The 68,028-nt window shown below is 45.7% G+C and overlaps 4 protein-coding genes across 4 annotated transcripts in view; 1 reads left to right on the top strand and 3 right to left on the bottom strand.

The window, feature by feature from the left end:
- Window positions 1-9,316, bottom strand: part of LOC120708062 (probable lipid-A-disaccharide synthase, mitochondrial) — a 22,945-nt gene extending 13,629 nt beyond the window's left edge. The window contains exons 1-5 of the mRNA XM_039993154.1: window positions 9,036-9,316; window positions 7,911-8,010; window positions 7,723-7,828; window positions 7,432-7,652; window positions 6,847-6,925 (exon numbers count right to left, since the gene is read on the bottom strand). Of these exons, the coding sequence (XP_039849088.1) occupies window positions 6,847-6,925; window positions 7,432-7,652; window positions 7,723-7,828; window positions 7,911-8,010; window positions 9,036-9,262 (733 nt within the window). The 5' untranslated portion in view covers window positions 9,263-9,316. The remainder of the gene's footprint in view (window positions 1-6,846; window positions 6,926-7,431; window positions 7,653-7,722; window positions 7,829-7,910; window positions 8,011-9,035) is intronic.
- Window positions 9,317-13,401: 4,085 nt separating this feature from the next.
- Window positions 13,402-23,243, top strand: LOC120708063 (50S ribosomal subunit assembly factor BipA-like). Its single transcript, XM_039993155.1, has 19 exons — window positions 13,402-13,821; window positions 15,171-15,245; window positions 15,405-15,555; window positions 16,175-16,243; window positions 16,324-16,496; window positions 18,197-18,334; window positions 18,434-18,559; window positions 18,678-18,776; window positions 19,271-19,394; window positions 19,525-19,588; window positions 19,751-19,805; window positions 19,892-20,016; window positions 20,462-20,535; window positions 21,024-21,073; window positions 21,301-21,387; window positions 21,477-21,527; window positions 21,600-21,683; window positions 21,962-22,012; window positions 22,642-23,243. Exons 1-19 carry the CDS (start codon window positions 13,480-13,482, stop codon window positions 22,723-22,725), a joined length of 2,022 nt encoding a protein of 673 aa, XP_039849089.1. The 5' UTR covers window positions 13,402-13,479; the 3' UTR covers window positions 22,726-23,243.
- A 608-nt stretch (window positions 23,244-23,851) lies between these two features.
- LOC120708064 (28 kDa heat- and acid-stable phosphoprotein-like) lies at window positions 23,852-28,072 on the bottom strand. Its single transcript, XM_039993156.1, has 8 exons — window positions 27,820-28,072; window positions 27,055-27,092; window positions 26,227-26,295; window positions 26,066-26,149; window positions 25,661-25,695; window positions 25,041-25,126; window positions 24,405-24,470; window positions 23,852-24,102 (listed from the first exon to the last, which is right to left on the bottom strand). Exons 1-8 carry the CDS (start codon window positions 27,884-27,886, stop codon window positions 24,068-24,070), a joined length of 480 nt encoding a protein of 159 aa, XP_039849090.1. The 5' UTR covers window positions 27,887-28,072; the 3' UTR covers window positions 23,852-24,067.
- A 1,035-nt stretch (window positions 28,073-29,107) lies between these two features.
- On the bottom strand, window positions 29,108-34,034 carry LOC120708065 (transcription factor VOZ1-like). Its single transcript, XM_039993157.1, has 4 exons — window positions 33,679-34,034; window positions 33,261-33,566; window positions 30,135-30,660; window positions 29,108-30,053 (listed from the first exon to the last, which is right to left on the bottom strand). The coding sequence occupies exons 1-4, from the start codon at window positions 33,898-33,900 to the stop codon at window positions 29,434-29,436; spliced, it is 1,674 nt and encodes a 557-aa protein (XP_039849091.1). The 5' UTR covers window positions 33,901-34,034; the 3' UTR covers window positions 29,108-29,433.
- Window positions 34,035-68,028: the final 33,994 nt, after the last annotated feature.

Consider the following 68,028-nt stretch of genomic DNA (forward strand, 5'->3'; position numbering starts at 1 on the left):
CCGGAGAAACAATCCAGTAAAGACATCACTTGACTGTTTGCCGCATCATCGACGACTCTGTCGATTCTTGGCAGTGGGAAGTCATCCTTCGGGCAGGCTTTATTGAGGTCAGTGAAATCGATGCACATGCGCCACTTGCCATTCTTCTTTTTGACCGGCACGGTGTTTGCCAGCCATGTTGGGTATTTGACTTCTCGAATAACATTTGCATCTAGCAGTCTCTGGACTTCGGCCTTTACTGCTGCGACTCAAGAAGCTCTTTTTCTTCCTCGGGCTCGAGGGTTGCATTGATGGTTACCTTTTTGTCGGGTAGATGTACGTCAAGGGGGACCTTCTTGACTTCGCAGTCTTCCTCGAAGGTTGTTTTCTCATTGTCTCTCTGCTGCTCTTTGAAGGTAACAAACTTGGATTTAGTCCGAAAGTTGTGGACATTTTTCTGGCCTGGGGTGTATCCCCGCTCTATGTCCCGTGCAAGCTGTTGGTCTCCGCGTACGTTGATGACCCCCGCTGGAGCTGGAATCTTCATGCACAAGTACAGTTGATGAACGATAGCTTCGAACTTGTTGATTGTCCCCCTTCCTAGGATTGCGCGGTATGGGTAGGGTTTCTCTATCACATCGAAGGTGATGTGCTCTGTTCTTGCGTTGGTCGTGTCTCCGAAGGACACAAGGAGTGACAGTTTGCCGATTGCGTTCACTCTCTTTCCTCCGAATCCCATTAAAGGGATATCCGAAGGTTGAAGCATGCTTCGGTCGATGCCCATCTTGTCGAAGGTGTCGGCAAAGATGATGTCTGCAGAACTGCCAGTGTCAACTAGTATCTTGCCAATCCTCCAGCCCTGAATGTTTGCCTCGATGACAAGAGCGTCTGTGTGCGGGTAACTGATGAGGTTTACATCTTCGTCGGAGAAGGTGATCGGAGAGTGTGATCACTGGGTTCTCTTGGTTGGACCTTCGGAGACGATGCAATAGACTTGCCTGAAGTAGTCTCTGCGCTGTCTATTGTTTTCGAAGTCCAGGGTTGAACCTCCGGAGATGGGCATGGTCATCCCGAAGATTGGTAGTGCCGCGGGTTGGCTATTTGTGGTTTGGTTTTCTTGTTTTGGTGGGTGTACTGGGGGTGGTGGTAACTGCTCTTGTGTTGGTTGAGTTTGGGTGGTGGGTTGATTGGGCTGTGTTTGAGGGTTCGGCTGTGGCTGCCAGTTGTGGTTGTAGTTGTAGTTGAACATGGATGGGCGGTATGCTTGGGTAAATGGGGGTGGAATGAACGAAGGTTGTGTGTATTGTATTTGTTGAGGAGTTTGTGGAGTCTGAGGCCATGTAGTATGCCCAACTAACTTGGCTTTTTTCTCGGACTCTATTATCTCAAGGGTCATCTTCTTCTCCGGGCACTGGTTTGTTCTAGGGTTAATTGGATTTATGCCATTACAATTTTGCAAGTTCTCTAATCTGCCATTACAATTCACCTATTCCGAACGATGTCATTACAATTCTCATCTTCTCTGAGCCATACCATTTTATACGTATTTGATGCCCTCGGACCCACTCGCAAGTCTCTATATTTTCGTGTGGTCTAAAATGCCCCTGCTACATCTGCTCTCTCCACTGGCTGACGTGTCATCCCCTTCCTTTGTCCCTTTTTTCTTCCCTCCTCGCCATTCCTCTGCTCGTCATCATGCGTCGACAAGGTCGTGCAGAGGAGCTCGCTGCCGCCGCCCCTGCTCCGAGGCCGCACCGTCGTGCCACGCCTCTGTGTCGCCCATGCTCCACGACTGCACAGCCGTGGACCGAACACGCCGCCGCCCCCTGCTTCGCACCCGCGACGCCGTGACACGCGCGCGCCGTGGCAGCTCCGTCTGTCGCGCCTCCACCCCTGCTCCGCTCGCGCGCGCGCCGTGCCGGCGCCGCCGTGCCGCGCCTCGCCACTGCTCTGCGTGCGCGCCGCGCCTGCGAGACCCGCGCCGGCGTCGCCGTGCCGCGCCTCCGCCCCTGCTCCACGCACGCGCCGCGCTCCGCCCCGCGCCTGCACGCCGGTGTGGCGTGCGCTGCCGAGCGCCTGGCCGCGCCACTCCTTCCTCCCTTCACCTCACACACCCAGTGCACTCCAAGCTCGCCCGCCGGCCACCATTGCCGCCGACGACCACCCTCCGGCTTCCCTCCGCCCCCATCAACCCCATAGCTACCTCGCCCTTGACCTCCTAAAGCTTGCCCACCCAACCACCACTGCTTCCCCTCGCCGGAGTGCTACCGCCGCCGCACAGCACCGCCACCAAGCCTCGGCCGCCGCGACCCCCTTCCCGACCACCCCAGCCTCCACCGAAGCCACCCAAAGGTAGCCCTCGCCACCCTGGTGCACCCCAACCTGGCCTCGCCGCCGGCCGACCCTTCCCCTCGCCGGATTTCATCTCGTCTCACCCTCCCCAGTCCCCACCCCGCCCCACCAGGCCACCACCCCCACCCCCGATCTCCCAATCCCGCCCAGATCGCCAAGCAGCGGCGGCGCAGAATGGAGGTGCCGCCGGAGATGCTCGACGTCCTTGCGGGCTGGTTCGCGCAGTCGCTCTCCCCCGCCGCCGCCGCGCTCCGCGCCGCCGAGCAGAGCACCTCTTCCGCACCCGCCTCCCCGGGCTTCGCGCTCGCGCTCCCCGGCCTCTCCGCCTCCCCGCGACACGACCTCCAGGCCCGCCTCGCGGCCTCGGTCCATTCAAGAACCTGCTCCGCCGCCGGTGGCCCAAGTCCGACGAGGAGGCCAACGACGCCGCCGACCGCCTCCCCACCTCCGACTGCGCCATCATCAAGGTGAATCTCCTCCAGCACCTCACCGCCCCGTCGCTCATCCAGGCGCAGCTCTCCGAGGTCCTTGCTGCCGCCGCGGAGTCCGCCGGCCGATTGGAGAAGAAAGGGAGGAAGCAGCTGAAGTGGGGCCCACACGTCAGCCAGTGGAGAGAGTAGATGTAGCAGGGGCATTTTAGACCATACGAAAATATAGAGACCTGCGAGTGGGTCCGGGGGCATCAAATACGTATAAAATGGCATGGCTCAAAGAAGATAAGAATTGTAATGGCATCGTTCGGAATAGGTGAATTATAGTGGCAGATCAGAGAACTTGCAAAATTGTAATGGCATGGATCCAATTAACCCTTTGTTCTATGGTCGGAGTCAGACCCATGGAAGTGACAGAAGAATTTTTTGGGGTCACGCGAAGGTCCACGACCTCGGCCCCTTCCTCTGCCACGACCTCTGCCCCGTGCTCCGGACGAAGGTTTCTTGTCATTTGAGTGTTGAGGTTCCGACTCTGGTGGTATCATGAAGGGATAAAAGGTTAACTGTTCATCCTCATCTTGTGAGGGTTCCACAGGTAAAATGAGTAGCTGAGCAGGCTGTTTCTCTTGCTGCCATGTTTGCTGATTGTATTTTTCTGCCTGACGCATGATTCTTCTTTGCTCTACCCTTCTGCGGTGGTCGGCGTCTGACTTTGTGTACTTCTCTGCTTCTGTATAGAGCTCCTCCAGGGTCCTCGGGGGCTCTCTTGTGAGATGAGAAGTAAGCTGGCCAGACAGGAGACCTTCGATGCATTTCTCGATCGCATCTTTCTCTGGGAAGTTTGGGATCTGGGCTTTCTTCTGAACGAACCTCCAGAAATAGTCATAGAGAGGTTCACGGTCGTGCTGTGGGCACTTGAAATCTTTCACAGTGTTGGTATTTAGCCTTCTGAATCCCTGGAAGTCCTGGAAGAGTCTTCTTTTCAGCTGGTACCAGTTATTGATTGATTGTTGGGGAAGGTATGAGTACCAGTTGGCCACAGAACCTTCGCAAGCCATGACGAAGGACTTGGCCATGGTTGAGTCGTCACCTCCGGCCGAAGCGATGGTTGCTTCGTAGGCCATTAGGAACTGGGTTGGATCAGTTGTTGCAATGTACTTGGGGAGCTATGTGGGCTTGTAGCCGAGCGGCCATGAAGTTCGCTGCAGAGCAACTGAGAGTGGCGAGGTCGGGTCAAATGGGAGGTTGACCGGTGGATGGCGCGGTTTTCTTGTTGGACAGAACATTCGGGCATTTCTTGGTATGCCCTCTGCAAATTCTCAACTTCTGCCTCCATTTCTGCTAGTTTGCGCCTGGCCTCGGCTAGCTTGTTTGCCTGGTCCAGTGCCCTCTTTTTGGTGGTGAGCTGAGCTTCGATGTTCCTTTTCTTCATTTCAAAGGCCTTGAGCTTGAGTGTTGTTTCTGTGAGCTCCGCGGATTGGGTTTGATGAGCTTCGGTGTTTTCGGTGTCATCAACCGGATCTCCATGAAGAACAGCTTCGTTGGTGATGTCTTCAATTCGTGTGTTGGCTTCTTTGTGCTGCTCAGTGGTGTTGCTTGTGGTGCCGGCGGGGGCTTTCTTCTTCGCTGGGGCCATCGAAGGTTGTTTTTCAAGCTAGAACGGTGGGCGCCGCTGTTGTGATCTTAGCTTCTTAGATGCTCAACCAGGGAACATGAACAGTATGAAAACGTCAATGAAAGTAGCCACTTAATTCTCCAATAATAATCAGAAAATTCAACCCTTTACATTATGGAGAGAGGGGACTATTTATACCCCTAGCTCTCGGCCAGATTTTCCTAAATGGCACCTTCCAACTCATTTACAGCCAGTTTCGGGGTAAAATTACAAGGTTGGAGGTGTACAAATCCGACCTTCTCACGTATTCAGGTGTATAAATCCGACCTTCTCACGTATTCACGTTTTACACGCACGCTTACACCCGACGAAGGTCTTCGTTTCCTTCGGGGTACTTCGGGGGTCACGGCCCTGAAGGTTCTGTCTTCGAGCGATCAGCCGTCACCTTCGTTCCCGAAGGCGGTCCCCTTGGTCCCGAAGGTCCTATTCTTTAAGCTTGTGCTTCTGAGTGACCATTCGTCACCCGAAGGTGAGATCCTTCATTCGTCGCAGGTCTTGGTCTTTAAGCTTGTGCTTCTGAGTGACCATTCGTCACATTCGGCCACCCAAAGGTGATATCCTTCATTCATCGCGGGTCATGGTCTTTAAGCTTGTGCTTCTGAGTGACCATTTGTCACCTTCGGCCACCCGAAGGTGATATCCTTCATTCATCGCGGGTCTTGGTCTTTAAGCTTGATTTTCTGATTGACCATTCGTCACCTTCGGGACCCGAAGGTGAGCTCCCTCTCCTGGGCAATCTCGGGAGCGACCGTCGCCCTTCGGGTATGCTCGCCTTCCTTCGTTGGAGCCCTGCAAACGAGTTAGGGAGCATTTCCGAGGGTGGGAGCCTATCCGAAGGTCCAATCCCCAACAAGAGGGTTATCGAGCACCGCCTAAGAAGAGTGACAAGTGTGACCCAAAATCAGTTTGGGTTCATGCCTGGTTGGTCGACCATGGAGGCGATTTTCTTAATACGACAATTGATGGAGAGTTATAGGGAGCAGAAGAAGGACTTGCACATGGTCTTTATTGACCTCGAAAAGGCGTATGACAAAGTACCGAGAAATGTCATATGGTGGGCCTTGGAGAAGTACAAAGTCCCAACTAAGTACATTATCCTCATCAAGAATATGTACAAAGATGCGATGACGTTTGTCCGGACATGTGATGGCGACACTACTGACTTTCCTATTAACATAGGCCTACATCAGGGGTCAGCATTGAGCCCTTATTTATTTGCTTTGGTGATGGATGAGGTCACAAGGGACATACAAGGTGATATCCCTTGGTGTATGCTCTTTGCTGATGATGTGGTGCTAGTTGACGAGAGTAGGGCTGGGGTTAATAGGAAGTTAGAGCTGTGGAGACGTACCTTAGAGTCGAAAGGGTTTAGGCTTAGTAGGACCAAGACTGAGTACATGATGTGCGATTTCAGCACGACTGCATGGGGGTGGAGATGTTAGTCTCGATGGGCAAGTGGTGCCCCAGAATGTTACTTTTCGGTATTTAGGATCGATGCTACAAAAGGATGGCGACATTGATGAAAATGTTAGGCATAGAATCTCAGCTGGCTGGTTGAAATGGCGTCAAGCTTCTGGCATCCTCTGTGACAGGAGGGTGCCACAAAAGCTAAAAGTCAAGTTCTACAGGACAGCGATTCGCCCGGCGATGTTATATGGTGCTGAATGTTGGCCCACAAAAAGGCGACATGTCCAGCAACTGAGTGTAGCAGAGATGCGGATGTTGCGGTGGTTTTGCGGGCACACAAGAAGAAATAGAGTCCGGAACGAAGTTATTCGGGAAAGGGTAGGGGTGGCACCAATTGAGGAGAAACTTACCCAACATCGATTGAGATGGTTTGGACATATCCAACGGAGGCCTCCTGAGGCGCCGGTGCATAGTGGGGTTCTAAAGCTTGTTGATAAGGTAAAGAGGGGTAGAGGTAGACCTAAACTGACTTGGGACGAGTCGGTTAAGAGAGACCTTAAGGATTGAAATATCTCTGAAGAGGTAGTTTTGGATAGGAGCACTTGGAGACTAGCTATCAGCGTGCCTGAACCGTGATCTTTGTGTCTTTTGGGTTTCATCTCTAGCCTACCTCAACTCGCTTGGGACAAAAGACTATGTTGTTGTTGTAGTACTGGCATTTCAAACTGCCAGAGTAGTTAGCAGGTTTGAACTTGCATCGTTATCTCGAACATGAACTTGCGTCGTAATCAGACAACAATATTCAGATTAGCTACTGGAAAACAGTGTCTAGTTCCTCCTAAGATTTAATTCAAATGGATGTATCAGAAAGCACACATGTATCGCCCGAATCTGATAAATGTGATAAAAAAAAGCCAAAATAGAAGATAACCATTGGCACTTACATTCCAGGATATTTGTGCGCCTAAAAAGCAGCACTAGAAGAATGGTGTGTATGATTACCTGGGGACAGCCCATGTTCCAGCCGGAAAGCTTCACAACGCTTTTGATGTTTAGACTTGTCATAAGACAATTCCGGTCCCTAAAATATTTGTGCAGTCAAAGAGTTGAATTGTAGGTCAAAATAGTGATCCCATGTGTCAAATGTACCTATAAACTACAATGGATTGACCTTGATTCTGGAGTCTTGACAATTCAATTAGATGATATAAACATTTCCAGTTCTAGATCCAAATGACGTGTTCACAATGAAATAATTTAATCACTTGCAAATGACAGCAAGACAATGATCAGTAGCTATTCCAAACAAAAAGTACAGCAGATAAACATTAAAACACCGCATCTGTGCTCTCCACCCTCCTCATCTTTTAAGTTTATTTTTATCCTCAATTCACTTTATCAACCATATGACTGCATGTGACTTTCTTGGTTTAATACAAGGTCTTTCATGCAAGAAAACAAAAACTGGCCACATGGGGATACGCAAAGCATGAAAACAGTTTGGGGGAAAAAGATTAATGAGTGGACAGAAAATCTTTCATTAGGGTAATGACATTGATGCTGAGCTAAAGTTACACAAGTCTTTACCATGTTCAAGCCAATAGCATCATCCAATAATGGATGTCCCACATAAGTAGCAGGCAACCCATTTAATTTGCATATTTCTTCCTTAAATGGAATAATACACAACATGTGATCCACAAAATCATGCAGCTTTGAGAGCCTGCTTTCACCACCTTTCCAGGCCCAGAATGATGGTGAAACATAATGGAAATGTAGAGGACTTTGAACCTTCTGATTGCTTCTGCCTAGACAACAGAAAATTTTATTCCATATTTCCTCATGAATGAATAAATCAAGAGACAGTGACACCCTTACATTTCAGTTGCTGCAACAGGCGAAAAGAGAACCCCTTTGAATCAACTGTAACCACAGCATGAGGTTGAAATAACATAGCCGCATTTACAGTATTCTCAATTTTCTTCTGCAGAATTAAGTGATATAATCAATGTCAAGTGCATCATACGAACAGAAAGCAAAGCATGAGGCACACTCCAATGTAGCACCTTGACACTATATATGTGTGGCAGCAGCTCCCACAAACCCATAATGGCAATTTCTTCCATGGGGAAAAGTGACTGCAAACCTTCCTTGCACATTAATTCCCTACATTGACAAAACAGGATGTATAATGGGGAAGGAAATGAAAGGCCAGATTTGAACAAATGATAAGATCCACGTTTCAACGTGAAGCTGGGATAAGATCAAACCGCAGATGGAAAAGTAAAATAATGCAATTATATGCTGAATAGATCATTCCATGGGCTCAGTTAACACATGAGAATTTCACTCTACACCTTCAAATAAAGAGAATATAGAAAAGAGACCAGAGACCAGAGAAATGAAGAATGGTGGAAACACAAAAAAAAAAAACTGATGGAGAAAAGGAGAAGAAAAGCAAGTTCAAATGTATGATGTTGCCTTTCATTTACCTTTGTCTTCTAATTCTAGTACTCTTCTGAAGAGAAGGAAACGATATAAGAATGCAGGATAACTATTAACTTTTCTCAAGTGAGGAGTCAGACAAGAAAAAGAATTGTGCCACGGTTTTCCCCCCCTGATTTCTGCCCACACTTTTCAATGTAGTCATATTATATATATAACAAGCTTCACACCAGAATCAGAAAGCATGGTAGCATCATCCTTGTATCCTTAATGTGCTAAACCTAAAAGAAATACTGTCTCGATGAGCATGGCATGCTAGGATAGTGATTGATAAGGACAAATGAAACTTCAACGCATCTGTCTCTGCCTGAAAATTGATTAAAACGCTGTAGACCTCTTATCCCGCCTTTTCATTCGCCTCTGTAAATTTCAATGTTTCAAGTGTGGTGACGCCTTCTGAAGAATGAAAATCTATCCAAAAACTAATGTCGCTTCTAACTTGTTCGACAGCAACCAGCACATACACAACTGTTAGATGCTACTCAATATCCATAGGCGTGCACTACAACAATGTGCATATGCATGATAAATCAAATGTCAACCTCGATAGTCGATATAAATTCAGGAATCGGGAGTTTTCAAGTATGCTCGAAATACGACGCACTAAAACTTCAATGCCACGAGGACACGAGGTATTTTGAACCAAAAATAGGGATGAACGGAAGGGAGAACAGGCGAACACGCACCCGCCAACGCCAGCGAACCGGACGGGCACAGGCGAGAGCGCCTTGAGCGACGCCATGAGTCGCGAGGCGAGCGAGTCGCCGGAGACCTCGCCCGCGACCACGAACACCCGGAGCTCCCCGTCCCGAGCCGCGGCGTCCACCACCCTACCGTACGAGAGCGCGCGCGCAAGGGGCCTGGCTGGCAGCGCTCGCCGACGCCCCGCGGCTGCGATCCATCGCAGTAGCATCGGGCGCGTCAGAAGTAAGCGGCGCCGGAGGGAGTGGAGAATGAGACTGGACGGAGGACTGGTTGGCGGCGGCTTCGGTTTAGAAGCAGCCCCACACAGAAATTTTTTTCTTTTTTATATTTAAAAAAAATTAAAATTTCAAAAATATATGTCGGTTTTGGAAAATTTCAAAAATATACCCCGGTCGCCCTATGGGGGCGACAAGGCTCAAATGTAATTTTTTTCTTCAAATTTGCAACGAAGTCCCTGGAGAAAAAAAAAGAAGGGGGGCCTGTCGCCCCCCCACGGGCGACAGGCCCCTGTCGCCCACCCCAGGGGCGACAGGCCAGTGGGCCCGCCAGGGGGCCGGTCGCCCCTCCTGCGGGCGACAGGGGGTCCTGTCGCCCCCCCCCACGGGCGACCGGGTCAGCCCGCCTATATAAGACCTCCCCCTCATTCCCTCCTCTCATTTGACCTCAAAAAATCCAGAAAATAGAGAGGGGTGAGAAGAAGGGAAGCAGCGAAGCTCTGCCGAATTCCGCACTTATGATCTACCGGTAACTTTCGTATAAATTCGTTGATATTATATAACAATTTAATTTAATTAGCAGATTAGCTGAATTAGATTTGGTGCTTTAGAACACTGGTTTAGTATTACAATTTGAGTACTATTACAGATTTTTTCAAATAAAATAATTATACATTAGAATAGAATTATGATAGTACCTTATTGATATTGCAGTATAAGACAATAGAATTATAACAGTACTTATATTTTCACGCATCGATTTGGTATACGATATGTGCATTGCTTAAATTATGGTTTGTTATTTGGCGCACCACACTATAGCGCCAATATCTTCGTCAGGACCAACCTACATTCCGTGGAGCAAGTGTAAAGCCATCGTACCCAAAGGAATTGATGTGCCAATGTGCTTCTGCGGTTCGTTATGCAAGTTTATGTAATCTGAGGTTTTAGTAGATGACTACGGCATGAGGTTCTTTATGTGTGAGAACTACGAATATGATCCATCTAAGCGATATGGCAAAGACCGGGCCAAGGTAGCAGGACAACATACGCTATTTTTCTATCTGACCTAACATTGAGTTATAATTCTAACTTGTGTTGGACAAAGTCTCCTCCGCCTCTTTGTGATTTTATGCAGTGGTTCGACACCGTGCAGTCGCAGCAGCCAAAGGACATTGTCGAACAAAAAGCAAGATGGGCTGCAGAACGTTGGCGCCGAATGAAGCACGAGGAACAGCAAGAGGAGAAGCGCAACAAAGAGCAAGAAGAGATCCGCAAGAGGATGGAGGAGGTGGATCGTAAGGCGGCGGCCGAACGTGAAGCTGACAGGGAGAGAAAGCGAGAGAAGGCACACCGTGCGAAGGAAGCCGGGCCCGAAGCAATTAGGAAGGGCAAATATCCTAGGTGCACTCAGTAGAGTAGTACCATGTAATCCTGGCATTTTACATTCCATAAGGCATGGTAGGTTTAGATGCAACAAGAAATTATCTTGTCGCGTGCACATGCCACTGCAATTAGTTGTTTGTGTTTTAAGTTGAGAGCTTAACTCTGTGTGTTGTAGCTTTAGCATTAATTTGCAGTTGTAGCCGGGAGTCTATGAAATCTTTGAACTTTTCTTTAATATTTTCGGAGCTTTTTATGTCACTAGAATACTAAAAAACACACATTAATATAACGATAAGAATTAAGAACTAAGAAATACATCAGGGTCTGCTGCTAAAAAGTTCGAATAGCTCAAAATAGGAACCATAGTGTATCTAGCTGCGAGTACGAGATCACAGGTTGCCACTGCTCAGCACGGCGATCACGGGTTTCCCAAATGTCGCATTCTTTGCCCAGACATACGTGACAAAAGACGACAACCCAATAGCAGTGCTCTTCCAACATCTCAAAAAGATGTGACAACACGGCAACCACATCAGCTCACCTTCAAAGCAGTCTCTCTGCCGAGGACGACGGACCTGTCATTCTACAGCGAAGGTCTGTGGCGTGTAGTGGGGAAGGCGGCATCTAGGCGCGATCGACCGAGCGGCAGTAATGCAGTGCTGTGAGTCTGCATGCACAGAGATGCATCGAGTAGTCATTTCGAGAATCGAATCTAGCCTTTTCAGTGTTAGGTCAGCTAGCCTCTTCACTGTGTTGTCATGTAGGTTTTTATGTGCATTTACACTCCACACTCCGGGTATCAGACTTTTGTGCGCCTATAAATACTCCCAAGTTTGTGAACTCCCAGCACAACTCAAACATCAAACCTCATTGTATACCCAATGTCTGGAGGTGGGTCTAGCGGGAAGAATTACTATGGTTTTGGGAAAGGAAAAGGGAGAAGAAAGGGAGACCCCATAATATGGGAGTGACCTCTTGGACCTGATTCCTTTCCGGAATCAGTGTTTGAGTTTCCGCCACAGCACAAGAGTGAATTTACCAATGAAACTCCTCTTCGACAATACGATAACCGTAGAGAACCGTGGTCAAAATGCAGACATGGTGAGGACTGCTTAGTGCAGATGTGCACCGACGGGATGGATGGCAGTCGGCGTTTCTTTAAATGTCCACATGCATGGGTAATACTCGGTTGTTTCATTTCTTTATTTTCAATGAGACACCTTACATAGAATTTGTTTTGCAGTCTTCCGATGCACCAGAAAACTGTGGTTTTACTAGGTGGGTAGATCCTGCACCAATTGATTCTGTTCAGGAGTTCATCGAGTACCTCCAGATAAAAATCTTTGATCTGGAATGTAAGGTGAACCATTATGAGGAAGTGAGCGAGGGTAACAAAGACGACGAAGTTGATGATATCAGCAATGCAGCCGTTTCACAGGATGAACCATGCACTATTCCATACTGCAACTGCCCTTGTCACAAGAAGAAGGGCCATGCGCCTCCGGCACCACCGCCTGCACCACCTGCAATGGGTGGATACTGCGGAGAAGGCTCAACACAGTTTGCTACGTGGGGGTACGGCTACTAGGACTACCCTAGTACTAGTGACATGCTGTATCATTGTGTTTATTCTGTTTTTTTTAAATTACCTAAGGCATGTTAGGTTAGTCCGGAATCTGTTTACCGTAGTTTGCAACGGGTTCTGACATGCCACTGCATGTGTGATGTGTGTTTCATTATCGTTGTATTATGATGTAAAATTTGGTGGTTCACATTACGTAATACATTTCTTAGTTCTTATTTATTATCGTTATATTAATTACATGTGTGCTTTTAAGTTACCTGTAGATCAGGAGTACGCAATTCGGCAGAGCTTCGCCGCTTTTCTTCTCCTCACCCCTCTCTTTTTTCTGAATTTTTAGGCTCAAATGACAAAGGGAATGGCGGCGAATGGTGGCCAGGGTTTAAGCAATAACGGAAGCAGCAGCAATTAGTGGATTCATGTTGAGTTCCTCGTGTAAAAAAAAAGAGAAATGGTTAAGGATACAATCAACCAAGAAATTATTACTTCAAACTTCTAAGCTCTATTGGTAGAAGTAACTAATAAGTACAAATAAATGATAATCGAAATCGTCCGAATTACTTCGAGACCTCGTTTTTAGTTTCTAATCATTATAGGTTTGTGTAAATCAACATGAAATCTGCATCTACCAGACATCCGCGCTGACAAAAAAGTTTATAGTTCGAAATCACATGAAAAGTAGTTTCTCTAGTGTCATCCTTTAGAGGCCGCATCACCCACCAAAATTGACATCCGACACCTTCCGTAAATTTCATGATAATTCGAACTCGATTTCCAAATCCTTCTGCAAATATATCACAGTAAATCTTCGGACGTTTGAGGAATTTTATGCAATTCAATAGGCTTTGTTGGCCAAACACAGGATCCTGTCGCCCCCCCAACGGGCGACAGGGGCCTGTCGCCCTTGGGGTGGGCGACAGGCCCCCTCTTTTTTTCTCTCCAGGAACTTCGTTGCAAATTTGAAGAAAAAAAATTACATTTGAGCTCTATCGCCCCTATAGGGCGACCGGGGTATATTTTTGAAATTTTCCAAAACCGACATATATTTTTGAAATTTTAATTTTTTTAAATATAAAAAAGAAAAAATTTCCCCAACACAGGTCTCGAGTGGGCCTTCTGAAGCCCGAATAAAACCCTCGAGCTGCTGCGGGGCGGCGTGGGCTTTTCCGCTCCCGACCCCGCAAAAATATCACGAGCCACCCTTTCCCCGCTGCCGCTGCCGCCGCCGCCGCCGCGAACGAGATGGCGGCAGCCCTCCTGCTCCGCGGTCTCCGCTCGTCGGCGAGCCGGGCACACACCCACTCGCTCTCCCATGCTTCGTCCCCATCGGCGCTGGGGTCATCCCTCCTGCGCCGGCTCTACTCCTCCGCGGCGGCGTCCACCGCTGCCTCGCCTGGTTTAACACCCAGCGGCGTCATGGACCCGTCCCGCATCCGCAACGTGGCGGTGATAGCCCACGTCGACCACGGGAAGACTACGCTCATGGACCGGCTGCTGAGGCAGTGCGGGGCCGATATCCCCCACGAGCGCGCCATGGACTCCATCAGCCTCGAGCGCGAGCGCGGCATCACCATTGCCTCCAAGGTTGGTAACACATCTCGCAGGATTCGTGCTTGCGTGCGTCGTAAAGGAGTCTGGAGCTGGGGATTCTTATTCTATCACCATTGTGTTTGACAAGTTGCGCGCGTGTCAACCAAGGGCCTTAATATAAATTAGCAGACGGGAAATGAGATCCGTTACAGAGGCCATTCCCAAATTTTGGCTTCTCTGTCCAATGTCGACATGCACTTTCGAATGATGCTTTGACCTTTGATTGAGTTCGTTGTGTTTACTGATTGATGAATTCAAATTAGTCGGATGATGGTTGTCAGTATGTCACGACTGGACGGCTGGTCCTAAGGACTATTCTAACGTGTGTGTTCTGCTTGATTATTAATACCTTGTGCCCGTTTCCATGAGAACTGCGAGTAGCAGTAGGAAGTTACAGCACAACATCGATTTTATGTTAGGCTACTTGTCTTCAAGCAGTAAATTTAGAATAGAGTGACAAGTTGGTATTGTCATACTATTGCATAAAGAATGACAAGTTGCTACTGGAAAACACTGCATTGTGTGTAGATCATTTCTTGTCCACTACTTCTATACAGATTCCATTTCACATTTGATCTCTCGCTAATGTGTCCACAAAATGGTCTTGTTCAAATTTTCTTGACCTAAATTCAGGCTTAATTATCATACTCGTTACAATGACACATAAGTTGCACTGTCGCAGTATTATCAACACTTCGTGCAACAGTTACAAGGGCCTCATAATTAAAATAGTGGTCAAGTATTTGTCTGACATCAAAGCTGTATGTAGAATAGGGTCTACTAACTGCTCCTTGCTTGTGGATGTCACTCAACTTGCTATCTCTGCAAGCTCGGAACATTCTTACATGACCTTAAAGAACTTGATGAACAACCATTATCTGGTACTTTCATATGTGTCTAGTGGATCAGAAACACAGAATCAAGTCAAGCACTTCTTAGGAAAAAAAGGGACTAATTATGTTTCAGTAGTTTGAAGTGAGTAAAATTGAAACCAGTCTACTATATTGTATTCTCTTATAACATGTAGCATTAATCTAACCTGTTGATAATACAACTTTGACATGTCAGCTATCCCATGTAATATCTAGCATACCGAGCTAGTTTTTATGTTTTACCATAATATATGCAAGATTAATTTGAACCAACATATCTGCATAGTCTGGGTGATAAACATGCTTGGACAGTTCATGTGGAAATTGGCCAATTGGGCACTCATAATCTCTAGCATTAATTGCTGTAGTGAAGTATTGTTGTATTTTCAAAGGCTGGCTTGCTTCTTGCCATATAAAACATGCCATGCAACATCTTAAGTAACCCTGCTTGCTGATTCTGATATTTTTTAGGTCACTTCTGTCTCTTGGAAGGAAACTGAACTCAACATGGTTGATACCCCTGGTCACGCTGATTTTGGCGGTGAGGTACGCGCAGCTCATATACTTTTCTATGATTTGGACCTAAATGGTGGATTGTCCAATTCAGACGCCCCCCCCCCCAAAAAAAAAGAGAGAGTCCGGAGTCAACTCAACCAGCGATTTTGGTGCAATGTACAACATTATTATTGTCTATTTGTTTTGCAGGTTGAACGAGTTGTGGGAATGGTGGAAGGAGCTGTCTTGGTTGTTGATGCTGGAGAGGGACCCTTAGCCCAAACTAAATTTGTGCTTTCAAAGGCCTTGAAGTATGGCTTGCGTCCAATTCTCCTCCTCAACAAGGTTGATAGGCCTTCAGGTCTGCTCACTATCAGATGTTAAAGTTATTTTGATAGTATTTTCTGAGCGCAATCAATCAGGTTAAAGGCACAACAAAATGATAATTTCTTTTTACAGAGAAATCTGTTAGTGTTCATCATCTTATTTAAAATGGAACTGCATCTTTGATTTGTACTGGTTTGTTCAAGTAACCTAATTGATAATAGTCTTAAGGTGAGCATTTCCATCTACTTTGTGTAATACGACTAAATGCAGACTGCATGACATCTAAACTGAAAAAGCTTTGATTTAAATAATGCAAGGGGAAGACAAGTACGATGTAGATGCTTCAAGATTGTTTCCCCAACAGGAGTCACTAGAAAATTAGGTTCTTTCGGTAATATCTGTAAAATGTATATTATGTTAAATTCATTTAGTAAATTAAAATGATTGGACCATAATTTTCTTTAAATGGTTTTGCTTGGGCCATAAATTAAATATTCTTGGTTCTGTTAGCCAAAAGTTTATTTGGAAGCTGAAATTGATGCAATACATAGACTTGCTTTCAATTAGATGAAACAATGCTATTCAAAATTATTACCTTCTACAGGTTCCTGGTACTTCAGATTTTAGTAACCCTTTTATGCTGCATCAAACAGTTTCTGAAGAAACCTGCAATGAGGTAGAGAGCTTGGTTTTTGATCTTTTTGCAAACCTTGGTGCTACAGGTGCAGTCCTGCTCTTCAATTTGGTTTATTTGAAGTTCTTTCTTTTCTTTTTGTGACCTTCTTTTGTTTGGATTTTGCAGAAGAACAGTTAGATTTCCCAGTTCTTTATGCATCCGCTAAAGAAGGGTGGGCTTCCTTAACTTTCACCAAGAACCCTCCTGATAATGCAAAGAATATGTCTTCGTTGCTCGATTCCATTGTACAGCATGTTCCTTCACCAAAAGCTGATCTTGAGGCCCCATTCCAAATGTTGGTTAGTATATTTGATATTGTTTGAGATGTGTATTTTCAATTTCTTTTTTCATTCTTCAATTCCATCCCCAATTATGCATATGGTAGGATCACTGCCCGTTAAGGAGATGTCTTTATTCATATGAATTCTGTTTGATTTTTCTAATAGAAGAAAAAGCACGCCTTTCATTCTTAACACATTCGCTTTAATGCCACCATGACGCCAATTTGGCATCCCATTTACTGTCACCAGTAATCTTAATCGCTACTTGGGTTCCTGCCTGTTGAGAGGACAGCATTAACAATGGGAGGGTGACTGGGTTTGGGGCAGGTGGATGGGAGGAGGGTAGTACTGTCAAGATGCTCTCAGGATAGCTCATGGCCCACATTCCAAGCTAGCATCCCAAATACACATCCATCACTCTTTGACTATCATTAACTGTTGCCCATGTCCCACAACCCTGATCTTGACCCAGTTGAACCTGGGTTCATGGTCACTATGGTTAAGGACAGGATCAATAAAGAATAACCGAGCTGTAGAAGGATAAGTCATAGTAACCAGAATCTTGTGGGGAGGCCACGAACAAGGAGTCAACTGAATCTCTCGGAAATGGCGCGTGGCATGCGAAGTCTGAGTGAACCCAAACAAATGAAAAAAAGAGAAACTGAGTGATAGGTGAGTCTTGTGCTTGAGCACCATATCTGCAGATCAGAGCTGCATATTTTGCAAGGATGAATAGCAGCTCAGTAGCTCACTTGGTGCATGAGGACCAGCAAATTGGTAGGCTGCTGATGTTCCTAAGCAAGAAGTTTACTTAGTGTAGCTAGAAGCCAAGTTAGCTTTTCCCTGCTAATGTACAAACTAGCAGCACTAGCAAGTAGCTGTCTGGTTTGCAACAGCAAACCGACTTACATCAACTGACTTTGTGTACTATAAATATGAAGCAGTGCAAATGAAGCAGCAGCCATTGCAGCACTATAACCTATCAGCAAGACTACTTGTTTGTGCGTGTATGTCCATTGTCCAGTGAGCAAGAGAGCTTCCAACACAGGACACCAAGGCTATACCATCCTCACAGCTTTCGTCTTGAACTCCGTCTTACAGCATGGCTTTGTGGTAGCGGGAGAGTGCAACAAAGGCAAGAGCACACAGGCAGTGGCTGGAAAGCAAGGTGTTGGGAGCCTGTGAAACAGCAGGAAAGCGTGAGTGGTGGGAAGGATGTTGGAGCATGTCACAAAATTTGAGTTGCATGACCAACTAACAGGTGACAGCAGTAGCTTTAGTCTTGTGGGAGTTTGAGGGAGACAAGCGAAAGATTGGTGGGGCTGGATGATGTGAAGAAAGAGAGCTTGTAGCCTTGTACAGTCATGCATTGTGCTGCTACGGTTGGAATGATTAAGAGTAACATGGGCTGAATTGACGGGCTGGGCCTTTAACTATTGTTGCCTTCTTTTCTTTGCAATTTCCCCTTTCTTTTCTCTTTGTAATATTATTGCATATTTGGATATTAGTTCCAATCATGAACCCAATCACCGATTAACAAACCCTATTCCCAATAAATTAACCAAAGTGGTACTGCTAGGGAACCTTACCTTTAAAATGTCATTTCCACACCAAGGGCCCGGTCCCATGCAGGAATGCTCCCAACTAAACACATGAATTGGTCATTGTAAAATCTCACTTTGGACTTTGGAGGTTGTAATTCACTTTTTCTTTCACAGGTTTCCATGATGGAACGTGATTTTTATCTAGGACGAATACTCACTGGGAGGGTAAGATCTGGAGTTGTCCGTGTTGGTGACAAAGTGCATGGTCTTCGCAGCACAGATGATGGAGTTCAAAAGATTGAAGACGGAAAGGTTTGTCAGAACTTTATGCACTTTTTCCTTCTAAATTCTGACCACATTCGTTTCTCCTTCAGTATGTGTTAATTGTCTTTCTGATGAAAAATAATTTAGGTTATCAAACTCATGAAAAAGAAAGGCACAAGTATGGTAACAGTAGAGTCTGCAGGGGCTGGCGATATAATTTCAATGGCTGGATTGGCTGCTCCAGCAATTGGACATACTGTGGCAAATTCAGAGGTAGTACTATGTCTTGATTGGCTACTTGACCTTGTCAGTTGCCATAAATTTACTAATACTCCCACCCAGACTTGGCGCCCTTTCGCATTATCATCTATTGAGTGATTGCTATTTTTAGGTATTGACTGCTTTGCCTACAATTGAGTTGGATCCTCCCACAATATCTATGACATTTGGTGTGAATGATTCACCATTGGCTGGTCGTGATGGCACTCATGTAAGTAACTTCTACATCGAATTTAATGGTGCTCCCATTATTTTTACTTTCTTCTGTGCAAATCTGAGACCTGAAACAGAAAAGATCAAAGAGCTTTGCACACTTCTTGTTGCTGCCTGACATTAGCAAACTTCCTCCTGCCTTTCTAAACTACTAACAGTTTTTTGTCATCAATTTGGAGATTAAGTCAGGACTCGATGCTTCTTGTTGTCATTTGCCCAAGCGGAACACTAGTGATCAGCCTCATTTGGTTATAGGCTTAGATCCAATAAGACCTATTTTAGACCAGCTTCACATGCTGCTCAGTACTCACTGAAGATGGACAGATAGCCTGGACTGAACTTAATTTAATTTGTAGGGTACTCGTAACATTCTAGTGTTTAATGTTTTAAAGCTAGGTGTATAAAAATTGCATACATTAATGAATAAAAAATGTACATTAAATGAACACAAAAACAACTGCTGATATGGGTTTACTTTCTATTACTTTACAGCTAACTGGAGCAAAAATTGGTAACCGCCTGATGGCAGAGGCCGAAACAAACTTGGCAATTAATGTTCTCCCTGGACCATTATCGGAATCATATGAAGTTCAAGGAAGAGGAGAGCTTCAGTTAGGTCTGATTTGTTGATGAAATCCCACCTATTCTACTGTATAGCTGAATTTCAGTTAACTCTTTTTGAAATTCCTTATACTTAGATCAATGTGTACTCAAGCATACCAAATGATGATCTGTGTATCTTCCAGGAATATTAATTGAAAACATGCGGCGCGAGGGATTTGAACTATCGGTTTCACCCCCAAAAGTGATGTGAGTTAAATTTTCCAGTAATAGCAAGCTATAGTTAGCTAGATATCCATTTCTATATCTTATTTCTTTTATATGGTAAATTTACTCATTCCTCTTTACAGCATGGAACCCCATGTGCAAGCAATTTGTAGCTGACTTATTCATTTCTCTCCCTTGAAATAGGTATAAAACAGAGCGGGGAGAAAGGTTGGAACCTATTGAAGAAGTAACTGTTGAGGTGTAAATCTGGAACCTATGGGTGAACGAGCTAATTTCTCTTCATTTCTTCTAATCTTAATTCTGAATACCAATGAGATATTGTAGGTGGATGAAGAGCATGTTGGATTTGTCATGGAAACACTTACACACAGGAAAGGTGAAGTAGTTGACATGGGTCCGGTTCCTGGAACAACTGGAAGAACACGGATCTTCATGACCTGTCCATCTAGGTCAGTAGTTTGTATTTTCTGCTAATCACTGGTTACATCATAGAATCTTGACAGGTCATGAAGTTTGTATTTTCTGCTAGTGACTGGTTACATCATAGAATATCAAAAAGCATGCTGTGTCACATGTTGTACACTTGTACTGAATAACTGCTCCTGTAGCTGTAATTCATTGTGGACTTTTGTTTTGCTAGCCCAAGTTGTTCATGCTAGTATTTCTAGAATACCTATCTACCGTTTCCCAGTAGGATTTACCCGCATAAGAAATTAGAATGTCACAATGTCATAAGTAAATAGCATTGACTTCGAGAATAAATAAATAATAATGTTGCCATGTTCTGAATTTTAACATTATGAGTTTGGTATTCTGGTATTTCCTTTATCCTTTATAGAGTATATGTGAACAATTTTGATTGCATAACATCAAATGGTATATTTTGGAATGCAGGGGTTTGGTGGGTGTTAAAGGAATTTTCAGCAGCTTTACACGTGGAACAGGATTTATGCACCGTGCTTTTCAGGGTATGGTGCCATATTTCTATTGATAATTTAATTCAGTGCTAAATCACATTCAAGTATGTAACTGATCTATGCTATGGCTGGAACTCGAATTATTGTCGTCCAAACATGGTGCCAAATTATGGACTGGCCTGCTCATTTACTAACGTGTAGGTTCTAATGATAGGCAAGCACTTGGCAGAGATTTTTTTGTGTGTAATTAATGCTTGAATAGCTCATTGAAATGTCGTAAATCAAAGATTACAAATGAGCTCTGAATTGATGAATCATTGGAACTTTGCGGTCAGGTTTCTTTTAGTTTTTCCTGTTACCAATTTGGTTCAACTAAATCTATGTCATGATGTTGCGAGTTATGACATAGAGAAGGTGAGCAACACTGATTGTGGGCTTCGTTAGACCGTTCATTTGAACCAATTCGAATTCATTCTGTAATGAATAGCACTATAGCTTATTAACTGGGATTTAATTATTATTTGACCTTGTGATTGCAGCGTATGCTAAATACAGAGGTCCGTTGGGCAGTGTTAGAAAAGGAGTTCTGGTAAAGCCATTTCTCTCTGCTTCATAATTTTTTATTGGCTCATGTACTCTTTTTGACCAAACATGTTTACATAACTTCTTGAATCAGTTTTTTAATAAAAAGTTGATGAGTTACTCCTGTTAGCCAAGAATTTAGTGCAACTGAACAAAAAGGAGTTCTGCAGAATATAAATAGGCTAACTGTCATGATGTAGACACTGACACAAATTTCTCTATGTTCATATACAGATATCCGTTGGTAAGGGACTTATCACTTCACATGCGCTTATGAGTTTAGAAGCTCGTGGGATCCTCTTTGTATCTCCTGGAATAGAGGTAACTACAACAATACTTCATTTTGTTGAGAACTTACCATCTAGGTTTAAGAGGTTTACTGATCCCTCTTTCTTCCTCCTGTTTGAAAGGCATACGAAGGCATGATAGTTGGTGAGCACTCACGTGACAGTGATCTTGAGGTAAGATAGTCAAATATTTACCCCGACCTATGTTTTTTCTTTCTGTACTTGAAATCAATGTCTCTTTGGCAGGTGAATCCTGTGAGAACTAAAGAACTTACAAACATCCGAGCCCCTGGGAAGGATGAAAACGTCCGGCTGTCTCCACCTCGATTGGTTTGTTCTCATTCGATCTTTTACTGCAAGACCTGATCAATAAGTTAATTGTGCACTGTGCATAGATCAGCCATGCAATTTCTAGTGCCCGCTATTGCAATATGAATCTGATACTAGGTTCACACTCATTCAGGTCTGAGATCTGATGAGAGGAAAACTTATGTTTGATGCTTTTATTAGTTTGTTTGGGGAAAAGTGTAGCATTGTCCTTTTCTGGCATCCTCTAAAAGAGTTCCTAGCTACCACACAATCTTTACAGAAGCTGTTGAACCATGCAGATGACCTTGGAAGAGGCAATTGGATATGTTGCTGCAGATGAGCTCATTGAGGCAAGTATTGTGTTCTTAATTCTTCAAATAAAGAATCCCATAAACAATTCTGCTTTTGATTCTATTGTGATGAATGGAACAAATGGACATGAGCATTTCTTAATTATTGAGGAAAGTAGATTGTTGATATTTGTGAGATATTAAACGTCTAAACGAAATGGAGATCCTGCAGCCTAGGATAGAATGCAGTATTATTTCTGTCCGGCTGTGCCAAATGGAGATCTTGCAGCTGGATAGGAGGCAATGTTAAGTTTATCAGATAATGGGAATGATTATGCAGAGGCACGCCAATTGAGTTATAGTTTCATACATTTAAACAATATTCATCAGTATTCAAACAAAGAAAATAATCAATAAGCTCTGATGTGCATTTTGGAATTAAAAGGGTAGGGTTTTTTAACAAAACTAACATCTGCAATACATTGCTAGTATCGGAGATTCCTTGAAACTGCTGGTTGGTCCAAAGAGGAAATCTAGTTTGCTGGAGTAGCACTCCTATCCTTTTATACATTAAAGAAATGAGTTATCTTCCTCGATTTTCAAGTTTCCAAATCATCTTACAGTTTTATTCCTGAAGCAAGTGGCATTTAGTATTATGCTGCTTTATATTGACATCTGAGCCTCATCAGGTTACTCCCAAGGTCATACGGCTTCGGAAGAAGTACTTGGATTCCAATAAACGTAAGATGATGAAAAACAAGCCCATGGTTTAAAAGCTCCAGTGACACCAAATTACATCGAGCACTGCCAGTGCTTTGCCATCCAAAAGGCACATCATATTTATGTATAGGTTGGTGTTCAATGTTCAAGTGTAACCAGAGTTCTTCACCAGATCACAGATTTTGCCGGAAGTTTCGTTCAGGTTTTACACAGTACACATATGATTCGGTCATTCGGATGATGTTTCATGTGGTTGAGTACTGACAAATAAGCCCAAAGTTAGGAGCTACTGTGGTTAGGATTCTTGCTTTAAGGTGATTATATCTATTTATAGTTTTTTGACGGCGAAATTTGAAACACCTGAAGACTCTGAAGGTATAGTATTCTTTGGAAGTTCAAGAAATGTAAGGGGAAGAAGCAGGTCCAGGTATTTTGTTTGAACTGGCTGCTTTGTTTACAATTTTGAGCATGTGTTAGTGAGGGATGCAAGGAAACAAATAAATCTGTAACCAATAATTTTGCTACGCCAGCATTGACTAATACAGATGATACTGCGACTTTACTCCTTTTATTTCCCTTTTTTTTTTGGTAGTGCTGCTGTTTTTCATCCTTTAGTTTTCAAGACCACACTTAGCTCCCCTATGCGGAGGGGACCGAAACCAACGTGCATTTCATGTTTTGCACGTTGGTTGCCGTGAAGCATTTGCTGTGGTTTTACATTGAAACATATCGAAAATACATAGAAACTCATCTAACATTACGCTTCGTGCCGTACTCTCCTGTCAATGAATATCTATTCGCCTGCAATCACGAATCTGCTGACAAACCAGTGCCGCTGTGCCAGCTTTCAATGTATGTGTTTTTTTTTTTCAAGCGGTTCGTTGCAGATGTCGAAAGGGACGGGAACCGATTGGCCTTGATTTGTAGTTCTACTAGGTCATGTATTTCGTTGCTTCAAGTGGTGCGCTGCAGTGAGCTAACACATCATAGTACGCAGTATGGCAGCACGCAGGAGCCCCGTGGTGGGCGTGGAAACCTCGCTAGTATCGTGCGAGCTGTCCCTCTATAGCTCTTCTTTTAAGAAGCCCAGACGAGTTCGATTATTTCTAGCTTTGCGGCGAAGTTTTTGGGATACTGGATGACGCCCGCCCATCATTTCACCAGCATCGACTCGACAGGAAAAAAAGGAGCAAATTTTGCACAAGCTCGTCTTACTACATTTCAATTTTGCCAAAGCTAAAAGTTTACAGCAAGCCATGACCACAATACGTTACTGCTGTCAATGCACATTTTATGGTAATATAGAAAAGGGACCGAGTTTAAGTGATAACAGATGCATTAGAAATAAATATCCAACCAACGCAGCTCATGCCTTCATGTCCATAATTATTGCAGTTACTTCCGCGCCTCGGACTTCCTCTGCTCCTTGGCTGCCACGAATTGGATAAAATTTAGTGCATGCCATGATCAACAAATGAATGAGTTTCTATCTGTTATGCAGATGGAGAAAGCCAAGACTTTGTTGAGCTCAAGAAATATGAAATGCGTGTCAATGAAACTAGTGTATGTACCAAAAGGTACCAATTGTTGGGCAAATCAAGCATAAATATCCATATAAAGCATACAAATAAGATTTCAAGTAGAAATATTCTAGATTTGTGACCAACCACTTGCTAAAGAACAAAATTTAAGAGCATGAATGAAGAGGATAAAAAAATAGCAAGGGGTGTACCAGCTTTCTCCTCTTCACGTTTCTTTGCAGCATCAGCCCTTTGTTGTCTTATTAAAGCAAGACGATCTGCATTCACAGAATTATAAGGGTGGGTTACGGCTATTTGACATTCAAGAACAGTGTTTCAGTAACAATAACACTTGATGAGATTGCACACATCTTAGATGACTTTACATATGCCAAGAACTCTGGACAGCTGGACAGAAATAACAGGACAACATTTAACGGCAGGGTGTATCTTAGCTTCAAAAATATTTGGTACATGAAGAGGTAACCATCATATTCCACAAGTGCAGAACATTCAAGGGGAAACAGCTTTAGTTCGTAAGTTAAATTTCAGGTGGAAATTACAGCCACAAAACCACTACTAACCAAATGAAATAATTTTATGCTTAAAACCTAACTAAAAGTGAGATCTAATAGCCTGGCTTAAAGTAAGGTGAACCATTACATGATTGTTTATTTTGTTAGTATTGATATTGATCCCTTCACCTGTATTGCACACAATTACTACATTAGTCACTGTGAAAAGTTTAACACTGGTCATTGCTAGCATCAGATGAATGTTAATACTTATTCAAATTATTATCAATAGTTACCAGTAAGAAGAGTATCAGAAAGCTTAAGAGTTCTCACCCAAATCCTTCCGTGCTTGTTCTGTTTTTCCTTGCTCCTGAAGCTTCATATAACGTTCGTGAGCTTTTTGTTTCTCAAGTTCCTCTCTACAGAATGAACATGATAACATGAAAATAGAGTCGATGAACCCAAAAGGTTTTGTAGACAAACATGTTTAAAGACAGTGAGCTCCTCCCGGCCATCCATCAATACGTTTTCAATTAGCGGGTACAGGCAAGATTCATCCGCTATCAATTGCATACTTTATTTTTGCACTACCCACAGGCTTTGATTAGCAGTTCTCATGCCAAATGACAATGCAAGAAATAGATATAACAGGAAAATGTAGTGAAAATATCAAAACACAAACTTAGGGGATGTTTGGGTTGAGGAACCCAATCATGCTAGATGAGGTGGTCCATGAATCCATCCCATGAATTTTGCTAGGATTAGCCCATTCCTCATGGCTAAGCTAATCATACGCTTGTGGGGTGGTCATGGATTAACCCATTCCATTCCAGAAACCAAACAAAAATGCAAGGAGTGTTAGATGATGGACCGTCCCATAAACCAAACACCCTATTATTGTCTTAAGTTAAAAAATAAGAAAATGGCACATTTAGCTCAATAAGAAAGTGCACCTTTCACGCCTCGAGAGTTCAGTTGTTCTCCCAAGCTGCACAATGAAAGCTTAGTTAGCTGCTTATGGACAAAAATTATTCAAGTAATAGAACATGACTAAGGCAGCAAAAGTGCTAACTACAACAATTAGCTATACATGGAAAAAGTATTGTGGAAGTCAAATCCAGCAGGACAACATATCACGGGATTTCCTTCATGACTATACAAGATTAAAAATAGCATGGTGATATGAAGATTAGAAAAAAAAACAAAATGGTGATAAGACAACATAGGTTAGAAAAAACTGGGGAACTTATGATACCAGCCTTGCCATGGAAAGACATCCATGAATTTTTTCCTCCTAAAAGCATGGTGATATGAAGATTAGAAAAAAAACAAAATGGTACCAGCAGCCAGCAACTTACATCAACTTCCTTGGCTTTAATATTTTTCGCTTTCACCAAGTTTGGATTTTCGATCTGAATAATACCTTCGGTACCTTTATTTTTCTGGGAATATCATATAGCATGTGAGATCATTACAAACAAAGCATGCACATGAGTTAGCTGGATTTGAAAGTCCTTACAGGCTTATCATCAGACTCGTCTTCAGATTCTTCTCTTTCTTCCTCTTCCTCCTCTTCCTCTTCCTCCTTCTATTTAATTTTCAATACAAATCAACTGTTACAAATCAATTTTGCAGCTAGGTAGTTACTGTGTCCAACTAAGGACCTGTTTGGATCCATGGACTAAACTTTAGGCCTAAAGTTTAGTCCATTAGGTGATCCAAACAGGTGGACTAAAGTTTGGTTTCATCCCAACTAAAGTTTAGTCCATTGGTCCATAGAACCCACCTAATTCAAACTAAAGTTTAGTTTCACCCATTTATGTGTTTCAAATGGTTTTCCACCTAAAGTTTAGTCCATGAATCCAAACAGGCATGGACTAAAGTTTAGTTACCTAATGTTTAGTCATTAGTCCTAGGTGATCCAAACTGAGCCTAAATAACTTTTAAATCAGTGATTGACCTAGCTGAGAAAACTTTTGTGATGACATTGATGTCAGTGATACAGCTCAACAAATACTGATCAAGTGATCAGGACAGACCTCAAACCATATATTTGCATACTTTATAGAGTTATTAGATTCCAGTAATTCAACAAATAATTTACAGAAACCAAATTTGATATTGATTTTTTATGCATGCATTAGATTGTGCAAATGCAATAGCTAAGTTGTGCTAGCATCATCAAAAGTTCAAAACTATAAAAACAGCTCAACTACAAAGAATGTCTAACACTTCCATGGTTTAGTGTAGAAATAATTTTTGATTCGTAGGAGCGTTGAAGGGTCAGAATGAATGAAACTATAAAAGTAAACGTGTGGATGGAACTAATTCAATGAATTATACTGACCTTCTTAAAGGTGCGCGGACGACCTGAAGTACCAGCAGCTGCAATTATTTGGAGGGAAAAACGATTATCAGAAATAGGCCGAAAAAATGATGTTAGTAGGATATCCACAGGAAATATAACCATCCATATAATAAGTCAAAAACAACGAGAGAGAAAATCCATATGGGAAGAGGTTTAGTGTAGCATTTCTTTCATGTACCCAGCCGCTGAAGAGTTTTATCTGAGGCCAGATAGAGTGTGCTAATTGATTTCTCACTGCGTTTAAACTTCACACAAACCCTTTTACGTGAAGATCTCTGACAGTGAATATACAGAATAAAAGATGCTGTTGAATCAACAGGAGAATAGTACCAAGTATTCGAGTTGCTCCACTGCATCATTGGATGAAGAAAGCAACTAAACCTTTCGAAAAAGGATTATGTACCCAAACCAAACGGAGTGTATAAACAGGTGCCCTGAGCTTCTAAATCGAACAGCTAGATCAACGAATCCCCTTCCTTCAGCGATCCGATATACACCATAGATCCCATGAAAACCCCGCAGCGCCGACTAAAAGCATCACAACCCAAAGTGGCAACAAGCTACCCGTAAGGTCCGAATTCTGCTCGACCACGCAAGCCCGGTCAGAAAACCACCTCGCGCCGGAGACATCAGATCAAGCAGCCGCCTCGGCACGGAGGCAAACCCCGTGGCGAGCTCCAGAGATGAATTCGAATCCCACACAAACCAGACGAGACAGGGGGGGGGGGGCGGACGCGTCGTTACCGATCTCCTCGGGCGTGGAGAAGTTGCGGCGGCCGGTGGGCTTTCCCTTGAACTTTCCCCTCCCCATGGCGGCGGCGGCGGGCGCAGGTAGAGAGGAGAGCGCGGCGGAAGGAGCGGAGGGGTTCGCCTAAGCTGCACGCGGGGTGTGGGGGCACTGAACCGCGGAAGGAATCGGAAACCCTACCTCTTTTAGCACTGGTGCCTGCCTGCCTGGTGGGCTGGGAATCTAGGCGAGGGGAACGGGGGGAGCTCGGCGGCTCGGCCCTCCAGCCAGCCACAGGCCGGGAACCGGGTGGGGGTGGCCGGGTGCGGGTGCGGGTGCGGTGCGGACGTGCGGTGGCGCGCGAGACGGAGTGGTAGCCAGTTGACTTTGTTGACAAGCCGACTCGCCCGGCCCCGTTTCCGTTTGGCTCGGTCTGCGAAGGCCGCGTGCTCACGGCCTCTGCTTGCAAAATACCTCCTCCGTCTGTAGACTCGTGAAAAGAACGTGACAGAGGAGTAGGGTTAACCGGTTAACACAGTTAATCAGGCATGCAAGTAGATATCTAATGATATTTTTTTACCAAATAATAATTGTGTGGCATGTCGCTTAGCTTATTTTACATGGCATGATATTGTAGTTTATTTTAGCAAATTTTGGCTCGACGAGTGCATCAATAATAGATAAGACCCCTCGCGTGGCAGGTGAGGATAAGTCTTTCGAATTTCTTTTATTTTGCGGTGAGAAAGATAATCAGCTCGTTTCAAAAAAAAAGAGAAAGAAAATCAGCCGTCAATCTAAAAAGAAAAGGTTAATCAGCCTGTTTTTTGCCGGAAACGATATAGCATCCCACCACTTTTTTTACGAGCATCTAAGACCGTGACACATATGTGGTCGTGCTATCTCTCTTTCGAAGCGTAACGATCTCACATTCTCACCCCGAATCTTTTGGGTGTCGTCGAAAGATGGACAGGGAATAACTTCTCTTTCAGAGCTATGACAGCTGGGACCATACATCCATGACGAACTCTTTGACGGCCCGGTACGAGATCAATGGTAAGTTTCACTAGTTTGGCGTCAGCCGCTGGCCACTGCTGCAGCACCAGAAGCAAAACTATTGGCCAGTTTGGCATCAGACCTCCAGCACTCTGAACAAGACTATTCAGCGATTGATACTTCTGTCATATGTGCCTCTGTTGCTACGACAAGTTATGCTAAATGTCAAAACAAGTTTGCGAACCTGCAAAATACCACAGAGAGTTTTCATGATAAACCTTGCACCCAGGCTCAGAATAGCATCATGATTCATGCATAAACAACAGGACTGATGACTGATATGCCCACACAAAGGTTACTCGTCTACCAAACCATGAGATTTATCTTTCATACGACTGCGCACCAAGATGCTATTTTCATGATACTATAAGCTCTATTACACAGTCAAAGTTACTGCAGAAAAGGGAACTGCAGCATTGACATCCCTTGTTTCAGAGAGGTCTCCTGTAGATTGGGCCAGATACAATTACAAGAAGATCGGGGTGGGGGTCATGCTAATAGAGTAGACCCAATAATCATAGCTCGTAGTGTTAGAAATCGAAGGTGCAATATGCCATAAATCAAATGTGACTGTCGGTTCATGTCCCATCATTCGAGTTCCAATAGAAGTCACCTCTTTCAGCCGAGTAACCATACGGCAGATGAGGTCCATAAACGACACTGCCGTTCAAATATGTCATCTGGTGCGCTTCTGACACTGGCTGGTAAGCATTTGGAACATTAGCTTGAACCGTGGTGTTTGGAACTGAATAGATGTTAGTACTGACATCTATCGGGTTAGCCTTTGTCCTACCCCGGGCTGTCCGTTTGGTGTCCACAGGACTATCTGCACTGAGTCTAACCATTTGCTGCTGAATTTCACTCAGTGGATTACAAGCTACTTTTGATTTAGCATTCTTCTTTGCATCTGAAGATTTGAACTCAAGCCGGTATAAGGCAAAAGCATCACAGTCATTGATCTCGTATTCATAGAGATGCCATTCATAGCTGTTGGATGGCTGTGGATCCATGTAATAGGACCTCTTCAGACCCCCAAAGTCCTTCATCACCTGCTTCCTTGATTCATGCCAACCACGGCCATTGTAATCTGGCAAGGAACGTTGCTTTCGATTTCCACTATCAAATGCCCTCCTTGGTTTGTCAAAAAACAACCATTCTCTGATAGATTCACCTTCAAAAATGTAGAGATCGAAAAGTTCTGCAATGATACAGATGAGCTAACAATTAGTAAAAACATTTATTAGTACCATGTGAAGACGCATGTTATGGAGACGCTAACCAGGTGCATTCCACGGGGACTTTGCAGTTGCAGCTCCTTCACAGATAGGAATCCCAACATGTTTTCCTTGGATTTTTGCACTAAGAGCAGCAAACAGGGGACCATCTTTCAGATCAATGCCTCTTGGACGGATCACAGGCATTGTACCTGGAGGGCCCTCTTCCTTCACAGCTAAATCAGCATGATACATGCTGCAATAATCATGCCATCTTTCTGATCCGATAGCAGGCCTGGGGCAGTCCCAGAGAGCACACTTTGGCCTCAGGAATGCCGAAGGTGCTGGAGTCATTGTTGTGAGCAAATCTGACATGTGCAGGAAAACATCCCCGGTACTCTGTCCACAGTTACTCATGTCAAGATAAACATTAGGGGGTAACTCTTGCGGAAAATTGAACTGTGGGAATTCCAGCTGACCAATCCCTTCCAGGTTATTGAGAACATCAGGATTAGACCCAGAAAGGTTTATCTTGTAATCATCATCATAAAGAAAATCCTCAACCGTAAGCTCCTGATTCACATAGTACATCTGCGAGGATAAGGTGAAAACTTATTAAACTTAGCATTACTCCATCAAATTTGAATTTGGAACGTAAATGGCAGAAAGGTAACGTCACAAGCAACATCAACGAGTGTGCCAATTATGTGCGCCCTAGAATTACTTATAAAGCAGTACATAGCAGCTAAATGATACAACATCAAGGACTAAGTGTTAGTATTTACAATGCTAAGGATATACATAAGAAAGCTAAACAACAGGCAGCGGAAAATCAAAATGAGTGTTATACTAGCCTACCAAGACAGTAGCAAAGCTTCCTTGTACGCAATTGGGAAGCAGAATGATGTTGTTTACTTCAAAAAAGACAAGAGAAATATACTGACCCCCACCATTTCCAATATCCATTGCATGCTGCATACAAAAGACAATAGAAATATATAGACCCCCATCATTTCCGATATCCATCGGCCATCGCATGCTGCATACACTAGTCGCTATTGACCTCTTGCCTATAAGCGAAACTTTATACTCATTTAATTTTTTTTCCTGTGGTTCTAGTTCTCTAGAAATTGTAAAGCTTTTTATACTTGTATTAGCATTAGAATCACTAATTACTAAAATTAGTCAACTTATTATAGAAATGATACTCAAGGAGAAAAAAATAGTAGGCATCTACCATCTAAAATTCACTGCTAAATATTATGCTAATAAATTGTTATGGATTAATAAAATCATGCAAAATATGACACTGCTAGTGACTTAGGAACTTTGATAGAGATTAGTTGATTGTTATAAAAAAATGAGATAATTAAAAGAAAAGGACCAATCAACTCTAATTTTCCCTGGTTCTCTCATGATCCTAGCTTCTATGGGCTATGGCCCCTAGGCTTACCCAACCTAGCTTGGTCGCCACCCCCAATGTCAGGTACTCATGTTCTTTGTCAACCTCACAGCCTTCCAAGAGCTTCTTACTGTGTACTATAACCCCCAACACCTGCCGGCACTGCTACAGGCTCACCTTCCAAGAGCTTCTTACTGTGTACTATAACCCCCAACACCAGCCGGCGCTGCTACAGGCGCGCGCGCGCGCACACACCAAAGCAGACAGTTTGTCTAGCATTATTCAGATAAAGCATTTCTGCTGAGGTAAGCACAAGAGGTGACGACCCTCTAATCTAATGATGGTGGTAAAATAGAAGTGCTTTGCTCAAATTTAGTGTTCACAAACAATAGTAAACTTGTGTCATAGTAGGTTTGCACTCTGCCCCTTTAATAATATTAAATTCACAGGTTTAGTCCCTTTTCAGCTCTAAAAACTACAGTTTTTCTAAGAAATAAAAAAATCAATTGAAAACACAATATGTCCCAATAATTATCACGTGCATAGCTCACTAGATCCCTATTCCAAACATTCACTTGATTTTTAGACGTCACAAAGGATCATGGTGAATTCGACAGCACGCCTTCTAGCAACTCCATTCATTTTCCTGACAGTACAGTGTACACTACTGCTTCCATACAGCTCAAGTTTCAACAATCCAGGCTAGTCCCACATTGAGTTAGCAGTCACATATCACAGAGTTCCATTATCTAAAAAAAAAACGTATCACAAAGTTAAGAAACATGGTGTATACAGTACAACGGGTGTTAGCATAATTAGAACGCACGAGAAAATGACTGCCCAGATTAACAGCACCTATCTCACGATGGTAAAATAACCAATGGTGTTATATTTCAGTGACTTTTATAGAGGTCATCCTAAAATATTCGAAATAGATAACAAATGGCATTTCACTGAACAATTCAATATCTCCATAAGCATTTAGAGCATAGAAGATCTCCTAGTATAGATTTGATACTATAGACGGAAATGGTAAACAAGCATAGGTGGGCTCAAGACAAAATAGATGGAATTATGCAGCTCGTGGAGCCACAATGTTGTCAATAATGGGATGGAAAGCGTAGTGTTATATCCATAAACTTCTACTCAACAATGAATCAAGTGATAAGAAGTAACAGAATGAGCCAATCAACTTAAATTCCATCTAGATATGATCCAAATCAGAAGGCACTAGCAATCTAGCATGCACAAGGGACAAAGGAAACCTGAGCCCCCAAGAAGTGAGTTCAACGATACACCAGAGACAGAGACATAAACTTGAACTCTTCTCACGAATTGTAACCTTCCTTTTACATTACAAAATGAAAGACTTAGATCAATATGAAACCCACTGAAAACTTCCATCTAAATCCAGAGTTCCCATCATATTGAAGAACAGGAGAACCTGTCCCATTGTCTCGAAAACAGAACGCAGAGGGTAGGCACATATGTCCAGCAAAATTTATCCCCAAAGACGCAGAAAGGACCAACAGATGTTTTAGTGAGGGGTAGGTGCTTGCAGATCACACCAACCCAACTAAAAGCACACAATGAGACAGACCACATGGGCATCTGTACGAGTACGAAGTAGATAAGTCCAACAAAATCGTCTGACACATGATCACACTCAACCACAAATCCTAGCACCACACCAGCAGTTTTATTCATAAGATCGATAGCTCGGCATTCCACTAAGATCAACAAAAATGTTCGACCTTGCATACAGCAAACAAGGAGTAATAAACTATACCTGATCATGGAACACAGCAGCCGCGGCAGGAGCACCATTAGGCAGAACCCCCTGACCCAGCAGCTGCGGCTGTGGCTGCGCCACTGCGATGTCAACTTCTTCCTCGCGCGGCTCCGGCTTCAGGTCCTGGCATCCCAGCGCGTGCCCCTGGCTCTGGTTGGCTGGGGGCGGGGGCGGGGGAGGGGGCTGCTGCTGCTGCTGCTGCTCGACCAGCTTGCTCGTGGCGTCGTCCTCCTCATCGGCCGTCGCCAGCTGCAGCAATCGCAGAGTCTCCGATGGCGGATCCGACAGCTCCCTGGTGTTGCCCTGCCGTCAATCACAGCCACCGAACCAAAACATCAGCGACGCAACAAAAAGATGCCCAAAAAGGTGGAGGCGAAAATGATCGGAGGAAGCGAATTAGCGAAAGGACGTGTACCTGGAGAGAGGAGGCCGGGGAGGGAGCGCTGAGCTCGGAGCGCCACTCCCGGAGCATCTGCTGCAGCTGCGCCTCGAGGACGGCGGCGTCGGCCGGGCGGGAGTCCTTTCGCGCGGACTGGAGGCCCGAGAACATCTCCTGGAGGTCGTCCACGCGGGTCTTGGCACGCGCGCGGAACTGATGGTGCCGCGACGCCGCCCGCGACGACGGCCCCTTCCCCATCGCGGCCGCTCCTGATGCCGCCGCCGCCGCGATCGGTGCGCGCGGTGGAACGGAATGGATGGGGTCGTGGTAGTTTTTTTCCGAGCGAGATGCTCTGCCGAGTTTTCTTCTGGCCGCCACTTTGTTGGGTCGGGGTCGGCGGCCTTGGGAAAAGCGACGGCCGCGGCAAAAGGAGGCGGGCGACGCCGGGCCCCAGCATGCGGATTAGGGGGGGGGGGGGGCAATTCTATTTGTCGCGCGCGTGGCTGCTAGCCATCGCGTCGCAGAAGCCGAGACGTGCTGCTGGACTGGTGGGCGGTGACCTTTATCTATTTCTGTTTTTATCCGGCCTCATCTATTTCACTTTCCAATGCCTCGAGGTCGCCCAGTATTAATTAAGCTAGTCGAATTTTTATCTTTCTACTAGGTGATACTCCCTCCGTTCGGAAATGATCTACATATTTTGACTAGAGAAAGTCAAATTTTATAAACTTTGACTAATAATTAGTTAAATTATATGTATAATTAGTTTATAAAATTTATGTCAATACATATGTATTCAAAGAGGTTTTGAGATGACATTGAGTTATTCGTAATTGACATTATATTCTAAGAGTGATTAATAAGTCAAACTTTACTTCGAATGACTTTCTCTAGTCAAAATATGTAGATCATTTCCGAACGGAGGGAGTACCCCGCGCGTTGCTGCGGGATTTCTTAAATTTAACGTGAAATTTAAAAGTAGAAAAATTAAGATGATTGCATGACAACATTCATAAAAAAATCGATGGAAAACATAAATAGATGGCTCTAGTGGACGTTGATGTGTCATTTAATATAATTGATTCCTATATGATAGGAATAACTTGCATGTTAAGAGAAATAGAGTTAATGACTTTAGTAGGTGTGAAAGGACCGTGATGTCGCCTAGAGGGGGGTGAATAGGCGCACCTACATGTTTTCACTCAAACACAGCGGATAAAATTCACTGTCTCCCAAACCCGGAACTTCCGGGTTTCAAATCCGGAACTTCCGGATTTGGGCTAGACAGTGGGTGAACTCAGAACTTCCGGGTTTGTCAATCCGGAACTTCCGAGTTCACTCAGAACAGAGTAAACACAAAGAGTAGTGCTAATAAAAGAATGTAAATTCAAACCCCAATTGTAGAGTCTGCTCAGAGAAGTTCCTTGAACAGGTTCACGCAGATCCTGTACAAACGAAAACACAATATCTCCAAGACACAAGTGTCTAATGGAGAGCTCCTCAAAACCACAAAACAAAAGTAAATGCAATGAACACAAGGATTTGTTTTACCGAAGTTCAGATTCACCCCGTGCACCCACGTGTGAATCCTAGTCTCCGTTGAGGAAGCTTATATCGACCCCAAGGTCAAGCTATCTCCTCCTTCCACTATATGACCATGCGCCCTCGTGGCACAAGATTGGTGCTGCAACAAACTTGCCGCTGCTCACCACAATCCTTGGGAGCTAGCCGGCGACGCCTAACCGTCTAGGAGGCTTCACCTCCAAGAGTAACAAATGCGAATCACATAAATCACGGCTAATCTCAAGTGCTCAAGGTTTGCTGTGCTCTCTAGTGCTCTCAAGCATTCAACTCTCTCAACCCAACTCAAGGATATACACTAATCACACAATCTCACAAAGAGAGGTTGGGGAGAGCTCAACTATGGCTACCAAGCTTCTTGGGACGACCAGCAATCAACAGAATGGTGCCTGGAATAGCAGCCCACCAAGGAGGGGGCTAAGGGGTATAAATAGTCAGTCCCAACAAAACTAGCCGTTATGTGACAGTTAGAATCCGGAACTTCCGGATTCTACAACCCGGAACCTCCGGGTTTTCAAACCAACTAGCCGTTAGTATCACGTGTGCCAAATCCGGAACTTCCGGATTCCAAATCCGGAACTTCCGGATTTGCCCTGGCAGCAAAGGTAATATGTGTTCTTGAGGCTTTTGTGTCTCTCTCAACTCACATGGGTTACTTGAGCACTGAGACTAAACCAAAGACTATTGTGATGCATCCCTCTTGATAGTACGGCATACCTAAACTCAAGATCAAAGATAAATTACATTTCAACTTCTTGAGCTTCTCTTTTTCATCCTATGCCGTGTGTTGATCAATCACAATCTGAGGTGTGCATCCAACTTGGCTTCTTTACTTTGAGCACATCTTCCTTGAGCTAGTGACCTTGAACCTTTATCCTTGAATGAAATCCACTTCTAATTCAAGTCACCATTTTCACAACAAAATTCTAGAAAGATTGATACTTGCCAACATGAACACCACACATGACCAAGACTCTTTAAGTTGAACACAAGGAACGTTTCGTCACCCTAGCATTGGTTCCTCGGCACAACCACAATTACCCTTCTCCAAGCTTAGTACCTAGAAACCCATTCCCGAATTCCATCTCTTCATCCTTGCATCACATATAGCTTCATGTAGGCTTGTATCACAATTAACTTACAATGAAATCTATTTTTGATCCATAAGCAGTTTTTCTTCTCTAATGAATGACACTTGTCAATATGAAATTCTCTATGTCTCTTAGAATTCTTGGACTTGATCATTATCGGTTTCTTTGCTCATGCCAAGCATTTGCTTACATAGCCTCTAGAAACACGCCTTTCGATCCCATCCATTTATCCTCAAGAGCCCTCTTGAACTCACATTGATTTTGCCATTACAATGAACATCATTTCTTTCATGCTAGCTTGATCATCAACTATCTCATACATTTCTTATGACAAGTTTCTCTAATTGTGAGACTATGCCTAAGCATACACCTTTGTCTCATTCACAATACCTTGGCTTGTCATTTTGAATTCCACTTATGTCAACAAGTTTCATTTGGATATACGAATTAATTCTTTATCGTTGACACATATCCCAATTTCCATGGTATTGAATCTTGTCATTGAATGGCTTGTTAATATTCTCATACTAGAACATGTTAATATTCTCATACTAGAACATGTTAATATTCTCATACTAGAACATGTCATTCATCTTGTCATATGAGCATGTGTCTTGAATCTTGATTCATTTCATCATATAGATTACAATTGTGTTAATCAATTCCTGCTCATATACTCAACAAGATAGTTAGCCCTTTAATCGTGGTGTCAATCAATCCACCAAAACACACTAGGGGCTGAGATGCACTTTCAATCTCCCCCTTTTTGGTGATTGATGACAACACCGATTAAAGATTACAAAAAAAATATAAAAAATATAGCTTTTGAATTTTCAGATTTTGTAGGAGCCCCCCTTACTATGTGCATTGAATGGAATTCAATCAATTTGGCCTCAAATGCCCTTTTGCACATATTCATAAGAAAAACAAAGAGCTCCCCCTAAATCTTAGCATCCGTGGAGTGCAAAACAAATGTGTGATCAAATAATACGTGATGCATATGACAGATATCTTCACATAAAAGAAAGATAAAAGAAGCAGGTCAGTTCTGTCAGCCTAAACCCGGAACTTCCGGGTTCCAAATCCGGAACTTCCGGATTTGCCAGGCAGAACTGGCCTAAAACAACAAAACATCATTTCATCACTTTTTATCACACTAACAAGCATCACATATTAATTTAAAGCATCTAAACATGGTTCACCACACAATATCACACAATACAATTTGTTCTCAAGTCCACATGAGCTAAAAACGAATTTATTACATGGCATGTGGCATCCCACACCCAAACCCGGAACTTCCGGATTTGGAAACCCGGAACCTCCGGATTTGCCTGACCAGAAACACTGAAAACTGAGTAGAAGCTTTAATCCTTCAATAATCTCTCCCCCTTTGTCATCTATCACCAAGAAGGGCCTGAGGGGAGTCTTTCTGGGGCTTCTACTACTGATCATCATCCTCATCGTCTTGTCTTTCATCTTGCCTACTCGAACCTTGGCCGGGATCACCAACATGTTGATCAAACATCCAAGATCCAAAAGCATCGAACCCATAAGATGGAGGTGGTGGTGGAAACTGAGTAGGGTTGACAAGGGATGTGGTTCCACTACCATAGAGCTGCCCCCAATAATCTTCTTGCTGATATCTAGCATTCATTTGCTCCATAGATTCAGGCTCACTTTGCTGTCCTTCTGAGCCAATGGGTGAGGGAGGATCATTGGGCAACATGGCTTCTTGCAATTTCTTTAGCCTCAAAGTGTCTTTCTTCCTCCTTTCCCTCTCCTTGTGCACCACATCATTTGTGGACTTGCACATCCCAAAAATCATGTTGAACATCTTTCTAATTGGAGAGGGAGGCTTTTCCCAATTTTGAGATCTAGAGCCACCACGCCTAGAATAGGAGCGAGTAGGAACATGTGGTGCACTAGGAGCATGTGTAGGAGCATGTGGGGCTGTATCACCATCACCTGGAGCTGCATCTTGCTCTCTAGATGTAATAATTTCAGCAAGAGTGGGTCCGGGGTGTGAGTCCATCTTGACATCAACAGGAGGATGTTTATAATCACACTCAAATCTTTTGTTGGTCTTTTGATCAATCATGAACATGAGATAAGCTCCAAAACCACAACACTTTTGAGGTGATTCAGATATGGACTTGATTTCCTCCCATATGTAATCAAACACACTGAACTCTGGCTCACTAGGAGTTAAAGCATATAGCAAATTCTTTCCATATGACGATATATTGTGAGCATCACCCTCTCTTGGAGCAAGTGTCTTCCTAAAGAACTTGTTAAGATATGCATAAAATGGAATTAGTCCTTTAGGCCCCCCAAACTCTGACTCTCTGCCAGGTAAGTACATGCATTTCATTTCTTCTTTGGGGAGAGGAGAGCTAAGGTGAAGTCTAACTCTTTCTGCATCAGCTCTCCCAAACCCAAACATGACTGCAAACTCAGCATAATTAATCTTATACCATTTTCCCTCTGTCATCCAATGGACCCATCTCATATCATCATGTGTTTTAAAATGGCAAGTGGCATAAAATTGGGCAATCACTTCTATGTTCCAATCATATTGAAATGCCATGATTTTGTATATGTGCTTAGCCTTGCATGCACTAATGATCTCATTAAAGATTGGATCTCCCATTCTTTCAAGTTTTGGCCAATTCATAAATTGAGAGCGTGCCACTTTGTATTTCTTGCTAAGAATTGCACTCACATAGAAGTCTTGATGAAACTTGGTTTGAAATCTATAATCAACACTTCTTCCTTTCTTAGCATGCAAAGGATTCTTCAATTTTTCTTTTCTTACTTTGTCTGTCATTCCCCTCTTCATGTAATCAGTTATGATATAGTCATGGGGAATACTTGGCTTTCTCATCATGACTCCAGTCACAAAGAGTGGCTGACCGGACTGCTGTTGCTGCCCCTCTTCTTCCTCTTCTTCATCGGGTTGAGCACTACCACTGCCAACTCCATGGCCACCACTGCTGCTGCTGCTCCTCATTTGCCTACCACTTCTTTTTGTCCCATGGGGAGGTGATTCATGATAATTTGGATCACTCTCCTCCCCATCATCACTAGAGGTGTTGTTTTCCTCCTGAATTTCTGGCTCATCTGTAATGTGCAAGGTGCCTCTGGAAAGTTGCCTTATGGATCTTCTAGTCCCAATGGGAACATTAGGATTTTTGCTCCTTCTCCTCAAAACAAACCTTTCATCATCTGAATTATCTGTGAAAAATAGAAGAGGAACCTTGGATTTAGGACTGGAATGATTTTGAGTGAAAGAATCCGATAATTTGGAAGATCAGAATTGGATTCCAGTTTTCTAGGTAAATCCGAAACTTCCGGATTTGAAATCCGGAACTTCCGGGTTTGCCCAGAAAACCCTAACTACGAGCATCAACAGAATCGACCATGGAAACATGATTCTTTTGCTAGGGATATCATCTATGGTCTAAATGTAGGTGTTCTACCAAAGGAATTGAACAGATCAATCCTAGGTAAAGAGATCGAGCAAAAGAAATGATTTTGTACCGTTGCTCATGGTGAGAAGGGTTTGAAATCGATTCCGGAGGGTGGACCCGGAACCTCTGGATTGAAATCACCAAGAGCCCACCTTTGCCCCTTAAAAACCTTGGTCAAATCCTTGAATCACCACAAAATCGCCTCTCACAAACAGGGAAGTGTCGGGCAGTGTGTGAGAGAGTGAATAAGGGGTGAAAGGGTGAGTCACGGGCTAAAAAGTGATATAACTGTTGAAATCCGGAACTTCCGGGTTACAAAACCGGAACTTCCGGCTTTCACAATCCCTTTCTGATTTGACTTGGTTTTGAGTGTATTTGCCCGAGATAAAGGTGTGTTCCAACTTCTTGAACATCCATAATAGTTTTGGAACTCTATATCCATGGAAATTTCCCAGAATTTTTGAGGTGAATATTTTTACCCACTTGAATCCGGAACTTCCGGGTTGTAAACTCGGAACTTCCGGGTTTACTACTGTTCTTGGGTAAACTCCAGAGAATCCGGGAGAAATGCCAGAGTATCCGGGTCACCCCAGAGAATCCGAGCTGGAACCCAGAGAATCTAGACTATTCTCAGAATTGGGCAAAATATCTCAAAAGTGTTGATAGAGTTTGATTTCTAAATGAGAGGGCCATGACAAGAGAAATATTTTGATATTTTGGTTCCTTTGTCTTAGATATCCATTTGAACTAGGAACCTAGGCTTGAATTTGATGAGAGATACCATTTCCAAAGAATATACCCCTTGAGATGAGATTTGAATAGATCCTATGGACTTGAGAGAGTCTTGTTGCTTTGTGGTTAGCCAACAATCAAGCAAGTGTAACTATAACCACAAGGCAACTTGACATGGTCACAAAGACCAAGAACCAAAAGTTTCAAAACAGCATACAGCCTAGCATACTAGTTGGGTTTTCGAAAAATCTATCCTATAACATTCATGTATCTAGTAACTCAAGTTAAGTAACGTTTTTAGCATATTTGGCTCATACCTTACAACAATTTAGTTCTCTTGACACTAAGTCAAACTCAAAAGAAGGTATCAATCAAATATCTAAAGTTACACTAAATGACTTTGAATTACTTGATACAAAACATGCACACACTAGCATGTAGAGGGTCTAGATGCAAAACATAAATACCTGACCCTAATAAAACATACCTTGGCCCTTTTTCAAGTTGGATTGGTGACCTTGAAGTCAAGTGGCATACTCGTAGTGAAGCATATTACCCTTGTGATCATGTATATGTTTTCTACACACATGAAGCCTTGAAAGCGAGGTTAGTAGCTCGACACAAAATGTGAATTAATCTCCCCCTAAATAAGTGCATCAAGGATAGGATTCTTGAGATATGCACTTGTGATCGATAAAGACACTTGAGGAGACTCATTTCATATCTTGGTTGGATTTAATCAAAGATTGTATATAAAACATTGAGTAAGTCAAGAATGAGCTCACAGTCCTAAGAGTCAGGTCAAGACAACTGTCTTTCTGCAGATATTCTTCGACTGTGATTTCTTTGGAAATCCGGAACTTCCGGGTTGCAAAATCCGGAACTTCCGGGTTTACCAGACTTTCTTGACTGAGGGTAATCCATGAATTCTTGATCTTTCTTGAATCTTTAATACTTGTAGATGCTCCTGTAATGTTACTAAAGCACTAGCTCCACCAAAGAGCTTGTTAAGAGCATCACAAATGATAATTGCATATGTTTTACAAATTAACAAAATGAACTAATCAAACCCTTTTATTTTGAAATTACAAAGCAATCTCAAATTTAAGAACTTGATTAGCACAAGAAAGAGGTACGTGTTACCGGAGATGCATTGGAATGACGGATCGGTTTGAGTTCAACTTGGCGATTTTCTAGATTAATTTTGGACAATGATATTGAGGTAAAGCTCTTCTCATGTTCGCCAAGTCCACAATGCATCTCTGAGTACCTGCTAATTCTTTCAAGCACATTTTGGTACCCAAGCCACGTTGGGTCCATGAAGGTTAGTCAACAAAGATTTGGGGACCCAAATGGCTTTTGAGCGAGTAGTTGATGAACTCATCATCCTACCAGCACCAAAACCATTTGAAGGTCTCCTATAGCACAAAGGTACATTGTTGATCAAGTTTGGCTTAGGAGAGTTACCGTTTGGACAATCCTTACAAAGATGTCCTTTTTCTCGACATGTATAGCAAACTTTGTGCTTGATGTTGCTTGATGGATTGTTCTTATAGCCTTTAACTACTTTCCTCTCCAAGTACTTTTCTTGAGCTCTCTTGAAACCTTTGTTTGCCCTGAAGTGCCGTTGTGATTTCAAAACCGGAACTTCCGGGTTGGACAATCCGGAACTTCCGGGTTTGCTTGACTTGTCTGGGCAAGTTGCAATTCTGTGTCCCATTTTGCAGCAGCCAAAACATCTTCTTTTGGCAAGGCTTCTTTGTCTCTGCGAGAGGGTCTGCTGGCCGTCTATCTTGATTGAGCACACTGAGGCATAATGTCCCATGTTGGAGCATTTGTAGCACTTAATATGATCCATATTTTTCTTCCTTGCTTGAGACTTGCTCTCCTTTGGCTTGTGTATAAGTTTGCATGAGTTTTGCACGGTGGACCCCTTCTCAAGCTTCTTCACCATGGTGTCACGGTTATCTTGAGAAGGTTGCACAACACTCTTGCCTTTTAATTTTGACAAGTCTAGTGAGAGCCTCTCAACCTCTTGTTTGAGCACTTCATTTTCTAGGGCGGGGTCATCATTGCAATCTTCCACAATTACTTGCTCATACCAAGATTGTTTCTCTTTGTTCTCATTTTGTGAGCAAGTGTTGTCAATTTGCTTGCATGATTTCACCATTGCAACTATGACCTCATGAGCAACTTCTAGATTGACGAATGAATCCACAAGTTGGTCATTGGAGCACTTGAGTTTCTGATGCTGATTTTGAAGGTCCATATGCTTGCTAGTAAGCTTATCCAATTCAGTCTTGAGAGCATGATTTCTCGCTTCTACTAGAGCAAGACATTTGATTTCATCATCCTTTTTATTGAGAACCTTCTTTTGTTTCTTTATTTCTTGATCTTGCTTCACCACCTTTTTCATCAGCCCAAAGATTGTTTCTCTGCTCTTCTTGCTTATTTTTCTAAGTTCAAGCATTAGCTCCTCGTCATCATCATCACTATCACAATCACTACCACTATCAATATCTGAATCTGAATTGTCTTCAGCTATGGCCATAAAGCACTGATGATGACCATAATGTGATTGAGCAGAACAATTAGAGGCCGATTCATCATCTGATTGACATATTTCAGCATTATTCTTCAATCCGAAACTTCCGAGTTCTGAATCCGGAACTTCCGGGTTTGCTGAAATTTTTGAAGTTGAGTCAATGCCTTTTGAATTTTTGTTTTTCTGACTCTTGACAGATGATTCTTGATGAACTGTGCTTGTTACTGATGATACTGAGCAATCTTTTTCATAAAGATTCTTGAGAAATTTCCAAATGAGATGAGCATTTTCTCGCATTTCTTCATCCTCAAGAATGATATCATTAATTTCTGCGCATACATTACTCAGCAAATAATCAGTAACTAACGCGTTGAGTTGCATGCAATCCATTTCCCTTTGATTTGTTATATCAACATTTTTCCAACTAAAATTTGGAGGAAGGATGCTTGCAACTACAACCCGTTCAGCAAGCGGACCAAGCTTCCGCAAATGTTTACAAACATGAATAGACCAGGAAGCATAATTTGAGCCATCACTTACAAGCGGCTCAAAGGGTACCTCATAGGACGTCGACATCGTTTCTTCACGGCGGTTAAGCTTTGATGTGAAGTTAGGCTCTGATACCAACTGAAAGGACCGTGATGTCGCCTAGAGGGGGGTGAATAGGCGCACCTACATGTTTTCACTCAAACACAGCGGATAAAATTCACTGTCTCCCAAACCCGGAACTTCCGGGTTTCAAATCCGGAACTTCCGGATTTGGGCTAGACAGTGGGTGAACTCAGAACTTCCGGGTTTGTCAATCCGGAACTTCCGAGTTCACTCAGAACAGAGTAAACACAAAGAGTAGTGCTAATAAAAGAATGTAAATTCAAACCCCAATTGTAGAGTCTGCTCAGAGAAGTTCCTTGAGCAGGTTCACGCAGATCCTGCACAAACGAAAACACAATATCTCCAAGACACAAGTGTCTAATGGAGAGCTCCTCAAAACCACAAAACAAAAGTAAATGCAATGAACACAAGGATTTGTTTTACCGAAGTTCAGATTCACCCCGTGCACCCACGTGTGAATCCTAGTCTCCGTTGAGGAAGCTTATATCGACCCCAAGGTCAAGCTATCTCCTCCTTCCACTATATGACCATGCGCCCTCGTGGCGCCAGATTGGTGCTGCAACAAACTTGCCGCTGCTCACCACAATCCTTGGGAGCTAGCCGGCGACGCCTAGCCGTCTAGGAGGCTTCACCTCCAAGAGTAACAAATGCGAATCACACAAATCACGGCTAATCTCAAGTGCTCAAGGTTTGCTGTGCTCTCTAGTGCTCTCAAGCATTCAACTCTCTCAACCCAACTCAAGGATATACACTAATCACACAATCTCACAAAGAGAGGTTGGGGAGAGCTCAACTATGGCTACCAAGCTTCTTGGGACGACCAGCAATCAACAGAATGGTGCTTGGAATAGCAGCCCACCAAGGAGGGGGCTAAGGGGTATAAATAGTCAGTCCCAACAAAACTAGCCGTTATGTGACAGTTAGAATCCGGAACTTCCGGATTCTACAACCCGGAACCTCCGGGTTTTCAAACCAACTAGCCGTTAGTACCACGTGTGCCAAATCCGGAACTTCCGGATTCCAAATCCGGAACTTCCGGATTTGCCCTGGCAGCAAAGGTAATATGTGTTCTTGAGGCTTTTGTGTCTCTCTCAACTCACATGGGTTACTTGAGCACTGAGACTAAACCAAAGACTATTGTGATGCATCCCTCTTGATAGTACGGCATACCTAAACTCAAGATCAAAGATAAATTACATTTCAACTTCTTGAGCTTCTCTTTTTCATCCTATGCCGTGTGTTGATCAATCACAATCTGAGGTGTGCATCCAACTTGGCTTCTTTACTTTGAGCACATCTTCCTTGAGCTAGTGACCTTGAACCTTTATCCTTGAATGAAATCCACTTCTAATTCAAGTCACCATTTTCACAACAAAATTCTAGAAAGATTGATACTTGCCAACATGAACACCACACATGACCAAGACTCTTTAAGTTGAACACAAGGAACGTTTCGTCACCCTAGCATTGGTTCCTCGGCACAACCACAATTGCCCTTCTCCAAGCTTAGTACCTAGAAACCCATTCCCGAATTCCAACTCTTCATCCTTGCATCACATATAGCTTCATGTAGGCTTGTATCACAATTAACTTACAATGAAATCTATTTTTGATCCATAAGCAGTTTTTCTTCTCTAATGAATGACACTTGTCAATATGAAATTCTCTATGTCTCTTAGAATTCTTGGACTTGATCATTATCGGTTTCTTTGCTCATGCCAAGCCTTTGCTTACATAGCCTCTAGAAACACGCCTTTCGATCCCATCCATTTATCCTCAAGAGCCCTCTTGAACTCACATTGATTTTGCCATTACAATGAACATCATTTCTTTCATGCTAGCTTGATCATCAACTATCTCATACATTCATTATGACAAGTTTCTCTAATTGTGAGACTATGCCTAAGCATACACCTTTGTCTCATTCACAGTACCTTGGCTTGTCATTTTGAATTCCACTTATGTCAACAAGTTTCATTTGGATATACGAATTAATTCTTTATCGTTGACACATATCCCAATTTCCATGGTATTGAATCTTGTCATTGAATGGCTTGTTAATATTCTCATACTAGAACATGTTAATATTCTCATACTAGAACATGTTAATATTCTCATACTAGAACATGTCATTCATCTTGTCATATGAGCATGTGTCTTGAATCTTGATTCATTTCATCATATAGATTACAATTGTGTTAATCAATTCCTGCTCATATACTCAACAAGATAGTTAGCCCTTTAATCGTGGTGTCAATCAATCCACCAAAACACACTAGGGGCTGAGATGCACTTTCAATCTCCCCCTTTTTGGTGATTGATGACAACACCGATTAAAGATTACAAAAAAGATATAACAAATATAGCTTTTGAATTTTCAGATTTTGTAGGAGCCCCCCTTACTATGTGCATTGAATGGAATTCAATCAATTTGGCCTCAAATGCCCTTTTGCACATATTCATAAGAAAAACAAAGAGCTCCCCCTAAATCTTAGCATCCGTGGAGTGCAAAACAAATGTGTGATCAAATAATACGTGATGCATATGACAGATATCTTCACATAAAAGAAAGATAAAAGAAGCAGGTCAGTTCTGTCAGCCTAAACCCGGAACTTCCGGGTTCCAAATCCGGAACTTCCGGATTTGCCAGGCAGAACTGGCCTAAAACAACAAAACATCATTTCATCACTTTTTATCACACTAACAAGCATCACATATTAATTTAAAGCATCTAAACATGGTTCACCACACAATATCACACAATACAATTTGTTCTCAAGTCCACATGAGCTAAAAACGAATTTATTACATGGCATGTGGCATCCCACACCCAAACCCGGAACTTCCGGATTTGGAAACCCGGAACCTCCGGATTTGCCTGACCAGAAACACTGAAAACTGAGTAGAAGCTTTAATCCTTCAATAATCTCTCCCCCTTTGTCATCTATCACCAAGAAGGGCCTGAGGGGAGTCTTTCTGGGGCTTCTACTACTGATCATCATCCTCATCGTCTTGTCTTTCATCTTGCCTACTCGAACCTTGGCCGGGATCACCAACATGTTGATCAAACATCCAAGATCCAAAAGCATCGAACCCATAAGATGGAGGTGGTGGTGGAAACTGAGTAGGGTTGACAAGGGATGTGGTTCCACTACCATAGAGCTGCCCCCAATAATCTTCTTGCTGATATCTAGCATTCATTTGCTCCATAGATTCAGGCTCACTTTGCTGTCCTTCTGAGCCAATGGGTGAGGGAGGATCATTGGGCAACATGGCTTCTTGCAATTTCTTTAGCCTCAAAGTGTCTTTCTTCCTCCTTTCCCTCTCCTTGTGCACCACATCATTTGTGGACTTGCACATCCCAAAAATCATGTTGAATATTTTTTATAATTAATAAGGTAGTTGAAACTTAGGGGGACACTTAGTGGAGAATGATGTTGACACCTTGCATGAAGAGAGAAATAGTTAGTGGGTGCTATCTATATAGGATATATATATTCGTCGGCCTTGCATCTCCCGAGATTTAAACATTTCAAAATGTTCCTGGACACTAGAAAATTTAAAAATTTGGAACATTCTGAATTGTTTTCAACATTTTGAAATGTTGAAAACAATTTAGAATGTTCCAAAAAATTTTCAACAGTTTAGAATGTTCCAAACTTTTTAAATTTTCTAGTGTTCTGGAAACATTTCAAAATGTTGAAAACAATTCAGAATGTTTTGAGAACACTAGGAAATTTAAAAAATTCGGAACATTTTGAAATGTTTTCAACATTTTCATATGTGTGAAACCTTTTTGGAACAATTGCAAATGTTTCCTAAAAACTAGAAAGTTTGAAAGTTCTAAACATTTTAAATTATTTTCAACTGTTCGAAATGCCTGAAAACCTTTAGGAACAATTTCTAATTCGTTGCACGAGTTCATTTAACCTCTTATCTCTCAAACTTCGGGAACGAGTAATGGGCCTCCGGCCCACTAACTCCTAGCGTGTGGTTGCGCCCACGCCAAAGCTACTCCAGTTTGTATTTGTCTTTGTAACGTCTCGCCTCCCCGAGGCCGGGCACGCTTACATCTGGCTGCTTTTTAGGATATAGACTGTTCTCACAGACCAACACCAGTCTTTTATGTACACTTTGTCCTCACTCGTGCGCACCCGGAAATCACTTCCCGGTCGGTCACCCATCCCCAAATTGCTCCGGGCCAAGCATGCTTAGCCTCGGAGTTCTTAGGAGACCGGCTTCCGGAAAAGAAATTGCAACTTGTTGGTATGAGTATCCTATTAAGCCCTGGCCCGGGGTGTCACATACTCACCCCCTTAAGAGACCGACGTCCTCGTCGGTCAATCCCAAGCCAGGAACGTCCTCTCTTGGCCACGTCCCGTACGTCCAGTGCCAGCAGCCCATGTGCCACGTCCGTGCGTCCAGTGCCAACGGCGCATCCCAGATGCCCGCGCACTGACCCGCCACGCGCCGGTGGCATCTGCGCCCCCACGCGCCCGTGCTCATGCCTCCGCACTTACGCCGTACGTGCTCGTGAAACCGCGAGAGTCGGCTCTGATACCATTCTGTAACGTCCCGCCTCCCCGAGGCCGGGCCCGCTTACATCTGGCTGCTTTTTAGGATATATACTGTCCTCACAGACCAACACCAGTCTTTTCTGTACACTTTGTCCTCACTCGTGCGCACCCGGAAATCACTTCCCGGTCGGTCACCCATCCCCAAATTGCTCCGGGCCAAGCACGCTTAACCTCGGAGTTCTTAGGAGACCGGCTTCCGGAAAAGAAGTTGCAACTTGTTGGTATGAATATCCTATTAAGCCCTGGGCCGGGGTGTCACAGTCTTCTGCGATGGATCGCCGTTACTTCGCCGAAAGCGATAAATAGACATCCCCGATTAGGGGGGCATCGACTGGCTCGTCAAGGCCGAAAGCGCCGTCCAATAACAGCGGGATGGCGAGGTGAGACCACCATCGACTCCGTACGTTTTTACACATTATATGGCAAAATAGATAATTTCATCCCTCAACTTTCTTCGAAGACTCAAATTCATCTTTCAACTATCAAAAAGGCCAATTCAGTTCCTAAATTTTCCATTTGAGCTCATTTTCAACTCTGATGTGATGTGACACACTTATGTTGCATGCCAAGTCATCTTAAAGTGATGAAAAGTTCTTGGTTTGTTACCAAATGCAACACAGATATCAATTTAAGTGCTATATTAACCCATAATTCATTGGTATAGCAAAAATAAGTTAATGTTGATCTTATGTATATGAATAAAAGGTTTACACATTTGTTTATTTATGCATTATTTACTATTGAACCATATTTTTTAGGACACATAGAACGTGAGCAAAAATCAGAGGTCAAAGAGTTCATTTATATCTATTGACTAATTTTTAGGTCATCCATTGTTGACTTTGCATGCTATGTTGGCATGCCAAATAGGACTAGGGATGAAATTGAGACCAAATAAAAAGTTTGAGGACTAGATTGGCCAATTTCATAGTTAACAGACGAATTCGAGCCTGAGACAGAAGTTGAGAGATCAAATCGGCTATTTTGCCACACATTATCTAATGTCTCCGGTCGATAATTGTAGACATCTATCGTTTTCCTTTCAAAGCTTAGTAAGAAAAACTCCAGGTGCATAGCGCATACTAGTAGTTAAGTTATTTGATCCAAAAAAAATTGTCAGTTTGAATTTATGAGATCGAAACAATATAGGTTGAGGTTTCTTTAAGGTCAGCGTGTTTGCTATTGCTGTTGGACCGTCCAGGCAGCCTTGATGCTTTCTTCCTTTTTGTCAGCATTTATCCCTTTATACTCTGGATCGACTCTTCTATCACACCATTTCAACACCTATTTAATCATATTCCCTTCCATTACAATGAACTTCTCTTAAGTCTTACCACCTGCATGATTAGTATAGCTCTATCCTATTACCCCACCTACTATGGGGACTTCAGCGGTAGCCCTGGCCTCTCTCGCCCCGTGCTGTACTGCCGTGTCGGGTCACACCCAAGCATAGCTCATGTTACACCGACACGTTTTCGTGTCATGTCATGTCATGCTAGTCCAAACATGACCCTCCAGATACTTATAGTCGGTTTGCGTACTCGTCGCCACAATAAGAAATGATCACGGCTAACCCATCGCACCTATACATTGCTACACTACCCACAATGTGGGAAAAAATCAACTTGATATGAAGAAATGAGAAGAGGCAAAATTGAGGAAAATATGATTTATTAATTTTATTTTTCATTAGTACAGTGTATTATTAAAAACTTTATACTGTATAATAGAGCTCCCTGATAACCTCTACTTCTTCCACAAAGATAACCTCTACTTCTTCCACGGTGACTCTTAGTTAGGAAGCAATATTATCTGTCATAGTAAAACAGCGGACTGACGAGCTATTTTTGTGCCATGCTGGCCCAAGCACAATCCAAAATGCAGAACGTGCCATACTGCCATTGTGATGAGATCCGAGGCACAATACGGTCTCGTGTTCTTATGACACAAAATTTTACGTGACATGTCGTGCTTTGGGTCGTGCCAAAAGATCGTGTTGTAGCCTGCCTAATAATAGCATTGCTCAAGTCCTAGCTCCACTATAATACCATGTAGACGCATTAGCCAAAGTCGGCTTCAACTTGAAACATAATTTTATAATTGATCGTCAATCTTATACCATAATTTTTATTGGAAGTTCTCACATTATGACATTTGTGGTATAAGGCTTTTGAATTTATTCACCAGCTAATTAATTTTATATCTCCATTTATCCACAGCGCCCTAAGGCCCCGTTTGGATGTATGTATTGAAGCCTGGAATTCGGAATTGGCATTGGATACACTCAATGCCAGCTGTTTGGATGATTTCGGAATTGGAATTGGAAACTGAACCCAATGCCAAGCGGTATTCTGGGTACCGCTCCACCACCTCCCGCAATTCGGACCTCTTGGCCTCCATATTGCGCTGCATTGAGCGACCCGGCCTCTCGCTCCCTCCGCGCCGCTGTAGCGAAAATGGCCTCTCATGCCATATTTCAATATAATATTTTGGCGATTGATGACACACACAACACTTGGACTAATGTGATTGTTAAGATGACTATTCTCAGGCTTTTAGGTTCAAGTGATGACAAAGAGAAGAGAGGCGTAGCAAGGCCCGAAGGGCCACCCCTACGGGGGTTCCGCTCTCGTGGCTGCCTGTTCACTAGAGCATTGGCCAGTGTCTCCAGTATGAGAGTCTGGTTATGGATTATTTGTGCCAGGTCCGTGAAGGGTGGTGGTGGTGGTGGCAGCTGTGCATCATGATTTTCTCCTCTGCCCTGACTCACTTCTTGTTCTTCCTGAGGATGGTTTTGCCCGTTAAGGCGTACTCTTGCGTCAGCGGCTGCAGGGTCCCTGACACGGGAGGCCCTCGTAACGCTTCGGGAAACCATCTGTAGAACAGGTGGGTTAGGGTTAAGATTAGGTGATGTTTAAGTTGTTTAATACGTAAAACAAGGCAGAATCACCCTTCCGCCGAAAAGCACACAACAACAAACACACAACAAGGCAGACAAGCAACTTCATTGAAGCGAAGCAGGGTACAATACGGGGACACGACTAGAACGCGTACTACACGTCCGGGTACAAGTTCCTATTAGGGTACAACTTAAACCGAAGGGGCTAGAAGGGTACAACACTGGGGTAGGGTCGGACATTCTACACGCGGGGTGAGCCTTCTCCTGGGGCGGGGGGTGCGAGTAGTCCTTGCTCGCCGTCCTCCAAGTTCCCGTTCTCTTGGGGTTGCGCAGCAGCTTCCCCTTCTTCGACAGCAGTAGACCCTTCAGGATTCTCGGGTGGGGCTCGAGGGCTTCCAAAGAGCGTTCCCCATCCTATGACGGGTGTCCCAAGTAGAACATGGTCTTCCCTGAAGGCCGGAACTGGGGTCCCACTTCTGGTCCATTCTTGCATGCACCGATCTCGGGCTTGTCTGAGGCTCTCCTGTGCAACCGCTTCACTGCTGATCGCGGCTGCGGCTCTTGCCTCGGCTTGGGCTGCTCGGACTTGTTGGAGCCTCACCGCGAGTTCAGCTTGCTCAGCGTGATGGGTCTGCTCCCTCAGCAGGTGGGCTTGTTCATCGAAGAGCTGATCCAAAGCGGCTAGGTAGTTAGCCACTTGGTACAGAGGGTCCTCTTCATGGCGGCGTCGCTCCAGACTCCTCATGCGAGCTTCCCAAACAGGGGTTCTGATGGCCGGTGGGAAGAACCTCATTGATGTGGGTGCTAGGTGTTCTTCGAAAATCCGGCACAGGTAGCGGAGTGTCTTTCTGATAGCCAAGGAATAGGTATCTTGGTGCCTAAATCCCGTAGCGGTCACTCGCCATGACTGGATGTCGGGGTAGCGATTACTTCTGGCAATGACTAGGATCACCCTGCAGCGGAGAGTGCCATGATGTTCGTACTCTCTACTGTAGTACCTTGGGCGTTCCGTGACGCCAAGGCTCTCCAGGGCGTTGATCAACAGGCTGGGGAAGCCAGGCGCAGCTTGGCAGTCGCCCTGGGTCCATCCTTCCTCAGCCATCTGAAAACAAAGATATGGTGAAAAACTTGCACAATTATTTGAGGTACACAAAGGGGTAGATGATTTTTATTTATGGCATCATGGTGGGGTACAAACTTCATGGGTACATGATTATTAGAGCAAATGTTCTAGCTTAGAGACTACTCCTATCATGGGGATTCTTCCTCAATCCTAAGGGAGCGCTTCTTCAGTGGGAGATACTGATCCGTGGTGTCATCGGTCTGAGTACCTACGTCCCAATGGGTTTCCATGTGTTCTTCTTCTTCATCTTCCTCTATCCATCCACCTATTCCCCAGCGAGCCTCGTACCTCTGCATCCGAGCTTGGAGAGCGGCTAGTGAATTCTCGGCACGTGTGGCTCTTGCCTTTTGCTCTTCCAGTTCTGCCTCTTTTTCATCCATTTGGACTTGGAGGGCAGCTAGGGAATACTCGGCGTGTACAGTTCTTGTCCGTTGTTCATCCAGCTCCTGGGTTGCCTTTTCTGCTCTGCGGACTTGTTGCTTCAGTTGCGCTGCTTGCTCGCGGTAGAGCTCATCCAGGCCGGTGAGATAGATGGATAGGTGAGATACTGTGTCTTCCAGATCTTCTTCTTCCCTTCCGAGTCCTCTCATCCGGGCGATCCAGGTGCGTCCTCTTCCCTTAGTTGGCGGGAAGAACCCCATGGGAGTCCGCTGAAGGTGATGTTTGTAGATCACTCGAAGCCGTCGCAGGGCCTTACGGGCGGCTTTCCGATAGGTATCCGGGAAACGGAATCCAGTGGTGGAGATGAACCAAGGGTCCACATCAGGGTAGCGGGTGCTCCTTGCTATGAAGATCATCAGGTCACACCGGAGAGTGCCCTTGGAGTCGTACTCCCGATAGAGAAACTCTGGTGGGTCCACAACTCCGATGCGTTCCAGGCTGAGTATCATAAGAGAAGACTTAAATGTGATACAAAGCACCAGTCCCAGGAGGCTGATGCCACATTTATTACATCAGATGGTTCAAAACCGTACAAACCTTGGAGGACACTCGATACAGATGATAATAATAATTAACCAGGCTACGACATAACACCAGACCGCAAACCACATGGGGTCTACCACGGGCTCAGAGTACTGCGACAGCGGAGGCATCTCGACAGGGCCGGTTCCACAGGCAAGGTTGGGTGTAGAACGATAACCCTACTCGGCGTCGTCTGGTACGAAGTCTGGGTCTTCTTCTGTAAAAAGTAAGAGTGGGGTGAGTACAAACGTACTCAGCAAGTCCAACCACACCCACGGAGGGGGTTATAACAGAATAATATGCATAGGTAAATCAAGGATAAGGTTACGGTTTAATTTGCAGAAAAACGACATTTTATGCAGGGGTTTATTTTACGGAAAACCTTTTGGAAATCAGTTTTTGCAGTAACACAGAGTTCAGGTTTTAAAACTGCTACCGGACTCCCCGTCCGTCGTAGCACACGGCACAACTGCCGGAACCAATTCCAAAACAACTCACACCAGCCCATCCCAAAGAAACACTAGTTATGTGACCACACCGTAACTCGCCCAATACCGTGGGCACGGACTATTCGAATAGATTCTTAACTCTGCAGAGGTGTGCAACTTTACCCACAAGTAGGATACCACAACTCGAACACCGTCGTGTCGGTGTAGATCCCAACATAGCCATTACCCACCATAGCTCAGCCTGACTAGCCATCACGGGATGCACCAAGGGGTCATTGACCGTTCACTTAGGTATAACCGGGCATAAGTCACTCGGGGCTTATCCCTTTTCCTTAGTCACCCATTGCTCTCAGCTCTCCTGATGGCTACCACACCAACTAGTGGGATTTATGCTACGCCGTTGCCCATTCAACGGTCGAGTGGTTTGCACGATAGTGGAGTTAGGTGAGATGACACACCAACTCGGTCCTTAGACACGACAAGATGGATATCTCCCTTCTTTGCCCTGCCACACAGGCATAAGCACACCAATCGGCAATTCACACAGAAATGCCGTCCATCTCCGTCCAAACTCATTTTTCAAAAACACCACTTTTATCCCATCCCACATACGCACACATTTTCTTTATAAAATAAATTATACTATGAGTAAAGTCCTAAGCATTCTAATATTGATTAACGTCCAAGCAAAATTAGACATTAATCTAGGTGGTCAAGGAATGGTCATCACAAATCAAGGGTGGCTATCCAACCGTGTTTTCATGCAAGCAAAACATATGCAATTTTATAAAGCAGGCCATTGGGTTGTGTTTATAAAAACTAGGACAAAAACATGCATCAAAGGATGGGATTGAACTTGCCGTCTTCGTAGCCTTCGGGAAAGTCCTGTCCTTCAGGCTCGGGGTCGCGGAACTGGTCCTCGTTCTCCTTCTCACAGTATTGCTCGTTGACGGGCTCTCCTTCGTTCACTCCGTGGTCTACAGCACACACAAACAAGCATCCAATCAACACAAAGATCTATCATTGAGCTCGAATCGGAAACACATAAAATATGGAGATAGAAGTGACATCTTTGAGTGGTTTCCTAATGGCATGGCCAAGACTTAGTTATGAGAGGCGTGGTAAAGTTTCGGGTTGATCAGAGGTTGTTTGTTACATGAAATGATAGGTTTTATAAAGGTTCGTGGGTCGGTTAAGGGGTCAGGGGCCTAGTTGTAATTAATCCGGAGGGGGTAGGGGCCTGGCTGTAATTTTCGAAAACATCTGGACTATTCTGGAAGGTTTAGGGGTATATTTAGAATTACGTTTGTAGGTGGAAAGGGTTTTCTTGAAATTAGAACAAAGAGCAGGGTTCTTTTTGGATAAAAGCCATAAGTGGGGGGGTTCTTTATGGAATAGAGGGAAGGGGGAGGGCCTAATGGCAAAACTGCCATCTCCCTCCTCCCCCTCGCACTGGGAAACAGGGGAGGCGCCCCCGTGCGTCGGCGGCGACCGATTTGGCCGTCCTGGACCACGGCGGCGGCCGGGGGTGGGGGGAAAAGGGCTAGGGGGGCGTGGGGTTCGATTCCCCGGCTCACCTCGGCCTGGGGCGGCGCTCAGAGGCGGGGCGACGGGAGCGGGCGGCGGCGGCTCTGGTGGCGTGTGGCGGCGGCTCTAGCGCTAGGGAGGAGCGGGCTGGAGGCGGCGGAGGCAGTTGTGAGGCGGCTGCGAAGCTCGGGGTCCCTTTATAGCTGGGCTAGGGCGGTGCAGCGGCGGTGGCCGGTGAGGGGGGGCCTGCGGGCGGTGCGAGGTGCCTTAATGGCGCTCCTACCGTTTGCCCGTGTCGGGATGCGGCGGCGCGATCGGCGAGGGCGGGCCGAGGCGATGTGACGCGAGCGGCAGGCAGGGCATGGCGGGCGGCGCTGCGGGCGCACGTGGGCGCGTGCGGGCCGAGCTGGGCGCCAACGGCGGGTGTCACAGCGTTGAGCGGGGCGGTGCGGGCGGCGAGGCCGCGGCGAGCGCGTGTGCTGGCACTGCAGTGGGGAGGCGCAGCGACGCGCGGTGCACGTCGTGGTCGGGCACGCACGCGGGCTCAGCGAGCGGCGCGAGTACGATTCGACGCGCGGCTCGGTGCACGCGGTGCGCGTGCGGCGTACGGGCTGGCTGGGGCGGCGTGTGCGTTCGGGCGGCGGCGTCGCGGCTCGGCGTGGCGAGCCCGTGCCTGCGCGTGCGTGAGCACGGCCCAGAGTGGGCGCAGTGTGGTGCGCGGCCAGGGCGGTCGTGCCGGGCGAGCGGGGGAGGGATCCGGCCTGGCGGGGCTCGGGGCGAGCCGGCCTGGCGGGGCTCGGGGTGAGCGAGCTGGGCGTGCGCGGGGAAGAGGGCCGGGCACGGCGGCGCTCGGAGCGTGCGGAAGTGAGGCAGAGGAGGGAGAGGGAGAAGGAAGGAGATAGGGAGAAAAAGAAAAGAGGAAAAGGGGAAAAGAAATGGAAAAGGGAAAAATAAATAGAGGAAAAGAAAAGAGAGAAAAAAAAGTGGGAGAGAGGGAAAAGAAAAAGGAGGGGGGTGCGCGCCTGCGGCGACTGCGGCCGCGGTCGGCCACGCGTGGCGTCGCCGTGCGAGTGCGGGCCACGGGGGACGGGGCACGCTGCCAGGGGGAAAAAAGAGGAAAAAGAGGGAGCGGGATTCGCGGCGGCCGCTCGCGACGCGTCGCGTTGGATGGGAAAGGATGGGACGCGAATTGAATTCGGGTGTCGGGTTGTTCGGGAGAGGTTCTGGGGATTAGGGTTCAGGGTTTGAGTCGAGCTCAACGATAAAAACAACTTTAGCGCATGATTTATTTTTGGTGAGTTTTCGGGGTGTTACAAACCTACCCCACTTAAAATGAATCTCGTCCTCGAGATTCGGCTGGTTCCTAAACAGGTGGGGAAACTCCTTCTTTAGAGCGTCTTCACGTTCCCAGGTAGCTTCTTCCACTCCGTGTCTGCTCCACTGAACTCTGCATATCCATACTTCGGAGTTTCTGGTCTTCCTGGTGACAGTATCGAGAATCTTGACCGGTACTTCTTGATATCGTAGGTCTGGCTGTAGATCAATCGCTTCCACTAGCACATGCTCTGCCTCGGGTACTCTCAAACATCTTCTTATCTGCGAGACGTGGAATACTGGATGTATATCTGACATTTCTTCTGGTAGTTCCAAACGGTATGCTACTGCTCCAACTTTCTTCAGAACTCGGTATGGTCCAATGTACCGAGGGGCCAATTTTCCTTGTACCTGAAATCTTCGGGTTCCTCGAATGGGTGATACCTTGAGATACACAAAATCCCCCGGACTAAAACTTATTTCCCGTCTTTTCTTGTCGGCGTAGCTCTTCTGTCGGGACTGGGCTGCTTCCAGCTTTCCTCTAATCTCGGCAACCCTTTCTTCTGCTTCCTTTATGAGGGCGGGCCCGACTAGAGCACGTTCTCCAACTTCTCACCACATCAGAGGGGTTCTGCATTTCCTTCCGTAGAGAGCCTCGAACGGCGACATGCCCAAGCTTGCTTGATACCCGTTGTTGTATGAGAACTCGGCATAGGGTAAACTCTGCTCCCAATCTTTGCCATAAGTGAGGACACATGCTCTCAACATATCTTCCATAATCTAGTTTACCCTTTCTGTCTGGCCATCCGTTTGCGGGTGATAAGCGGAGCTAAAGTCTAGCTTGGTGCCCATGGCTTTATGCAAACTTTTCCAAAACCTGGAGGTGAACTGGGTCCCTCTATCTGAAACAATACGACTGGGCACACCATGCAACTTCACTATATTCTCCACATAGAGCTTGGCTAGCTTCTCTCCGCCATAGTTGGTCCGTACGGGTATGAAATGAGCTGATTTAGTAAGTCGGTCCACTATTACCCATATGGAATCGTGTCCTTTCTGGGTTCTGGGCAAGCCTACTACAAAATCCATCCCTATTTCATCCCATTTCCAAACCGGAATGGGTAGGGGCTGCAACAATCCTGCCGGCTTCTGGTGTTCAGCTTTGATCCTCTGCCAAGTATCGCAATGGGCGACGAATCGTGCAATATCTGCCTTCATCCCATTCCGCCAATATTTCTGTTTTAAATCCATATACATTTTGGTGGATCCCGGGTGAATGGAGTAGGCCGAGTTGTGGGCTTCATCCATGATTATTTGCCTGAAATCTCCTTTCTGGGGCACACAAATTCTATCTTTGTACCATAGCGTTCCTTTATTATCCACTCTAAAGTCTGGTGCCTTATTTTCTCTGGTCTATCTCCGGATTTCCATCAGTCCCTTGTCTGATCTTTGGGCTTTCCTGATTCTTTCTTCTAGAGTGGATTGAACGTTCAGCACTTGGCTGGAGCCTCGGGGAACAATGTGCACATTTAATCGTGCCATTTCCTCTCGTAAATGGTCATTCTTGGGCCCGTAGGATTTCCGGCTTAGGGCATCGGCTACTACGTTTGCTTTCCCCGGGTGGTAATGGCTTTCCAAGTTATAATCTTTAACCAACTCCAACCACCTTCTTTGCCTTAAATTCAAATCCGGCTGGGTGAAAATGTACTTTAGGCTCTTGTGGTCGGTATAGATTTCGCACTTATTTCCGATCAGATAATGCCTCCAAATCTTAAGTGCGTGCACTACGGCTGCAAGCTCCAAATCATGGGTTGGATAGTTCTGCTCATGAGACCTGAGCTGGCGGGAAGCATATGCGACGACTTTCCCATCTTGCATCAGTACACAACCCAATCCCTGTCGGGATGCATCACAATAGATGACAAAATCCCGATGAATATCTGGTAGGGTCAGTACTAGAGCGGTAGTCAATCTTCACTTCAGTTCCTGGAAACTCCTTTCACACGACTCTGTCCAGGTGAATTTCTTCTCCTTCTTGAGCAGCTCCGTCATGGGTCGGGCTATTTTAGAAAATCCTTCAATGAATCTCCGATAATACCCAGCTAATCCAAGAAAGCTTCTGATCTCACTGACGTTGGTCGGTGGTTGCCAGTTGGAGACTGCTTCGACCTTCTCGGGGTCCACTGCTACTCCTTCTGCGGTCAGAATATGACCAAGGAAGGCTATTTTCTCTAGCCAAAATTCACACTTGCTGAATTTGGCGTATAGCCTATGCACTCTCAGCTTTTCCAAGACTACCCTCAGGTGCTGCTCGTGCTCCTGAATACTCTTCGAGTAAATAAGTATGTCGTCGATGAAGACTACGACAAACTTATCTAACTCATCCATAAACACTTTGTTCATGAGGTTCATGAAATAGGCAGGTGCATTTGTCAGCCCAAAAGACATCACCGTGAACTCAAACTGCCCATATCGGGTGACAAAGGCTGTCTTCGGGATGCCGCTTTCCCTAATCTTGAGCTGAAAATATCCGGATCTCAGATCGATCTTGGAGAAGTACTTGGCGCCTCTTAACTGATCAAAAAGATCATCGATCCTGGGAAGGGGGTACTTATTTTTGATAGTGACTTCGTTCAGTGCTCGGTAGTCTACACATAATCTCATACTTCCGTCCTTCTTTTTGACAAATAGAACCGGGGCTCCCCAAGGTGACGAACTTGGCCTGATGAAGCCAATTCGTTGTAGTTCCTCTAGTTGTTTCTTTAACTCTGCCAATTCGGAGGCTGCCATCCTATAAGGTCTCTTGGCTATAGGGGCAGTTCCAGGGACAAGGTCAATGACAAATTCTACGTCCCTGTCTGGTGGCATACCGGGAAGTTCTTCGGGAAAGACATCGGGGTACTCATTCACTACTGGAACTTCTTCCAAGTTCTTGGTTTCCATACTGAATACCATCGGGTTTGCTCCACTTTCCCGGGTGTGGCAGGTCACTCAGACTCATTCTGGGTTTGTTAGGTGTACTACCTTGTCCGTACACCCTATGAGGCCATTATGTTTGCTTAGCCAGTCCATTCCGAGGATCACATCTATCCCTTCTGACTTAAGTACTACTAGATCCGCTAGAAACTCTACCCCACTTAAATTAATCCTCACCCGTAGACATCCCAGTTGACACCTGATGTCTCCCCCGGGCGTCCGGGTTAATAGGGGTGTTTTTAGTAGTACTGTAGGTATTTTATGTTTCTCCACAAAACTCGAGGATATGAATGAGTGTGATGCTCCAGAATCAAATAGTACTGTTGCAAGAGTTGAGCTGACTAGGTACTCACCGAGTACTACGTCCTGAGCTCCTTGAGCTTCCTGTGCGTCGATGTGGTTGACGCGGGCTCGTCCGAAAGACTGCTGGGATTGCCTCTGCTGATTGTTGTTGTTGTTGCCGTTGCCACAGAGGGGCACTCGGTTGGCACCCGTCAGAACTGGCTTGGGTCCGTTCACAGTGTTGGAGAAAGCTGATGTAGCCGGCTTGTTCTTGGCATAGGGGCAATCGGCGATGAAGTGACCCATTTCACGGCAGTTGAAGCAGGCCCTCACATTGCTGCTGTTGTTGGTGACTTGGCTCGCATTACTCTATGGGGCCCTCATGGTGTTCTGGCTTCTGGGCTGTGTGTTAGGGGCCCGTGGTCCTGTCGCTTGGGACTGAGTTCTATACTGCATTGGGGCTTGGGACCTTGGTGCATTGTAGCTGAAGCTTCTGGCCTTCTGGGAACGATCCTGCTGGCGGGCCTTGCTCTCCAGGAACTTGCGCTTGTTATCCTTTCTTTCATCACTCTTGGCCTTCTCAGTGAGGATTACCTTGTTCATCAAGGTGTTGAAGTCAGGATAGATCTGAGGGGTGAGCAGGGTCCTGAGTTCTGGATTTAGTCCCTTCTTGAACATATCCTGCTTCTTCTCATCGTCGTTCACTTCTTCTGGTGCATAGCGAGCCAATTCCATAAACTGGTGTGTATACTCTTCTACCGTCATATTCCCCTGCTGAAGTGCGCGGAATTCATCTGCCTTGCACTTCAGGGTAGCTGAGGAGATGTGATAGCGGTGGAACTCTCTCACGAATTCATTCCAGGTGATGGTGGAGGCATCTCTGGCAGCAGCGCAGTAATTTTCCCACCAGGCTAAGGCAGTCCCGGTGAGTTGATGTGCTGCCAGGAGGACTTTATCTCGATCCTGGCACCCAAACGGCTCGAGCTTCCTCTGAATCACACGGAGCCAATCATCTGCGTCCAAGGGGTTGCTGGATCCGGCAAAAGTGGGTGGCTTGGCCCTCAGAAAAGCTGTCAGCTTGTCATTAAAGGTCTGCTCTCGTGGCTGCCTGTTCACTAGAGCATTGGCCAGTGTCTCCAGTATGAGAGTCTGGTTATGGATTATTTGTGCCAGGTCTGTGAAGGGTGGTGGTGGTGGTGGCAGCTGTGCATCATGATTTTCTCCTCTGCCCTGACTCACTTCTTGTTCTTCCTGAGGATGGTTTTGCCCGTTAAGGCGTACTCCTGCGTCAGCGGCTGCAGGGTCCCTGACACGGGAGGCCCTCGTAACGCTTCGGGAAACCATCTGTAGAACAGGTGGGTTAGGGTTAAGATTAGGTGATGTTTAAGTTGTTTAATACGTAAAACAAGGCAGAATCACCCTTCCGCCGAAAAGCACACAACAACAAACACACAACAAGGCAGACAAGCAACTTCATTGAAGCGAAGCAGGGTACAACACGGGGACACAACTAGAACGCGTACTACACGTCCGGGTACAAGTTCCTATTAGGGTACAACTTAAACCGAAGGGGCTAGAGGGGTACAACACTGGGGTAGGGTCGGACATTCTACACGCGGGGTGAGCCTTCTCCTGGGGCGGGGGGTGCGAGTAGTCCTTGCTCGCCGTCCTCCAAGTTCCCGTTCTCTTGGGGTTGCGCAGCAGCTTCCCCTTCTTCGACAGCAGTAGACCCTTCAGGATTCTCGGGTGGGGCTCGAGGGCTTCCAAAGAGCGTTCCCCATCCTATGACGGGTGTCCCAAGTAGAACATGGTCTTCCCCGATGGCCGGAACTGGGGTCCCACTTCTGGTCCATTCTTGCATGCGCCGGTCTCGGACTTGTCTGAGGCTCTCCTGTGCAACCGCTTCACTGCTGATCGCAGCTGCGGCTCTTGCCTCGGCTTGGGCTGCTCGGACTTGTTGGAGCCTCACCGCGAGTTCAGCTTGCTCAGCGTGATGGGTCTGCTCCCTCAGCAGGTGGGCTTGTTCATCGAAGAGCTGATCCAAAGCGGCTAGGTAGTTAGCCACTTGGTACAGAGGGTCCTCTTCATGGCGGCGTCGCTCCAGACTCCTCATGCGAGCTTCCCAAACAGGGGTTCTGATGGCCGGCGGGAAGAACCTCATTGGTGTGGGTGCTAGGTGTTCTTCGAAAATCCGGCATAGGTAGCGGAGTGTCTTTCTGATAGCCAAGGAATAGGTATCTTGGTGCCTAAATCCCGTAGCAGTCACTCGCCATGACTGGATGTCGGGGTAGTGATTACTTCTGGCAATGACTAGGATCACCCTGCAGCGGAGAGTGCCATGATGTTCGTACTCTCTACTGTAGTACCTTGGGCGTTCCGTGACGCCAAGGCTCTCCAGGGCGTTGATCAACAGGCTGGGGAAGCCAGGCGCAGCTTGGCAGTCGCCCTGGGTCCATCCTTCCTCAGCCATCTGAAAACAAAGATATGGTGAAAAACTTGCACAATTATTTGAGGTACACAAAGGGGTAGATGATTTTTATTTATGGCATCATGGTGGGGTACAAACTTCATGGGTACATGATTATTAGAGCAAAGGTTCTAGCTTAGAGACTACTCCTATCATGGGGATTCTTCCTCAATCCTAAGGGAGCGCTTCTTCAGTGGGAGATACTGATCCGTGGTGTCATCGGTCTGAGTACCTACGTCCCAATGGGTTTCCATGGGTTCTTCTTCTTCATCTTCCTCTATCCATCCACCTATTCCCCAGCGAGCCTCGTACCTCTGCATCCGAGCTTGGAGAGCGGCTAGTGAATTCTCGGCACGTGTGGCTCTTGCCTTTTGCTCTTCCAGTTCTGCCTCTTTTTCATCCATTTGGACTTGGAGGGCGGCTAGGGAATACTCGGCGTGTACAGTTCTTGTCCGTTGTTCATCCAGCTCCTGGGTTGCCTTTTCTGCTCTGCGGACTTGTTGCTTCAGTTGCGCTGCTTGCTCGCGGTAGAGCTCATCCAGGCCGGTGAGATAGATGGATAGGTGAGATACTGTGTCTTCCAGATCTTCTTCTTCCCTTCCGAGTCCTCTCATCCGGGCGATCCAGGTGCGTCCTCTTCCCTTAGTTGGCGAGAAGAACCCCATGGGAGTCCGCTGAAGGTGATGTTTGTAGATCACTCGAAGCCGTCGCAGGGCCTTACGGGCGGCTTTCCGATAGGTATCCGGGAAACGGAATCCAGTGGTGGAGATGAACCAAGGGTCCACATCAGGGTAGCGGGTGCTCCTTGCTATGAAGATCATCAGGTCACACCGGAGAGTGCCCTTGGAGTCGTACTCCCGATAGAGAAACTCTGGTGGGTCCACAACTCCGATGCGTTCCAGGCTGAGTATCATAAGAGAAGACTTAAATGTGATACAAAGCACCAGTCCCAGGAGGCTGATGCCACATTTATTACATCAGATGGTTCAAAACTGTACAAACCTTGGAGGACACTCGATACAGATGATAATAATAATTAACCAGGCTACGACATAACACCAGACCGCAAACCACATGGGGTCTACCACGAGCTCAGAGTACTGCGACAGCGGAGGCATCTCGACAGGGCCGGTTCCACAGGCAAGGTTGGGTGTAGAACGATAACCCTACTCGGCGTCGTCTGGTACAAAGTCTGGGTCTTCTTCTGTAAAAAGTAAGAGTGGGGTGAGTACAAACGTACTCAGCAAGTCCAACCACACCCACGGAGGGGGTTATAACAGAATAATATGCATAGGTAAATCAAGGATAAGGTTACGGTTTAATTTGCAGAAAAACGACATTTTATGCAGGGGTTTATTTTACGGAAAACCTTTTGGAAATCAGTTTTTGCAGTAACACAGAGTTCAGGTTTTAAAACTGCTACCGGACTCCCCGTCCGTCGTAGCACACGGCACAACTGCCGGAACCAATTCCAAAACAACTCACACCAGCCCATCCCAAAGAAACACTAGTTATGTGACCACACCGTAACTCGCCCAATACCGTGGGCACGGACTATTCGAATAGATTCTTAACTCTGCAGAGGTGTGCAACTTTACCCACAAGTAGGATACCACAACTCGAACACCGTCGTGTCGGTGTAGATCCCAACATAGCCATTACCCACCATAGCTCAGCCTGACTAGCCATCACGGGATGCACCAAGGGGTCATTGACCGTTCACTTAGGTATAACCGGGCATAAGTCACTCGGGGCTTATCCCTTTTCCTTAGTCACCCATTGCTCTCAGCTCTCCTGATGGCTACCACACCAACTAGTGGGATTTATGCTACGCCGTTGCCCATTCAACGGTCGAGTGGTTTGCACGATAGTGGAGTTAGGTGAGATGACACACCAACTCGGTCCTTAGACACGACAAGATGGATATCTCCCTTCTTTGCCCTGCCACACAGGCATAAGCACACCAATCGGCAATTCACATAGAAATGTCGTCCATCCCCGTCCAAACTCATTTTTCAAAAACACCACTTTTATCCCATCCCACATACGCACACATTTTCTTTATAAAATAAATTATACTATGAGTAAAGTCCTAAGCATTCTAATATTGATTAACATCCAAGCAAAATTAGACATTAATCTAGGTGGTCAAGGAATGGTCATCACAAATCAAGGGGTGGCTATCCAACCGTGTTTTCATGCAAGCAAAACATATGAAATTTTATAAAGCAGGCCATTGGGTTGTGTTTATAAAAACTAGGACAAAAACATGCATCAAAGGATGGGATTGAACTTGCCGTCTTCGTAGCCTTCGGGAAAGTCCTGTCCTTCGGGCTCGGGGTCACGGAACTAGTCCTCGTTCTCCTTCTCATAGTATTGCTCGTTGATGGGATCTCCTTCGTTCACTCCGTAGTCTACAGCACACACAAACAAGCATCCAATCAACACAAAGATCTATCATTGAGCTCGAATCGGAAACACATAAAATATGAAGATAGAAGTGACATCTTTGAGTGGTTTCCTAATGGCATGGCCAAGACTTAGTTATGAGAGGCGTGGTAAAGTTTCGGGTTGATCAAAGGTTGTTTGTTACATGAAATGATAGGTTTTATAAAGGTTCGTGGGTCGGTTAAGGGGTCAGGTGCCTAGTTGTAATTAATCCGGAGGGGGTAGGGGCCTGGCTGTAATTTTCGAAAACATCTGGACTATTCTGGAAGGTTTAGGGGTATATTTAGAATTACGTTTGTAGGTGGAAAGGGTTTTCTTGAAATTAGAACAAAGGGCAGGGTTCTTTTTGGATAAAAGCCATAAGTGGGGGGGGTTCTTTATGGAATAGAGGGAAGGGGGAGGGCCTAATGGCAAAACTGCCATCTCCCTCCTCCCCCTCGCACTGGGAAACAGGGGAGGCGCCCCCGTGCGTCGGCAGCGGCCGATCTGGCCGTCCTGGACCACGGCGGCGGCCGGGGGTGGGGGAAAAGGGCTAGGGGGCGTGGGGTTCGATTCCCCGGCTCACCTCGGCCTGGGGCTGCGCTCAGAGGCGGGGTGACGGGAGCGGGCGGTGGCGGCTCTGGTGGCGCGTGGCGGCGGCGCTAGCGCTAGGGAGGAGCGGGCTGGAGGCGGCGGAGGCGGTTGTGAGGCGGCTGCGAAGCTCGGGGTCCCTTTATAGCTGGGCTAGGGCGGTGCAGTGGCGGTGGCCGGTGAGGGGGGGCCGGCGGGCGGTGTGGGGTGCCTTAATGGCGCTCCGACCGTTTGCCCGTGTCGGGATGCGGCGGCGTGGTCGGCGAGGGCGGGCCGAGGCGATGTGACGCGAGTGGCAGGCAGGGCACGGCGGGCGGCGCTGCGGGCGCACGTGGGCGCGTGCGGGCCGAGCTGGGCGCCAGCGGCGGGTGTCACGGCGTTGAGCGGGGCGGCGCGGCGGCGAGCGCATGCGCTGGCACTGCAGCTGGGAGGCGCAGCGACGCGCGGTGCGCGTCGTGGTCGGGCACGCACGCGGGCTCAGCGAGCGGCGCGGGTACGATTCGACGCGCGGCGCGGTGCACGCGGTGCGCATGCGGCGTACGGGCTGGCCGGGGCGGCGTGTGCGTTCGGGCGGCGGCGTCGCGGCTCGGCGTGGTGAGCCCGCGCCTGCGCGTGCGTGAGCACGGCCCGGAGTGGGCGCAGTGTGGTGCGCGGCCAGGGCGGTCGTGCCGGGCGAGCGGGGGAGGGAGCCGGCCTGGCGGGGCTCGGGGCGAGCGAGCTGGGCGTGCGCGGGGAAGAGGGCCGGGCACGGCGGCGCTCGGAGCGTGCGGAAGCGAGGCAGAGGAGGGAGAGGGAGAAGGAAGGAGAGAGGGAGAAAAAGAAAAGAGGAAAAGGGGAAAAGAAATGGAAAAGGGAAAAAGAAATAGAGGAAAAGAAAAGAGAGAAAAAAAAGTGGGAGAGAGGGAAAAGAAAAAGGAGGGGGTGCGCGCCAGCGGCGACTGCGGCCGCGGTCGGCCACGCGTGGCGTCGCCGCGCGAGTGCGGGCCACGGGGGACGGGGCACGCTGCCAGGGGGAAAAAAGAGGAAAAAGAGGGAGCGGGATTCGCGGCGGCCGGTCGCGACGCGTCGCGTTGGATGGGAAAGGATGGGACGCGAATTGAATTCGGGTGTCGGGTTGTTCGGGAGAGGTTCTGGGGATTAGGGTTCAGGGTTGGAGTCGAGCTCAACGATAAAAACAACTTTAGCGCATGATTTATTTTTGGTGAGTTTTCGGGGTGTTACAAACCTACCCCACTTTAAATGAATCTCGTCCTCGAGATTCGGCTGGTTCCTAAACAGGTGGGAAACTCCTTCTTTAGAGCGTCTTCGCGTTCCCAGGTAGCTTCTTCCACTCCGTGTCTGCTCCACTGAACTCTGCATATCCGTACTTCGGAGTTTCTGGTCTTCCTTGTGACAGTATCGAGAATCTTGACCGGTACTTCTTGATATCGTAGGTCTGGCTGTAGATCAATCGCTTCCACTGGCACATGCTCTGCCTCGGGTACTCTCAAACATCTTCTTAGCTGCGAGACGTGGAATACTGGATGTATATCTGACATTTCTTCTGGTAGTTCCAAACAGTATGCTACTGCTCCAACTTTCTTCAGAACTCGGTATGGTCCAATGTACCGAGGGGCCAATTTTCCTTGTACCGGAAATCTTCGGGTTCCTCGAATGGGTGATACCTTGAGATACACAAAATCCCCCGGTCTAAAACTTATTTCCCGTCTTTTCTTGTCGGCGTAGCTCTTCTGTCGGGACTGGGCTGCTTCCAGCTTTCCTCTAATCTCGGCAACCCTTTCTTCTGCTTCCTTTATGAGGGCGGGCCCGACTAAAGCACGTTCTCCAACTTCTGACCACATCAGAGGGGTTCTGCATTTCCTTCCGTAGAGAGCCTCGAACGGCGACATGCCCAAGCTTGCTTGATACCCGTTGTTGTATGAGAACTCGGCATAGGGTAAACTCTGCTCCCAATCTTTGCCATAAGTGAGGACACATGCTCTCAACATATCTTCCATAATCTGGTTTACCCTTTCTGTCTGGCCATCCGTTTGTGGGTGATAAGCGGAGCTAAAGTCTAGCTTGGTGTCCATGGCTTTATGCAAACTTTTCTAAAACCTGGAGGTGAACTGGGTCCCTCTATCTAAAAAAGAAATAGAGGGAAAGAAAAGAGAGAGAAAAAAATGGGAGAGAGGGAAAAGAAAAAGGAGGGGGGTGCGCGCCAGCGGCGACTGCGGCCGCGGTCGGCCACGCGTGGCGTCGCCGCGCGAGTGCGGGCCACGGGGGACGGGGCACGCTGCCAGGGGGAAAAAGAGGAAAAAGAGGGAGCGGGATTCGCGGCGGCCGGTCGCGACGCGTCGCGTTGGATGGGAAAGGATGGGACGCGAATTGAATTTGGGTGTCGGGTTGTTTGGGAGAGGTTCTGGGGATTAGGGTTCAGGGTTTGAGTCGAGCTCAACGATAAAAACAACTTTAGCGCATGATTTATTTTTGGTGAGTTTTCGGGGTGTTACACATGGTGACGCTTCGAGATAGACGGTGGCGGTGACCTCGTCTTTGTGACTTGGCGTCACTTAGCCTTTGCTTGTCGGGAGCCTTGGAGGCGTGGCAAGACAGTGATCAAGCGAAGAGACTCGGCATCACACTTGTTCGTGTTGAACAAGTGGCCGTGGACGTAGGGAGGGACTTTGGTGTCCTAACCGAACCACGTTAAATCGTGTGTCTTGGTGTCTTCACGGGAGTTTGCATATCCTCTCCCTTACCGCTTTACTTACCGCA

This window comes from Panicum virgatum, chromosome 5K (assembly GCF_016808335.1).
Source record: "Panicum virgatum strain AP13 chromosome 5K, P.virgatum_v5, whole genome shotgun sequence".
NCBI classification, from domain to species: domain Eukaryota; kingdom Viridiplantae; phylum Streptophyta; class Magnoliopsida; order Poales; family Poaceae; genus Panicum; species Panicum virgatum.

What these genes read in the sequence shown, in the direction of transcription:
- LOC120708063 (XM_039993155.1), top strand. Translation starts at nt 13,480, where the DNA reads ATGGCGGCAGCCCTCCTGCTCCGCGGTCTCCGCTCGTCGGCGAGCCGG. An exon ending in CAAGGTTGATAGGCCTTCAG is followed by an intron (nt 15,556 to 16,174) that starts GTCTGCTCACTA and finishes TGCATCAAACAG; the next exon opens with TTTCTGAAGAAACCTGCAAT. An exon ending in GGCTGTCTCCACCTCGATTG is followed by an intron (nt 21,684 to 21,961) that starts GTTTGTTCTCAT and finishes TGAACCATGCAG; the next exon opens with ATGACCTTGGAAGAGGCAAT.
- LOC120708064 (XM_039993156.1), bottom strand. Translation starts at nt 27,886, where the DNA reads ATGGGGAGGGGAAAGTTCAAGGGAAAGCCCACCGGCCGCCGCAACTTC. An exon ending in ACGAGTCTGATGATAAGCCT is followed by an intron (nt 26,150 to 26,226) that starts GTAAGGACTTTC and finishes TGATATTCCCAG; the next exon opens with AAAAATAAAGGTACCGAAGG. An exon ending in ACAAGCACGGAAGGATTTGG is followed by an intron (nt 24,471 to 25,040) that starts GTGAGAACTCTT and finishes CTGTGAATGCAG; the next exon opens with ATCGTCTTGCTTTAATAAGA.
- LOC120708065 (XM_039993157.1), bottom strand. Translation starts at nt 33,900, where the DNA reads ATGGGGAAGGGGCCGTCGTCGCGGGCGGCGTCGCGGCACCATCAGTTC. An exon ending in CCCCGGCCTCCTCTCTCCAG is followed by an intron (nt 33,567 to 33,678) that starts GTACACGTCCTT and finishes GATTGACGGCAG; the next exon opens with GGCAACACCAGGGAGCTGTC. An exon ending in GTCCCCGTGGAATGCACCTG is followed by an intron (nt 30,054 to 30,134) that starts GTTAGCGTCTCC and finishes GTATCATTGCAG; the next exon opens with AACTTTTCGATCTCTACATT.